Genomic DNA, 72,089 nt, shown 5'->3' with positions numbered 1-72,089 from the left:
CAAGCCGGGACTCTTTCCATTGAGCCATGCTCATAAAGGCTTTGACTATCTGGAGAGATAAGAAACAGGAGAAGGTAGTCAAGGTGGGATATGATAATGGCTCAGACCAGAGAGGTAACAGTTCAAGTCCATAATATGATAATAATAATAATAATAATGTTGGCATTTGTTAAGCACTTACTATGTGCAGAGCACTCTTCTAAGCGCTGGGGTAGATACAGGGTCATCTGGTTGTCCCACGTGAGGCTCACAGTTAATCCCCATTTTACAGATGAGGTAACTGAGGCACAGAGAAGTTAAGTGACTTGCCCACAGTCACACAGCTAACAAGTGGCAGAGCCGGAATTCGAACTCATGACCTCTGACTCCCAAGCCCGGGCCCTTTCTACTGAGCCACGCTGCTTCTCCATCATTTCTGATACTGGTGCACCCCATTAGAGCTTCCCTAACAGATATTTCGGAAGGTTGGAGGGATCCCGGGCTAACCCACCTTTATTCCCCAGCAAGGAGACCCTGAGCTCCTCTGGAACACATAATTCCAAAGCAGTTCCAACCCTCCCTCAGAGCCTGGTCTGATCACCTCACAGTTGTTATAGATGTCTTAGCCCTGGTCTGGAAACCCAGAAGTAAAGACTCAACCCAGATCTCTAGGGTTTCATTTGGCAAATTAACATTTCCTGACCCAGTGGAGCTTCAGAGGCCTGAAGGAGGAGGAGCAGCATGGTCCAGCGGAAAGAGAACAAACCAAGAATCCAAGGACCTATTAATTATGGAATTTTTTAGGTGCTTACTATATGCCAGGAACTGAACTAAGCACTGGTGTGGATACAAGCAAATTGAGTTGGACACTGTCCCTGTCCCACACGGGGCTCACAGTCTCAATCTCCATTTTACAGATGGGATAACTGAGGCACAGAGAAGTGAAGTGACTTGCCCAAGGTCAAAGATCAGACAACTGGCGGAGCCGGGTTTAGAACCCCTGACCTAACTTCTAAAGCTGACTCTGCCACTTGTCTGTTGTGTGACTTGGGCAAGTCACTTCCCTATGCCTCAGTTTTCTCAACTGTAAAATGGAGATAATAATGTTGGTATTTGTTATGCGCTTACTATGTGCCGAGCACTGTTCTAAGCTCTGGGGTAGACACAAGGGAATCAGGTTGTCCCACGTGGGGCTCACAGTCTTAATCCCCATTTTACAGATGAGGTAACTGAGGCACAGAGAAGTTAAGTGACTTGCCCACAGGAGATCAAATTCTCCTCCCTCCTTCTCAGACTGGAACCCCCATGTGGGACAGGGACTGCATCAGACCTGATGATCTTGTATCTGCCCCAGGGTTTAGTACAGTGCCTGGCCCCCAGTAAGCGCTTAACAAATATCACAATGATTATTATTAAAGGGAGCTGTCGAGAGCACCCGGCTTCATCCCAGGAGGGCGTTCTGCCTGAGGAAGAATGACATTTTGACAGCCAGAGGAAAAGACGCCATGGGGGATAAGCTCCCTCCCCAGCCTGGGCACATGCCCTCTCAAGAGCAGGGCACCCACCGGACCTGGAGATTCTCCCTGGCCTAGAGAGTCTAGAAGGGGAGTGTTTTATTTCTACTTGTACTGCAGTGCCAACTCCAGCTGCTCTCCCCCACTGCCACACTACTATTACTACTACTACTACTAATGATTGTGGTAGAGTAGGTAGACTCATTCCCTGACCACAGGGAGCTTCCAGTCTTCAGACTTTTGATTATCACAGGGCGCCAGTGGGTAAGGGACTCTCCGTAGGAAGGAAGTGTCCGTAGACCCTCAAATGCATCCAGGCAACAAGGGACGATCTTTAAATCCAGAGAAGCAGAAGGAATTGCTAGTTATACATCAGTCAGCCTCAACAGCTGCTTTCAAACACATTCATAGAATTTAAAAATCAGCCAGATCACCTAGGAATCTGAAAACAATGGAGTTTCCCGTTTCTCTATTCCTTCTCCCTTCTGAGCCACTCTTGGACTTGCACTTGGATTTGTACCCTTTATTCACCCCTCCTTCAACCCTTCTGCACTTATGTCCATGTCAGTAATTTATTTTAATATCTATCTCCCCCTCTAGCCTACAAACGCTAGACTGTAAGAGCATCGTAGGCAGGGAACGTATGTACCAACTTTGATATATTGTACTCTTTCAAGCTCTTAGTACAGTGCTATTCATAGAGTATGCACTCAGTAAATAGAGTTGATTAATTATGGGTAGGGAACGTTCCTATCAACTCTGCTACACTGTGCTCTCCCAAGAGCTCAGTACAGTGCTCTGCACACATGAAAACTTATTAAATACAATGGATTGATCGATTGATTGATCTATCCATCAAGGGGTCTTAGGTCATTGAGAGGGCATGAACAAGGCTCCTTAATTAGCCCTTCTCTCCCAAGCACTTGGTACAGTGCTTGGCCCACAGTAGATGCTCAGTAAATGAGTGATTGATTGGCTGCAGAGGGAGGACAGCCTTGAGATCAACTGCTGCCTCGCAAAGACTGGAGAAGGGTTCATCACAGTCAGTACTTAATAAATACCACTGATGGCTTGACTGTTTGATCAGGACCTGTGCAAGGGCTACTGCTGTCCTCCGTGGCAGTGGTCAGAAGGGCCTGAACCATCCCTCGGCCACAGGATAAGGCAGCTCCCTGGAAGGTGCAGTCTCTGTTTTGGGGTGTTTACCTGGGATAACAGGCTGGCTAGACTATAGTAGGATCCACTCACCTGTCCTCAGCTCACCTGTGGCAGTGGGCTCATCTTTTGAGGTCTCCCAACCATCCTTTGTGTCCTAGGTTTTGGAGGAGGGCTTGAGTGTGGTGAATTTCTGGGATAGGAGAGTGGCCCTTTCTGCCAAAGAGGGTGACCGCACCCCTTTGGACCTGATAACTGCCCCACCCCCTCCCACACACAGTTTGTATATAAACAATTAATAGTGGCACCTATGATTCCCCATCTTCCTGAGTCCTCCCATCCCTTCCCCACACAAACCAAGGTATTTCCAGGAGCTCAGCTCCTCCTTGGGTTAGTAGCTTCCAGCCATCTCCAATCTGCAGTGGAACTTGCCAGGTTAGGCGGGGTTGGGGGAGGCATGTGGAAAACTGCCGTCATTATTCATTTTTTTTCAAATTCTCAGTCTGTAACTAGGGCCTCTGGTTTTAAGAGGAAGGGTGATGAATGAGTGATGTTTGTGGAGGAAACAGCAGTGATTATGGAGCTGCCAGTGGGTGGGGAGTGGGGTTGAAAGCATCCCTGGATGGCATCTCTCGTGGGGCCTCCAGGGATCTCACAAAGTCTCCCAGCAGATCTGGTGTCACAGCAGAGCTGAGATGGATGGGTGGTCGCAGGCAGAAGCTCCTCCGGATTCATTATTTCCTCGGAGAGGACCAGGTGGAGCGGCATTGGAGAGCTTTCCATTGAGTGAACAGCCATTGCTTATGTTAAGTTATTTTAGCTGCAGAATGGAGAACTGTGGAAATAAACGGCAGGAGAGTTAGCACCGCATTCCGTCTCGACATAGGCATTGACAAATAGCTTGGTTCCACCCACTGGAACAGCAGGTTTATCATTTTGAGACACGGAGGGGCTGAGTGGGGGGAAAAGGAGGAAAGGGCGGTACACGGAGGAGGGGGACCCATTTTCCATTTTACTATAACTCCGCTAGAGGAGGCGAATGCTTTCGGGAAACCTACGGGAAGCAATCTCCTCCTCAGTCCTCCACATTGGGCTGGAAACGAGACCAATTAATAATAATAATGATGATGATGATGGCATTACAGATTGGGGAATTACAGATTGAGGAAGCGGCCAAGTAGAAGGATATGTACACAGATGCTGTCAGGTGGTGGATGGGATGAGGAGCAAAAGAGCTGCTCCTGATGCACAAATTGACACTCAACACCATCTTCTCCACTGAACTCAACTCCCTTGCTACCCCCTCTTCCACCAGTCTCAATCAGTCAATCAATTAATCAATCAAATTTATTGAGCGCTTACTGTGTGCAGAGCACTGTACTAAGTGCTTGGGAGAGTACAGTATGAAAGAGTTAGGACATACGTTCCCTGTTCACAAGGAGATTACAGCCTAGTGAGGGAGACAGTCATTAATATAAATGAATAAATTGTGCATATGTGCATAAGTGTTGAGGGGATGAGGAAGGGGGAATGAAGAGAGCAAATCCAAGTTCAAGGGCGAAGCAGAAGGAAGTGGGAAGTGGAAGAAAACAAAATGAGGGCTTAGTCAGGAAAGGCCTTTTGGAGGAATTGTATCTTCAACGAGTTTTTGAAGGAGGAGAGAGCGATTGTCAGATGAATATGAAGAGGGAGGGCATTCCAGGCCAGAGGCAGGATGTGGGCAAGAGGTCAGTGGTGAGGTAGATGAGATTTGAGGTACAGTGAGGAGGTTGACATTAGAGTTAAGTGTGCAGGCTGGAGTGTAGTAGGAGAGCAGTGAGGTAAATTAGGAGTAAGCTAGGTACTTAAGTGCTTTAAAGCCAATGGAAAGAAGCTTCTGTTTGATGTAGAAGTGGATGGGCAATGACTGGAGGTTCTTGAGAAATAGGGGAATGTGAATTGAACGTTTTTGTAGCAACATGATCTGGGCAAGAGTGAAGTATGGACTGGAGTAGGGAGAGACAGGAGGAAGGGAGGTCAGCAAGGTGGCTGATATAGTAATCAAGGAGGGATAGGATAAGTACTTGGATTAATGTGATAGCAGTTTGGATGGAGAGGAAAGGGAAGATTTTAATGATGTAAAGGTTGAACTGACAGGATTTTAGTGGCAGACTGGATCTTGTACCACAAATCTGCAGTGCTGGTAAACCTCCACAGCACACTTCCACACTCCTGTGCCTGAGCTGTGGAGCGCTGTAGGCCGACGACCAGACATCTCTCTGACCTCATCCACCTTAAATTCATTCTTAACTCCTTCGATGCAGCCTCTGCCTGACAACGATACTTCCCCTTCCTAATGCACTCCCTTTGCCCCCCGCCCCCGCCAGCTGTTCCAAACATTTAACTCCCTCCTCAAATCTACTGTCCCTCAACCCTCACCATCTCTTTTCCCTAATGACTTGGCCACATACTTCGTCTACAGAATTGAAAGCATCAGTTATGTTCCTTCTAAAATCTCCTCTCCTCCACTCCAATAGCCCTCTCCTGTGATTCCCTCTTCGACTCTCCCTATATTCCCTGCAGGAACTCAAGAAGAAATCTCGTGCCTCCTCTCTAAATCTACCCCACCACAGGTGCTTCTGAACCAAATCTTTCATACCTTTTTAAAACACTCCTCCCTCCTCTCGTCTCTCCTTGACTGTCATCTTCAACTGTTCACTTTCCAGTGACTTCTTCACTGTTTTCAAACATGCTTATGTATCCCCTATCCTAAAAAAAAAAACTCTCCCTTGATCCCACCTCTCTCTTCCGTTATCATTCCATCTCCCTCCTACCATTCCTCTCCAAACTTCTTGAGGGAGGTGTCTACACCTACTGTCTCCACTTCCTCTCCTTCACTTCTCTCCTTGATCCCCTCCAATCTGGCTTTTGCCCACCTCAATCCATGGAAACCCTGTCTTCCCACTGTATACAATAACACTATCCTCCCTTTCCCCAAAGCCCGCAACCTTGACACTATTCTCAACTCATCTCTCATTCCACCCACATACTCGATCTGTCTCCAAATCCTGTCTGTTGCTAAAATCTGCCCTTTCTCTCCATCCAAACTGCTATCACGTTGATCCAACCATTTATAGAATCCTGTTCTGACTACTGCATCTGCCTCCTTGTTGAACTCCCTGCCTCCTCTCTCTCCCCAGCCCAGTCTGTACTTCACTCTGCTGCATGGATCACTTTTCTAAGAAAAGTTCAGTAAATGTCTCCCCATTCAAGAACCCTCAGTGGCTACCCATCCACCTCGACATCAAACAGAAACTCCCTAATATTGGCTTTAAAACACACATTCAGCTTACTCCCTCCTACCCCACTTCACTGTTCTCCAACTCCAGCCCAGCCCACCCACTTCAGCCATCTAGCACCAGCTTACTCTGTGTTCCAATCTCATCTATCTTGCCACCAACCCCTTTCCCACATCCTGCCCCTAGCCTGGAACTTCCTCTTCTTCCATATATGTCAGACCATCAGTCTCCCCACCTTTCAAAGTATAATTAAGGTTACAACTCCTCCATCCACCTTCTCCAATTAAGACCTCTTTTCCTTAGCTTTTCTAGCTTCTGCATCAGCTATGCACTTGGATCTTTGACTGCTGGGCAATTTTGATATTTGCCCCACTCTCAACCCCATGGCACCTATGTACATATCTTTGAATTATGCATTATAAATTATTTATTTATATTAATGTCTGTATCCCCCTCTAAACTGCAAGCTTGTAGTAGACAGGGAACATGTCTGGTAACTCTGTTGTGATGTACTCTCCCAATCACTTAAATACTGTCCTCTGCACATAGTATTCATTCATTCGTATTTATTAAGTGCTTAATGTGTGCAGAGCACTGCACTAAGTGCTTGAGAGAATATAATACAACAATAAACAGACACATTCCCTGCCCTCAATGTGCTTACAGTTTAGAGTGGGGGAGACAGACACCAATACAAGTAAATAAATCACAGATATGTACATAAGCACTGTGGGGCTGGGAGGGGGGAAGAACAAAGGGAGCTAGCCAGGGTGTGTCGCAGAGGGAATGGGAGAAGAGGAAAGGGGTCTCAGTCAGGAAAGGCCTGTTAGAGGAGATGTGCCTTCAATAAGGTTTTGAAGGAGGGGAGAGTAATTGTCTGTCGGATTTGAGGAGGGAGGGTGTTCCAGGCCAGAGGCAGGACGTAAGCGAGGGTTCAGCGGCGAGATAGACGAGATGGAGGCACAGTGAGGAAGTTAGCATTAGAGGAGCGAAGTGTGCAGCCTGGTTATAGTAGGAGAATAGCGAGGTGAGGAAGGAGGGGGCCAGATGATGGAGTACTTTAAAAACAATGGTGAGGAGTTTTTGTTCAATGTCGAGGTGGATGGGTAATCCCTGGAGTTTTTTGAGGAGCAGGGTGACATCCTGAACATTTCTGTAGGAAAATGATCTGGGCAACAGAGTGAAGAATAGACTGGAGAGGGGGAGAGACAGAAGGCTGGGAGGTCAGCAAGGAGATCGATGCAGTAATCCAGTTTGGATAGGATGAGTGATCATATTAACATGGTAACAGTTTGGATGAAGAGGAAAGGGAGGATTTTAGCAATGTTGTGAAGGTGGGACCGACATGATTTATTGTACTCTCCCAAGTTTAGTACAGTGCTCTGCACACAGTAAGCACTCAGTAGCTATAGTTGACTGACTAACTAAATGAATGAATGAACGAATGGAACTGAGGCACAGAGAAGTGAAGTGACTGGCCAAGATGATACATCAAGTAAGTGACGGAGCTGGGATAACAACCCTTGTGCCTCTTTCCACTGTGCTGCAATTCAGCTCAGGCAGTGACCAAGGACGTCTCTTCTTGTATCTGGCAGGAAATGAGGGAAAGAAAAATCATCAAAAACCTACCAAAGCAGGCCATTTGGATGAGAATGTGATATCTTTTCTCAGAGCTCAGCTGCAGTGGTGCTGTAATGTAATATGTAATATGTATGTAATGTAATATGTATGTATTTATGTATTTACAGTGGTGCTGTAATGTAATATGTAATATGTATGTAATGTAATATGTATGTATGTAATGTATGTAATGTAATATGCGCTCCTCCCCACCCCATAGCACTTGCGTATATATGTACATATTTATTATTCTATTTATTTTATTAATGATGTAGATATATCGATAATTCCATTTATTTATATATTGATGGTATTGATGACTGTCTACTTGTTTTGTTTTGTTTTGTTTTCTGTCTCCCCCGTTCTAGACTGTAAGCCCGTTGTTGGGTAGGGATTGTCTCTATTGCCAAATTGTACTTTCCAAATGCTTGGTACAGTGCTCTGCACACAGTAAACACTCAATAAATACCACTGAATGAATGGAAAGAGCACGGGCTTTGGAGTCAGAGTATGTGGGTTCTAATCCAGGCTCCGCCACCTGTCTGCTCTGTGACCTTGGGCAAATCACTTAACTTCTCTGTGCCTCAGTTACCTCATCTGTAAAATGGGGATTAAGACTGGGAGCCTTGTGTGGGACATGGACTGTGTCCAACCCAATTATCTTGTATCTACCCCAGCGCTTAGAACAGTGTCTGGCACATAGTAAGTGCTAAACAGATACAGTTCAAAACCCCCCCCAAAACAAGAACAGAACTCTCCAAGTTGGAGTTCCCTTTCTTCTCCCCCTTTCTTCCCTTTCTCTACTCTTCCCACCCCTTCCAACCCAGGCATATCCATCTTTTATGCACCTGTATAGCATTTGTACATTTATCTGCATATTCAATTATTCCTTCAACTGTTCCATCCTGATGCATTGGTATCACTTCCAGCTTTATCCTTGCTCTTCCTCTTCTTTTCTGTAAATAATCATCTCTCCCTTTTAAATGGCAAACTCCTTGAGGGCAGGGAGTGGGTGTCTTGCTCCTCTCCCAAGCTCTCAGTGCAGTGCCTAGCCCTCAGTAAGCACTCAGTAAATACCGTAGAATGATTGAATTAATGGATTCTTGGGTTGGGCCAGGAGGAGGTGTAAATACTAGTGATTGACTGATTGACTGATTGAGTTTGTCAGACGGCTTGGAAGATGTGTTTTATCTTCTGCCTCATGCAGTTCTCTTTCAGAGCTGCAACGCCATGTGATCTGTGGGGAATCTTCTGATTTCTCGAGAGACATTTCACAAACTTTTCCAAAGTTCCAAACGGCCTGATTGACTTTCCCTTTTCCCCTGGAAATTGAGTCACTCTCCATTTACGGAGCTGAAAAACAACCCATATCAAACTGTGCAAATGATGGGTTTTCAAGAGCCATGAAGTTAATGGATTCCAGTTTGTTATAATAGAAACTCAAAACTCTGCCAGACTGGCTGATCCCGAGATAGCCACTGATTCAATTCCAACACGTATTTAGAAATGACCCAGATTTGGGCTGCTTCTGCCCTGCCACCCTCCCTTCCTCCCTCTCCCTCTCCTCCCTCTCTCTCTTTCTCTCGTCCCTCCACCCCATCCCCAAAATGAGGAGCGGCGCTAGTCTTCAGTTATGTTCTGACTCTGTTCAAAGTTTCCCTGATCCATTCCCGGCACTTCCCAGAACTTACCTCACTTCCAGGAGAACCAGCTTCACCGAATGCAGGTTAAAGGGGCTGGTGGTCATCTAGAAGGGGTTGATCCACCTGTCCAGCTGCTGGAGGCTCCGATTTCCCCAGGGATCAGAGGTGGAGGTAGAGGTGGAGATGGAGGTTGAGGCTTGTTCTCTCTCTATTCCACCCAGAGGAAAGTGTGCTGTTGCTGATGATGCCAGCGGTAGTAATAATAGTAATAATGATGATGGCACTTGTTAAGCACTTACTATGTGCGAAGTACTGTCCTAAGTGCTGTGGGGGGGGGCACAAGGTGATCAGGTTGTACCACATGGGGCTCACAGTCTTCATCCCCATTTTACAGATGAGGTAACTGAGGCTCAGAGAAGTTAGGTGACTTGCCCACAGTCACACAGCTGACAAGTGGCAGATCCGGGATTCGAACCCATGACCTCTGTCTCCCAAGCCTGTGCCCTTTCTACTGAACCACGCTGCTTCCCAATACCACAATCATTATACTTATTAATAACAATAATAGTAGGAATAATACTAGTTGTAGTAGTAGTAATAGCAGAAGTATTAATAGTTTAGTAGTAATAGCAGTAGTAATAATAACAATAATAATAATAATGATGATGATGATGATAATGGTATTTGTTGAGTGCTTACTATGTGCCAAGCACTGTTCTAAGCACTGGGGTAATAATAATAATAATAATGATGATGGCATTTGTTAAGCGCTTACTATGGGCAAAACACTTTTCTAAGCACTTGGGGGGGATACAAGGCGATCAGGTTGTCCCACGTGGGGCTCAGAGCCTTAATCCCCATTTTCCAGATGAGGTAACTGAGGCACAGAGAAGTTAAATGACTTGCCCAAAGTCACACAGCTGACATGGGGTGGAGCCAGGATTAGAACCCACGACCTCTAACTTCCAAGCCCGGGCTTTTGCCCCTGAGCCACGCTGCTTCTCTCATATAGTTGCAGGAGCACTAGTAGCAGGAATAGGAATAGCAATAGTGATACCGGAGGAGGAGGAGGAGTTGTAGTAATAGTAAAAGTAGATGTAGTAAGAGTAATAATAGTAGTAGTAATAGTAATAATGATGATGATGTCATTTGTTAAGCATTTACCATGTGCAAAGCACTGTTCTAGGAGCTGGGGAGTATACAGGGTGATTGGGTTGCCCCACATGGGGCTCCCAGTCTTGGTCTCCACTTTGCAGATGAGGCAACTGAGGCCCAGAGAAGGGAATTGACTTGCCCAGGGTCACACAGCTGACAAGGCAACTGAGGCCTAGAGACGGGAATTGGCTTGCCCAGGGTCACACAGCTGACGAGCGGGGGAGCCAGAATTTGAACCCAAGACCTCTGACTCCCCAGCCCGTGCTCTTTCCCCTGAGCCAGGGTGCCTCTCACTGTTGTAAGTGCTGGGGCAGATGCACAGAGAAGCAGCGTGGCCCACTACTTCTTTGGTTTTGTTGTCTCTCTGCCCCGTTTAGACTGTGAGCCCGTTGTTGGGCAGAGATTGTCTCTAACTGCTGCCCGATTGTACATTCCAAGCACTTAGTCGAGTGCTCTGCACATAGTTAGCGCTCAATAAATACCATTGAATGAATGAATGAGTCAATCGTATTTAATGAGCGCTTACTGTGTGCAGACTTGTAGTAGAAGGAGTAGTAATAGTTATAGTCATAGAAGTAATATTAGCAGTAGTAAAATAGTAGTAGCAGAGGTCAGAGGTCACTATTTGGGACAGTGTAATAATAATAATAATGATGGTATTTTTTAAGTGCTTACTATGTGCAAAGCACTGTTCTAAGTGCTGGGGGGATACAAGGCAATCAGGTTGTCCCAAGTGGGGCTCACAGTGTTCATCCCCATTTTACAGATGAGGGAACTGAGGTCCAGAGAAGTGAAGTGACTTGCCCAGAGTCACATGGCTGACAAGTGCCAGAGCTGGGATTGGAACCCATGACCTCTGACTCCCAAGTCTGGGCTCTTTCCACTGAGCCAAGCTGCTTCTCTGTACTGTACTAGGCACCTGGGAAGTGCAGAATAAAGAAGGGACACTTGCCCACGAGGAGCTTACACTTTAATCGGGGAGACAAGTGTAAAAATACTTCCAAGTGGAAAATAAATAATAAATATTTGAGTACATATATACTTGAGGACTTAGGATAGACGTGGTGCCGATGAAGATGGTGAGGAAGGTGAGGATGATGATATTGGAGAGGGAGACAAGTATATCCTCCTGGCTAAAATTCATAATCCTTTTCCTTATTAAGTTCGAGGGGGTTAGCATCTGTAATTTATATATTTATATTAGTGTCGGTCTTCTCTTGTAGATTGTAACCTACATGTGGGCAGGGAACATGTCTACCAACTCTGTTGCATTTTTTTAAAATGATATTTGTTAAGCGCTTACTATGTGTACTGAACTAAGTGCTGGAGGCAATTCAAGCTAATCGGGTTGAACGCAATCCACACAGGTGAGATAACTGAGGGACGAAGAAGTTAAATGATCTGCCCAAGGCCACACAGCAGACAAGCGGCAGATTCAGAATTAGAATCCAGGTCCTCTGACTCCCAGGCCTGAGCTCTATCCACTGGGCCACACTGCTTCTCACTAGGTTACACTGTTGATTCGCAGTTCTTGGCGTACAGTACTGAATACCACTGATTGATTGGTCAAATGATTTTTTAATGGTATTTATTAAGCTCTTACTATGTGTTCAGTGCTAGAATAAAAATGAAGTTCTCATTCAGTCAATAGTATTCATTGAGCTCAGTGAATACAAATGAATGAAATGAGCACTTACTGTGAGCACAACAGTGTACTAAGCACTTAGGAGAGAGTCCAGTAGAGTTGGTAAACCCAATTTCTGCTCCTTAAGGACAGCACTACTTGTAGACATCTGTTTTTCTACGATGCACTGAGACCTGGATTCAAAAACTCTGCGAGCTCATTGTGGGCAGGATATGTGTTAGTTTATTGTTGTACTGTTCACTCCCAAGCGCTTAGTACAGTGCTTTGCCCACAGTAAGCGCTCAATAAATGCAATTGAATGAATGAATTAATGAATGAACTGCATTCAAAGGCCAGATGAAAACCTAGTTGAAATTTCCTTCTCTTCCTCTTCTTCCCTGGTGCACCATCAACAGTAGCTCTTTTTAGTTTATGGCTAACCCATGGACAACACATTTACTTAGCTCCAATTTCATGTCTAAACGCATCCACCCACCGCAAAATTACAAATGTAAGTTTGGGAAATAATAACTTGCATAATGAGCCAACAGGAAGATGTAAGCTATCATTTCACTTCATACATAGCAATATCTAGTCAAATGTTCATTTATGCTCCGTCCTTCCAAGAATGATGGAGCTGTTCGGAAGGTTTATTTATGACGTCGCCTTAGATCCATTTTGTAACAGCGATAGCGCTGTGATAATGGGAATTTATGCTTTGTTCTGACAAGAGGCCATAAAACAAACAAGTAGATGTTTTTCTGTTGCTACAGGCTTAATTTGTAACATAAAGTGCTTAATAATTGTTATTAATGAACCCACTGTGGTTGGTATATAGACACAGCTGGAAACCACATCTGCTAGCAGACAGGCCTGGCTGAGTAAAACAGCCATCCGAAAGTGGGAAACTGATCCCCATAATAGGAAATGACATCACAGAACCTCAGGAAAGGCTCATAGAGCAGGATACGTTATCCATGGAGCCTTACATAGTGGAAAGGCACCTGTAAAATTCAGTGGCCCAAATAGGGTGGCTTTAATTCCGGTAGTCATCTGGCTTATATCAGGCAGCTTAGTGTTCAGCCTTTGTGTGGGGAATTTTTATTTTCAGCTCCCAGCTACCCTCCGTCGGAGCTCCTACTACCCAGTTCCCTGGCTCAGAGAGACTCTTTCAGAGGGATCTGGGAAGGGAGCCAAAAGATTCTGGGGTGGGTGATGGGATCCCCTTAGAAAAAGTTTCTAGGTTTGGGTGAACTTGGTGTACTTCCACCAAATGGCACTCAGAATTTCATCACTATCATCCAGGAGCACAGGCATGGGAATCAGAGGACATGGGTTCTAATCCCAGCTCCGCCACTTGTCAGCCGTGTGATCTTGGGCAAGTAACTTAACTTTCCTGTGCCTCAGTTCCCTCTTCTCTAAAATGGGGATGAATTCCGACTCCTGCCTACTTAGAGGGGTGTCCAGTCTAATTATCTTAAATCTACTCCGGTGCTTAGTACCGGATTTGCTAATTGAAAGTTCTTAACAAGTATAGTAGCAATAATAATCCTCCCCAGTGCTTAGAACAGTGCTTTGCACATAGTAAGCGCTTAACAAATTAATAATAATAACAAAAACAACAATCCTTTGCCCCTCCCAACAATCTTTCTATTAGTATTGTTTCCACATCCATTTTTGGAAGATTATTTCTTCCTCCATCTCTGTCTTTGTACATTTAATTTGTAAATTCTTCAAGGGCAGAGCCTCTGGGGTTCTTACTTTACCACAGTTATTGTACTCTCCCAAGTGCCCAGTACAGTGCTCTGTATCCAGTAAGTAGTCAATAAATACTATCACTTGAATGAATGAATGAACGTTTCACCTTTAGTCCTGATGATGCTCTCAGGAGGACAGGCTCAGTAGAATTCTCAATTCTTTAGCTCTATCTGGTGGAGATTTGCTTCTCTTGGACTTTCAAAGTCCAGAAATGAATCAGTCAGTCCATGATATTTATTGAGCACTTACTGTCCATGGAGCACAGTACTAAGCCCTTGGGAGAGCACAGTACAACAGAGTTGGTAGACACATTCCCTACCTACTATGAGTTTCCAGTCTAGAAAGAACATCAGACCCCTCTAAGATCATCAGTCATTCCTGAGCTAGATTTGAACACTCAAAGCAGGAGGGAGAGAAAGGTGCTGAGACCAAGGACTGCTTCCTTCTTTTCCCTTCCACCCTGTGTGCCTACTTTGTCTAGGCCAGGGTGTGGGTGGTGCCGGATGAAACTCCTAAAATGATGAGACCAATTGCTCAGGAGTTCCAGTTGCCTGAGGATCCTGAATTTCCATTCAATTTCATGCCACTCCTTCACTCTGTCTTCCTGGCTCTTTCCCTCCCTCCATTCCTCTTTCTCTCCAATTCTCCCTCCATCCCTCTTTCCCTCCCTCCATCCGTCTCTCACTCCCTCCAAATGGCTAGCCCAATTCTATCCCAAATGCTTCCTCCCCAGCTGGTGCAGATCAGACCCACCAGATGACAGAGCGGTCCGATCCCAAAAGTCATTTGAGAATTGGCCCAGGGTACCAGTTTTCCAGGGTAGCTGCTGGGGTCCTGGGATGCAAGGGGGTACTGGTGATCCACGCCTCCTCAAGATGCAGATATCAGAAGTTGGACCAAATGGAAATGGTTTCTGCAAAGAAATAGATATGATCAGGTTTTCCCTCATTTCTTTTGGCCAGTGCCATCCTTTAGCCTCGGGAGATGTTCAGAAATTAGGGGTCTTCAGGGGAGGGAAGGGGGTGTGTCTGTTTGAGCTCAGGTACAGTAGCAGAGGGGAGATGGGAGAGGCAGCTCCAAGGGAGGATTCCCCAACCACAGCTCCCCCAACCCAAATGGTCCATGTGAGCGGCTGGGACATTAGACCATGCCAGACATGCTGCCTGTTCCCCTCACCCCACCCTCAGACTGTAATAATAATAATGTTGGTATTTGTTAAGTGCTTACTATGTGCAGTGCACTGTTCTAAGCGCTGGGGTAGATACAGGGTCATCAGATTGTCCCATGTGAGGCTCACAGTTAATCCCCATTTTCCAGATGAGGGAACTGAGGCACAGAGAAGTGAAGTGACTTGCCCACAGTCACACAGCTGACAAGTGGCAGAGCTGGGATTCGAAACCATGACCTCTGACTCCCAAGCCCGGGCTCTTTCCACTGAGCCATGCTGCTTCTCAAGACTTTACAGTCTGCCCACAAGACTGTAAACTCATTGTGGGCAGGGAATATGTCTGTTTATTGTTATTTTGTATTCATTCATTCATTCAATCGTATTTATGGAGCACTTACTGTGTGCAGAGCACTGTACTAAGCACTTGAGAGAGACAATACAACAATAAAAAGATACGTTCCCCGCCCACAATGAGCTTACAGTCTAGAGGGGAGCTTACGGTCAAGACTCTTGTACTCTTCCAAGTGCTTAGTACAGTGCTCTGCACATAGTAAGTGCTCAATAAATACAAATGACTGACTGAATGACTGTACCCTTGAACCCTGGGGCTGCAAAGTTCTCAGCTTTGAGTGCCCGAAGAGTCTCAAACAGTCAATTAAGAGTCGTTCCCCAGCCGGAGTGGGTAGAGCTCAAGTTCTGAGTCCAACTGTCATTTAGGAGCAACATTATTTTGTTCAAAAACTATGTGTAAGAGGATATAACCATCTACGTGATCGTTTGCCAGCAGGCAGCTGGTTTTCAGAAGTTGCTTCTGCCCACGACCTCAAAATTCTACAGTTTTAAGTGATTTGGCTCTGGAACAAATTCTTCCTGTCTGTGCTCCTTTTCCTAGACAAATGGCATCTACTTCCGCTGGCTCAATCCGACCCAGTACCCAGTGTGAGTTGCAGCTCCTGAACGTGCTTTCCCCCTGCTGCTAGGGAGGTTATTCCTTTGGGTTGTATCAGAGAGACTGATCACAGATGGCCTGTCCTTTGCCTGGTACTGGATACCTTTATGGCCGACACTCTTCTTCTTATTATTAATAATGCAATATTCATTCGTTCATTCGATCGTATTTATTGAGCATTTACCACAGGCAGAGCACTGTTCGAAGTGCTTGGGAGAGTATGATATAACCATAATCTGATATAACCCCTGCCCACATATAAAGCACATATTAAATGGTAATAATAAAAATAGTGGTCACTAAGTTCTACCTGTATGCCAAGCGCTGAACTGAATGCTGGGGTAGATATAAGCAGATCAGACATAGTCCGTATCCCACGGGGGATCACTCTCTAAGTGGGAGGGAGAAAAGGCACTGCATCCCCATTTTACGGATAAGAAAACTGAGGCCCAGAGAAGTTAAATGACTTACCCACAGTCATACAGCAGGTAGCATGGCCTAATTCTAATGGGTTCTGATGCCGGCTCTGCCACTTGCCTGTTGTGTGACCTTGGGCAAGTCACTTCACTTCTCTGGGCCTCAGTTACATCATCTGTTAAATGGGGATTAAGACTATGAGACCCATGTGGGACATGGACTGTGTCCAACTTAATCATCTTGTATCTACCCCAGTGCTTAGTACAATGTCTGGCACAAAGAAAATGCTGGATGGATACTATTAAAAAAAAAAGTGGCAGAGTGGAGATTAGACCCCATGTCCACTGACCTTCAGGGCTGTGGTCTTTCCACTAGATCCCTCCAGCACCCAGCTTCCCTCTGCCTCAGCTCCTGCCTCTGAGTCCCGAGGGGAGATCATGATTAGAGGGGCCTAGGAAGGAAACATGAAGGCTCTGGATAAAGTGATGGGGGTCAGGGGTTTTCCTAGGGAGAAACTCTACTAGGTTCAGGTTCTCCATAGCGCTTAGTACAGTGCTCTGCACGTACTAAGTGCTCAATAAATATGATCGACTGACTGTACCTTAGAACCCTGTGTCCTCCCGGGTCTCAGCTTTGAGTGCCCGAAGAGTCTTTAACGCCTCTCGTTCTCCAGTTGGAGTGGGTAGAGCCCAAGTCCTGAGACAAACTTCCATTTAGGAGCAATGTTATTTTGTCCAAAAACTATGTGTAAGAGGATGTAACCATCTACATGATCGTTTGCCAGCAGGCAGCTGGTTTTCAAAGTTGGTTCTGCCCATGCCCTGAAAATTCTACCTGTGGTCCATTTTACAGATGGGGCTTTAGTGACTTACTTGGGGGTTACATGGCACACACCTGGCAGAGCCAGGATTCTAAACCCAGGTCCTTTGACTCCCAGGCCTGTCCTCTTTCCACTAACCCTTACTGCTTCCATGCTGCTTAGCAACAGTTTTTCTTCATATTTGGAGAAGTCAACACCGATGGCGGAATATGCGCGTGACTGAAAACACCCAATATGATTCATGGTCCCGGACACATGGGACACTCAGAATGGTTTTCGCCCATTGTGGTGGTGTTGTCCTTGGTGCTTGCAGCACCTGTCACTGTTTTCTCCTTGGCCTCCTTGCCTCCTTTCTTGATGGTGGTGTTCCCCTCAGCTCTGTCCTGGTACTTCCCTCAGTTCTGTCCTGGTGCACCATTACCTGTGTCCTGATGCACCCTTCTGTTCTGGCCTGGTGCTCCCCTCAATTCTGTCCTGCTACTTTCCTAAGTTCTGTCCTGGTGTTCCCCTCAGTTCTGCCTTGGTGTGCCCCTCAGTTCTGTCCTGGTGTTTCCCTCAGTTCTGCCTTGGTGTTCCCTTCAGTTCGGTCCTGATGCTTCCCTCAATTCTGTCCTGGTGCTCCCCTCAGCACTTTCCTGTGCCCCTGTGCCCCTCCATTCTGTCCTGGTGCACACCTCCATTTGCCTACCAGTTTTCAGCTGAGATGCAGCCACCCTCCCTGAAGCAGAAAAAGCCGACACCATCTCACCATCTCCCAATCTCCAGTGGCAGAATGTCTGGCCAGAACGAGGTTCCAGGTTCGGCTTGGCAATGCTAGATGATGGCTCAAGTGACTCATTTCCAGGGGACTGTCTTTCTACAACAGAGTGGTCTCAATTAATCCATCAATCAGTGGTATTTACTGAGAACTTACTGGCCTGTAGACCACTGTACTGAATGCTTGGCTCTCTGGTACAGTCCTCTAGACTGTGAGCTCGTTGTGGGTAGGGAAATTGTCCATTATATTGTTGTGTCGCACTCTTCCAAGTGCTTAGTAGAGTGCTTTGTTCCCAACGTTTGCATAACAATGTTTGTAGATAGGTGGAAGGATATTTAGGTCATAATAATAATAAGTAATAATAATCGTGGCATTTGTTAAGCAGTTACTATGTGCCTGGCACTGTTCTAAGCACTGAGTGACCTTGGGCAAATCTCCTAACTTCTCTAGGTCTCATATTCCTAGAGATCCAAGATTAACAGATTGGACACAGTCCCTGTCCCACATGGGGCTCACAGTCTCAATCCCCATTTTACAGATGAGGTAACTGAGGCACAGAGAAGTGAAGAAAAGTGGCAGAGCAGGGATTAAAAGCCAGATCCTTCTGACTCCCAGGCCCGTGCTCTATCCGCCAGGCTGTGCCGCATCTCTATTTAGGCCCACTGGTAGGTTGCTTGGTTGTGGAGCTGATGGGAAGGGTTATTTATGAAATGTGTCTGGATCTGTTTGGCAGTGGTGATAGTGCTGTGATAATGGAGATTTATGGACAGCTACAACAAGAGACAATAAAACAAATCAGCTGGACATCCTCCTATTGCTAAAAGCGGCGTTTGTTTCAGGGTAATAATTATGGATGAAAATGGAGGAAATCTTTGAGCACTGAGCCCCTGGAGACCAAAGGTGAGTTTTTCTGCTTTTGGTTCAACTCTCAATTATCTCCAAGGGAGGGGACCACTGGCCTGGATTATCCCAGACAGTGGAAAATACAAAGCATGGGGGAAATGGAATACATAAGTGAATAATTAATGACGTATATATCTTGCCATGTATTGAGTTGGGAAAGTTGGTTTTTTTTTAACCAAAATACCGAGGAGAAAATTTTCCACTGGCCAAAAGAGGCCTTCCAAGTAGCAGGGAGATACAATTTCTGCATGTGCTCCACCTGGACATCGGTGGTGTAATAATAATGAGAATAGTAATAACGATAATAAAATAACAACAAAGAAACAGCCTGTCCTAGTGGAAAAAGCGTGGATCTGGGAGTCAGGAGGACCTGAACTTTAATCCAACTCCTCCACTTGCCTACTCTTTCACCTTAGGTGAGTCACTTAAATTCTCTGTGCCTCAGTTACTTCATCTGTAAAAGGGGAATTAAGACCATCTGTCCCATGTGTTTTTACCCCAGCTCCTAGAACAGTGCCTGGGACACAGTAAACCCTTAACAAATACCACTGAAAAAACAAACAATAATAGCAGTAATAATAATAACATATTTGTTAAGTGCTTACTATAAACCAAGCATGGTACAGAGTCCTACGGTAGATTCAAGATAATCCTGTCAGAAACAGTTCCCGTCCTGCGAGAAACTCACAATCTAAGTAGGAGAAAGAACAAGTACTGAACCTCCATTTTATAGATGGGGAATCTGAGGCCTAGAGAAGTTAGGACACTTGCCCAAGGTCACCCAGCAGGCAAGTGGCAGAGTTAGGATTAGAACCCAGGACCCCGACTCCCAGGCCTGTGCTCTTTCTGCTAGTCAGATATGTTTTCGTGTTGAGAGCTGTGGGATTTTTCAACCATTCCCTCCCTTCATTAGTTTCTGTTTTAGATTTTGAACCCACCGAGGGCCAGTAAATTTGTCTTTTTCCTTTTTTTTTTTTTAAAAAGGAGGTATTTTTTGAATGCTCATTATGCTCCAGGCCATGTATTAAGTGCTGGGGTAGATGCAAGATTGGACACGGTTCATGTCTCACATGGGGCTCATGGTCTTAATCCCCATTTTACAGATGAGGTAAAAGTGGCACAGAGAAGTGAAGTGACTTGCCCAGCATCATACAGCAGATGAGTGGTAGAATTGGGATTAGAACCCAGGTCAACAGAGGCTCTAAATGTCACCTTCTTTGTGATCTCTCCCATAGTGCTCTGCCGGGGACAAGCATGTTGGAGGAGTTATGGCAGCTGATGATGATAGACCGTCAGTCAATCGATGATATTTGTTGAGCACTCATTATATGCAGAACACTGCACTAAGCACTTGGTAGACTCAGTGGAGTTTGTAGATTCACTCTTTCACCTCAAAGACTTTGACGAGCAAGTGGAGGAGAAAGACATCAAAATAAATGCAAATGGGGATGCAACCAAGTGTAAGGATATGGACATAACTGCTGAAGGGGGGGTAGTGTGGAGAATAACAAAGTACTTAGGGGATACAGACAGACCTAAGTGCATAGGGAACACACAGGAAGGGAAAATAAACTGGGGAGATGAGAGGTTAGTTAGGGAAAGCTTCCTGGAGTAGGTGTGATTTCAGAAGGACCTTTCTGATGGCACTAGGATTGGGAGACGCACGTAGCCAAGAATTTGGCAGCGTGGCTCAGTGGAAAGAGCACGGGCTTTGGAGTCAGAGGTCATGAGTTCGAATTCCGGCTTCGCCACTTGTCAGCTGTGGGACTGTGGGCAAGTCACTTAACTTCTCTGTGCCTCAGTTACCTCATCTGTAAAATGGGGATGGACCGTGAGCCCTACGTGGGACAACCTGATTCCCTTGTGTCTACCCCAGCGCTTAGAACAGTGCTCGGCACACAGTAAGCACTTAACAAATACCAACATTATTATTATTATTATTATTTGGGGAACAGGTAATAATAATAATGGTAACTGTGGTATTTGTTAAGGGCGTACTACGTGCCAGGCACTGTACTAAATGCTGGGTGGGTACAAGAAATTTAGGTTGGACACTGTCCCTGACCTACATGGGGCTCCCAATTTTAACCCCCATTTTACAGATAAAGTACATGAGACACAGAGAAGTGAAATGACTTGCCCCAGGTCACAAAGTAGAAAAGTGGCAGAGCCAAGATTAGAATCCATGTCCTTCTGACTCCCAGGCCTATGGTCTATCCACTAAGCAATGGATCCACTGTCGCCTCCTCGGAGACCAAGATTCGCAATGACAGACATTTGATGAGAGGGTCCTCCCTGGATGCAGACCCTGCTGCTGATGCCCCAGAGAAGAACTTCTGACATGGAGATTTCCTGACCCACAGTGGCCAAGACAAAAGTCAGTAGATGGCAGCACCATCCTAGAGGATGCCAGAACTTCCAAGCTGGTTGTCTGCTCCAGGTCTGTGAAGCTCCAAATGATAACAATAATTAACAATAATAATAATTGTGGTATTTGTTAAGCATATACTATGTGCCAGACACTGTTCTAAATACTGGGCCGGATACAAGCAAATAGGGTTGGACATAGTCCATGTCCTATATGGGACTCACAGTCTTATTCCGCATTTCACAGATGAGGCAAATGAGAACAAAAAAAGTGAAATGACTTGCCCAAGGTCACACAGCAGACAAGATGGGTAGTTGGGATTAGAAGCAGGTCTTTCTGACTCCCAGGCCTGTGCTCTATCCACTAGGCCACGCTGCTTCTCCAAAACTAATAATAATAATAATAATGTTGGTATTTGTTAAGCGCTTACTATGTGCAGAGCACTGTTCTAAGCGCTGGGGTAGACACAGGGGAATCAGGTTGTCCCACGTGGGGCTCACAGTCTTCATCCCCATTTTACAGATGAGGTAACTGAGGCCCAGAGAAGTGAAGTGACTTGCCCAAGGTCACACAGCAGACAAGTGGCAGAGCTGGGATTCGAACTCATGACCTCTGACTCCAAAGCCCGTGCTCTTTCCACTGAGCCACGCTGCTTCTCAATACAACTACAATACAACTACAATAGACTGGGCAAAGCTGAGCACAGGACCCTCCTTCCACCCACTAGACTGCATTTCTACCCACCTATGAGAGGAAGAACTAAAGCCAGGGCTGCCAAATTAGATGTCTCTGTAGAGAACAATTCAAGTTCTTTGTTATTATTATTATTATACTTCTTAAGCACTTATTGTGTGACAAGCACTGTTCTAAGTGCTGGGGCAGCTACAAATTAGTCAGGTTGGACACAGTCCCTGTCCCACATAGGGCTCACAGTTTTAATCTCCATTTTACAGATGAAGTAACTGAGGCCCAGAAAAGTGAAGTGACTTGCCCAAGGTCACACAGCAGATTTGTGGCAGATCCGGGATTAGAACCCATGACTTTATGACTCCCAGGCCCATGCTCTATCCACTAAGCCAAACTGTTATAGATGAGTTCCTGTGGGTGGTAGCAGGCAGGGTTGCTGCGGGGGTGGGGGGGGAATCAATAATGTATTTCACGTCATAACTGTCCACACCTGACCAGACAGCCCTTACGGGAAAGATGGAAGATGGGGGGCTGCTGAATGTCAGCTTGGAGCAGTGTCTAGATATGTCTAGAGTGAAGGACCCTCCCCTGGCCTCCATCTTGGTTCTGTCCCCAGTGTGGGTGGAAGCCCAGATAAGGCTTCCCCTGACAGGTAAAGTGCTTATAAGAATATCCTGCACATAATCTCGTTATATCCCGGCAAGACTACTGTGTCAGCCTTCTCTCTGACCTCCCTTCCTCCTCTCTCGCCCCACTCCGGTCTATTCTTCACTCTGCTGCCCGGCACATCTTCCTGCAGAAACGATCTGGGCATGTCACTCCCCTTCTTAAACAACTCCAGTGGTTGCCTATCGACCTCCGCTCCAAACAAAAACTCCTCACTCTAGGCTTCAAGGCTCTCCATCACCTTGCCCCTTCCTACCTCTCCTCCCTTCTCTCTTTCTACCGCCCACCCCGCACGCTCCGCTCCTCTGCCGCCCACCTCCTCGCCGTCCCTCGGTCTCGCCTATCCCGCCGTCGACCCCTGGGTAACGTCCTCCCGCGGTCCTGGAACGCCCTCCCTCCTCACCTCCGCCAAACTGATTCTCTTTCCCTCTTCAAAACCTTACTTAAAAATCACCTCCTCCAAGAGGTGTTCCCAGACTGAGCTCCTCTTCCCCCTCTACTCCCTCTGCCATCCCCCCTTTACCTCTCCGCAGCTAAAGCCTCATTTTCCCCTTTTCCCTCTGCTCCTCCACCTCTCCCTTCCCATCCCCACAGCACTGTACTCGTCCGCTCAACTGTATATATTTTCGTTACCCTATTTATTTTGTTAATGAATTGTACATCGCCTTGATTCTATTTAGTTGCCATTGTTTTTACGAGATGTTCTTCCCCTTGACGCTGTTTAGTGCCATTGTTCTTGTCTGTCCGTCTCCCCCGATTAGACTGTAAGCCCGTCAAACGGCAGGGACTGTCTCTATCTGTTGCCGACTTGTTCATCCCAAGCGCTTAGTACAGTGCTCTGCACATAGTAAGCGCTCAATAAATACTATTGAATGAATGAATGAATGAATAATCCTGCCTCCAGGCAATTTTAGGACTAATCACAAGGCCAGGTTCTTGATCCACTAATCAGTGGTATCTATTCATTCAATCATCCATTCAATCATATTTACTGAGCGCTTACTGTGTGCAGAGCACTGTACTAAGCACTTGGAAAGTACAGTTCAGCAATAAAGAGAGACAATCCCACACCGGGCTTACAGTCTGGAGGTGGGAAGGCAGACCAAAACAAGCAAACAGGCATCAATAAACAAATTGAATTATGGATATATGCACATCGAAACAAGTAAACAGGCATCAATATAAATAAACAGAATTAGAGATATATACACATCGAAACAAGCAAACATGCATCAATATAAATAAATAGAATTATAGATATATACATATATGCATAAGTGCTGTGGGGTGGGGAAAGGGAGAAGAACAAAGGGAGTGAGTCTAGGTGACATGGAAGGGAGGGGGAGCTGAGGAAAAAGGGGGCTTAGTCTGGGAAGGCCTCTTGGAGGAGGTGCACCTTCATTGGGCTTTGAAAAGGGTAAGAGTGATTGTTTTGAGGGCATTCCAGGCCAGGGGTAGGACTTGGGGCAGGGTTCGATGGCGGGACAAGCAAGACTGAAGCACTATGAGAAGGTTAGCACCAGAGAGCAGAGTATGTGGCTGAGATGTAGAGGGAGAGAAGGCAGGTGAGGTAAGGAGGGGCAAAGTAATGGAGAGTTTTGAAGCCAATAGTAAGGAGTTTTTGTTTCATATGGAGGGTGATAGGCAACCACTGGAGATTTTTGAGGAGGGGGGTGACATGCCCTGAATATTTCTGTAGAAAGATTATCCGGGCAGCAGAGTAAAGTATGGTCTGAAGTTGGGAGAGGCCAGAGGTTGCGAAGTCAGAAAGAAGGCTGATGCAGTAATCCAGTAGGGATAGGATGAGTGATTGTACTAACATGGTAGCGGTTTGGATGGAGAGGAAAGGGTGGATCTTGGCGATGTTATGCAGGTGAGACCGTCAGGCTTTGTGATGGGCTGGATATGTGGGGTGAATGAGAGAGCAGAGTCAAGGATGACACCAAGGTTATGGGCTTGTGAGAAGGGAAGGATGGTTGTGCTGTCCACAGTGATGGGAACATTCGGGAGAGGATAGGATTTGGGAGGGAAGATATGGAGCTCTGTCTTGGACATGTTGAATTTTAAGTGGTGGGAGGACATCCAAGTCGAGATGTCCTGAAGGCAGGAGGAGATACGAACCTGGAGGGAGGGTGAGAGAACAGAGGAGGAGATATAGATTTGGGTGTCATCTGCATAGATATGGTAGTTGAAGCCATGGGAGCGAATGAGTTCTCCAAGGGAGTGAGTGTAGATGCAGAATAGAAGAGGACCAAGAAATGAGCCTTGAGGGACCCCTATAGTTAGGGGATGGGAGGGGGAGGAGGAGCCCATGAATGAGACTGAGGATGAATAGAATGGAAAAAGAAAAAAGGAGGGGAAAGAAGAGGAGGAAGAGAGGAAAAGCAGGAGGAGAAACTGCTTGGAGATGACATCATCACCTCCAGAGAAAGCCACAGGGCTGGATCTGCGATCAATTAATCAATCAATCATACTTATTGAGTGCTTCCTGCATGCAGAACACTGTAGTAAATATATGGCAGAGTGCAGTATAACAGAGTTGGTTGACACGTTTCCTGACCAGGGTACCCTGCCAGCGAAGCCTGGAGAGGCAGGAAACATCAACTCATGGAGGCCGGTGGAGGCCGGTGGAGTCTGGGGCAGAGGGTGGAGCAGCTGAAGTAGGGGGTGGTCCCTACAACTGGCACCCCCAGCCTTTCTTGCTGCTCACCTCTGAGCACCACATGTGCTCAAAGAAAATTGGCAGGCTGACATTCTTTCACTGAATATAATTGTCTATTTATCAGTGATCTGCTGAAATGGTCTAAATATCTGGATAAGCCATTTGGCTCATCAGACTGATGGCAGAGGATGCTCCGTGGGGCAGCAAGCTCATGCCAAGTAGAAGTTGTACAGGCCGTGAGACCTGGACCTTCTATGACCGTCTGTGCCATTTGTCTGCTTTGTGACCTTGGGCAAGTCACTTAACTTCTCTGGGCCTCTGTTTCCTATGAAATGGGGGTAAAATATCTGTTCTCCCTCCCTGTTTTACTGTGAGCCCCTTGAGGATCAGGGACTTTGCCCAGTCGGATCATACCGTATCTGCTCCTAGCTCTTAACCCAGTGCTTTGGCCCAAAGCAAACACTTAATGAATACCATCATTTATTATTAGTTATTGCACGATTTCATCTATAAACCCTAATCGGATGGAAGCGGGACTGGGTCCAATTGGATTTTATTTTATCTACCCCCTGTGCTTATCCCAGGGCTTGGAACATAACGTTTAACAAATACCACTATAATTTATTACTGAACAGTTTCACCCACATACCCTGATCCAATGGAAGAGGGAGTGTGCCCAGTCAGACTCTATTTTATCTGTTCCCAGGGCTTAGCTCAGGACTTGGCACACTGCAAATGCTTAATGAATACCATCGTTCTTTATATTGTTATTTATTTTTGAGCAGTTTCACCTACAAACACTAATGGTATGGATGATTAGAGAGGACAAGATCACCAACAATATGCTGTTGGGGTGCTGTCACTGAAAGCAAAATTTACAGTGATACAGACCCTCTCGGTGGGATGTGAGAGGAGAATGGGCCATACCAGGATACCCAAAAGCTGCTGATGTATGGAAAAATAGAAAGGGGACTTGCCAGCCATGAGTTCAGAATAAATTAAAAAAAAAATTGAAGCACAGTTTAAAACAGTTTGACTTACCAGTGGTCTAAAGCAGACAGATCAGTTTGGCAGGCAGCAATGGGAGAAGAGTGACATTCTTGGAACAAAAGTTCCTGGCAATCAGGCCCTCTCTTCATTTGCACACAATGTGAAAGGGAGTGTTGATCAACCATCCGGTCTGGTTTTAGCAAATTAAGGGAAGCTCTCCCACTCTCTCTTTCTCTGTTTCTTTCATTTCAGGGCTTGTGTGCACATGTATATTCCAAAAAAGGCACCAAGCAAAGTGGAGGATTCTGGGAAAGCCAGGAGGGCATTATGAACCTGTGGGAAACCAGTTATAGCAAAGGCAGTCACCAAGCAAGTGCACTTCAATAAGAATCTGCCCAGGAGCAATAGGAGCATATGTCCCCCTCAGCTCTAAAAGAAGCGAAGGGTCCCTGTCCAAGGAAGATAGGGACCAATTGGCAGCATATGGGGATTGATCAATGGGTAATTAAGGAGTAAGATGAAGGAAAATCTGTATAAAAATAGTCCATGACAAGGACTCTGCAAGGGGCTCACTGCCCCCACGAATAACTCCAGGACTCTGCTTCCCATCCCCACTTGAAATACGAAACCTGGAGGCTCATGGCTGACTCCTCGGCCTTCTTGGAAGCAGTGCAGCCTGGTGGAAAAGGCATGAACCTGGAGAGTCAGAGGATCTGGCTTGCAATCACAGCTCTGTTTCTTTACTGCTGTATGACCTTAAGCTAGTCACTTAACTTCTCGGAGCTTCTGTAAAACAGAAATTCCATATCTTTTCTCCCTTCTACTTAGACCCCGTCGGGGACAGGGACTGTCTCTGACTTGATTAACTTGTACCTACTCCACTACTTAGTACAGTGCTTGGCTCATAGTAAGCACTTTACAAATACCACAGTTATTAGATACTGTAGTGTCGGTCAGTGGAGGTCTTGGACCAGCTGGGACAGGTTCCCCAGTGCCTACTGGATGTCATACGGCCTGGGTAATGAATCTCTATTAAAGAGTGTGCGGTGATGACAACTGGAGAATCCTGATTCTCTCTGGGATCAGAATGGTGATCGGACCTGGGACTTCCTGGGGAAGGGGAGGCAGATTCTCGAATAGGGTATCCCTAGGAACTGGACTCAGGAGGGCACTGGTCATCCCTAGGACCGTTCACCAAAAATGGCAGTCTGTACTGAAGAGAATTAGGCTCACTGTGGGCAGGGATGTGACTACCAACTCTGTTATATTGTAGTCTCCCAAGCACTTTGCACAGTACTCTACACACAATAAGCACTCAATAAATACGATTGATTGACTGATGGATTGGTGACTCCTCTTCTCCCACCACCTCAGGCTCACTGGGAAAGGGAGAGGAGTCTGCTTCTTTCTTACTCTCTAATGCTGTTTTTTACATCATTCCATGGCCACCCCCCATTCCTCTCTTTCCTTTCCTCTGAATCTATCCAACAACAAACTCCTCACCTGCCTTCTCTCTCACACATGCCCTCACTACAAATCTGTCCTGTTCCCTTACAGAGACTTCTGATCTTTTGACCCCATTCAATTTCCTCAGGTCATCGTGCCCCATTTAGTCTCGTACCACTAGCCCACTGCCCTGATTCACCTCTGCACTCTACCTCCTTTGTTCCCGTTCATCAATCTCAGAGGAACGCTGGTAAAAATCCTGGGCAGGGAACATGGCTATCGACTCCTTTATATTGAACTCTCCCAAGCACTTAGTCCAGTGCTCTGCACATAGTAAGCATTCAATGAATGCTACTGATTGATTGATATCAGGTTGAATTCATGAATCTCAAGTTATCCTTGCCCACTTTAACTCTGCCTTCTTGTCTGCCAGGCAATATTATTTTTCCATCCTTGTTTACTCCCATGCCCATTACCCTCACCAGTTGTTTCTTGTGTTTAACTCCCTCTTCGGACTCCATGTTCCCTAGCCTCCCCCATCTCTTGCCACTAATGACTGGCTATGTACTTTATTGGGAAAACTGAATTCATCAGGCATGATCACCCTAAATTGTACCCCTGTTCCTCTGCAGTCGCTCTCTCCTCTTGCCCTCTCTTCAAGTCTCCCATCTTTTCCAGCAATATCTCAAGATGAACTCTCCTGCCTCCTCTCAAAATCCACCCCCTCACCTGTGCCTGTGACCCTATCCCTTCACTCTGCATCAGAGCTCTTCTCCACTTTCTTCTTCCCTCCCTGACTGCCATCTTCTACTTCCAATGGCTTTTCTCCTACTGATTTCAAACATGCCTATGTCTCCCCTATCCAAAAAGACCCCTCCTTTGACCCTTTGACTCCCTCCAGTTATCACCCAGTCTCCCTCCTACCTGTTGTCTACACCTCTACTTCCACTTCCTCTCCTCTATTTCTCTCCCTGACACCCTCCAATCTGGCTTCCACCCCCTTAACTCCACAGAAACTGGCCTCTCAAATGTCACCAATGATCTCCTTGCCAAATCCAATGGCCTCTACTCCATCCTAATCCTCCTCGATGCCTCAGCTGCCTTCAACACCATCTACTACCCTTTTTTCCTAGAAACATTATCCAACTTTGGGTTCGCTGATGCTGTCCTCTCCTGATTCTCCTACTATCTCTCTGGCTGCTCATTCTCAGTCTCTTTCATGGGCTTCTCCTCTCCCTCCTACCTGCAGCGAGAATCCCTCAAGGCTCAGTTCTAAATCCCTTTCTATTCTGCATCTCCATCCACTCTCATGGCTTCAGCTACCATACTACCATCGAATGAGATTGATATTCATATCTACAACTCCAGCCTTGGCCTCTCTCCTTCTCTTTAGCCTAACATTTCCTCCTGCCTTCAGTACATCTCTACTTATATGTTCACCGACACCTCTAACTTAACATGTCCAGAACAGAACTCCTTATCTTTCCACCCAAACCTTGTCTTCCCGATGATTTTCCCATCACTGTAGACAGCACCTCCATTCTCCCTCTCTCACAAGTCCGTAACTTTGACATAATCCTTGACTCATCTCTCTCATTCGACCCACATATTCAATCTGCCACAACACAATCTGTCAACCTTCACAACATTGCTAAAATCTATTATTTCCTCTCCATCCAAACTGCTACCAAAGTAATCCAAGAATTTACCCTATCCCATCTTGATTACTTGTGGAGACTTTCAGATCAAATTAGTGCTACAGGTAAAGCTGTATGGTTTTAAATGCATTATAATAAAATTATCTACCAATTAAAGTAGGACCAAGTTACTTTTGGAGCAAGTTCACAATCCTTTTCTTAGAGAAGCAGCATGGCATAATGGATAAAGCACAGGCCTGGGAGTCAGAAAGTGATGGGCTCTAATCCCGGCTCTGCCTCTTGTCTGCTGTGGGACCTTGGGCAGGCCCTTTCACTTTTCTGTACCTCGGTTGCCTCATCTGTAAAATGGGGATTGAGACTGTGAGCCCCAGGTGTGACAGGGACTGTGTCCAAGCCAATTAGCTTGTATCCACCCCAGCACTTAGTATAGTGCCTGGAACACAATAAGCACTTAACAAATGCCACAATTAATATTATTATTATTGTTTTCTAAAAGTTTGGGATTGAAGAAGGAGCTAATCAAACAGAAGATGGGGAGGAATTAATCATTTTAAGGCTGGGTTTGGAGAAATAGAAACAATAAGTACTAGAGAAGCAGCATGACTTAATGGAAAGAGCACCAGTTTGGGAGTCAGAGGTCATGGGTTCTAATCCTGGCTCTGCCACTTATCAGCTGTATGACTTTGGACAAGTCATTAAACCTCTCTGTGCCTCAGGTACCTCATCTGTAAAATGCAGATTAAGACTGTGTGCCCCATGTGGGACAACCTGATTACCTTGTATCTACCCCAGTGCTTAGAAAGGTATTTGGCACAGAGTAAATGCTTAACAAATACCATAATTAATTAATCAATTAATTGCTGCATCAGTCTCCGTGCTGACCTCCATCTCCTGTCTCTTCCTGCTCCATTCAAACTTCTTTCTGTTGCCCAGATCATTTTTCTACAAAACTGTTCTGTCCACCTTTTCCCAATCCTAAAGAACCTCCAGGGGTTGCTTATCCATCTCCACATGAGACAGAAACTCCTTTAAAGCACTCAATCACCTTCCCTCCTCCTACCTTACCTCTCTGCTTTCCCACTACAACCCAGTCCACCCACTTCAATCCTCAAATGCCAACCTACTCACTGTACTTCAAGCTTGTCTATCTCACCTCGCACCTCTCGCCCACATCCTTCATCTGGCCTGGAACTCCCCTCCTCTTCATATCTGTCGAACAATCACTCTCCCCACCTTCAGAGCCTTACATCTTCTTCAAAGAGGCCTTCCCTGACTAAGCCCTCATTTCCTCCTCTCTCACTCCCTTCTGCATCCCACTTGCATTTGCACTCTGTATTCACCTCTCCTTCAGCCCCACAGCACCTGTGGCTCAGTGGAAAGAGCCCGGGCTTGGGAGTCAGAGGTCATGGGTTCGAATCCCCGATCTGCCACTTGTCAGCTGTGTGACTGTGGGCAAGTCACTTCACTTCTCTGTGCCTCAGTTACCTCATTTGTAAAATGGGGATTAACTGTGAGCCTCACGTGGGACAACCTGATTACCCTGTATCTACCCCAGTGCTTAGAACAGTGCTTGGCACATAGTAAATGCTTAACAAATGCCAACATTATTATAATTATTATCTATAAATTTTTTATTTATATTAGTATCTGTCTCTATCTCTTGACTATAATAATAATTATGGTATTTGTTAAGCATTTAAGATTCAAGATAACTGGATTGGACACAGTCCCTGTCCCACACAGAGTTCACGGTCTTAATCCCCATTTTACAGATGAAGGAACTGAGGCACAGAGAAGTGATGTGCCTTTCCCAAGGTTACACAGCAGACAAGTGGTGGAGCAGGGATTAGAACCCCTGAACTTCTGACTACTAGGCCCATGCTCTATCCATTAGGCCATGCTGCTTCCCTATACTCTCACTGTGGGCAGTGAGAACATATCTAGCAACTCTGTTTTATTGTACTCTCCCAAGTGCTTAGTTTGCTTAGAGCGTTCTGCAAAACACTAAGTGCTCAATAAATATGAATGATTGATTGACTGATTAGGTAATTGAATTGACTCTAATGGGTGGGATTTGCAGGAAATCCTCTTTCCTTAGTTGTTACATATATGTGTACATTGTGGGCGGGGAATGTGTCTACCAACTCTGTTGTTCTCTCCCAAGTGCTTGTACAATGCTCTACACAGAGTAAGCACTCAATAAATACCACTGATGATGAAGATGATGCACATCAGAATGAAACGCTATAGAAGAAACACACTGTAGTGTGGAAAATATAGCAAGATAAATTGTGAATACCGCTGGGGGGGTCAGGAACTAAGTCTGTGTTCATAATCTTCTATCTACCCAGTGCCTAGCACTTATTCAAAACTTAATAAAGCCATAATGATCAATTATTAGTCATTATGAAACGAACTCTTCTGATGCCGGTCCAGCTCTGAAAACTCTTTGTGCGGTAGAGGTAGTGACATAAATAGTAGTAGTAGGAATCATGTGGTTTATTTTCAATTAAAACTGTGGTAGCTCTCAGTGTACTCAGTGAGAAAGATTCTTTCCTCATCCTTTTAGTTCTTCCCCGGTGGTACATTCAAACTGGGGTGGGGAAAAGAGAGAGAAGAAACAAGAGATGAAGAGAGAGATAGAGAGGGAGGAAGAGGGAAAGGGGGTAATTGAGAGAGACAGAGATAGAGAAAGAAAAAGGGGGAAGTGAGAGACAAAGAATGACAGAGAAAGAAAGAGGGAGAAAGAGAGAGAGAGAAGAAGAGAAAGAGAGAGAGAGAGCAGGGGTGGGGTAGAGGCTGGCTCAAGGAGGAAAATTAAGTTGAAAACCTCCTCTGGCATTTAACAAAAGTCAACCACCATCTAACGGATGAAAGCAACCTGAAACAGAACTGGCTGAATGTCAAATTTAAAGCTAGAAAAAGAACTGTTACTTTATCTCCCAAAGCAGGTGCTGCTGAGCCGTAAATAACTCACCGATGGTCTATTAAACTTTAATGCTTGTGATAACATGATGCCGCCCTCCAAAAAATTCATATCTAGATAAACAAACAGCAATTTCTAGCATTTACATTTCGCATCGTTTTCTTTTCACAGTTGTTTCACCGCATTATCTCTCCCCATTATCTTGGGCCCTTGTCTCTGATGGATGAAGGTGAGATGTGCTTGGGAGCAGAACATTCTAGTGTAATTAAATATCTGGCAAATGGACAGGGATCATTTCCACGGAGAAAGAGAGCTTCTCTTCGTACAAAGCACCCTCCACGTCAAGTGAGGGTTTCATACCTTGTGGGGCTTTGAAGGTTTGGAAGGTGGGCTTTTTGCGTTTATCCTCATTCTGGTAAAAGCCTGGGATTTTCATTGAAATAGTGTGTGCCGCCAGTCAAAGTGACTTTGCAAAGAATCTGGAAGAAAAATGTAGACTCTGCTCAGAAAGAGTCGGGAGAAGAGATTGTGTCTCCACCAGGGTGTAGCGTTATCAAATGTGGAGGCTTTTTGTTTCAGTCAATAGTATTTCCATTACATTTTATTGCATGGGCTTTTAACAAAAGGATTCAAAACCCGTGTAATGAAGTTTTAGGGAGTGAAACTTATGTCCATTTTGCCAATGGGGAGACCGGTCCAGAAACCTGGTTAAGGGGATGGATGTCCTCAGGTTCTAGCCATTTATTGGAAGTGAAGCTGGGCATAATAATAATAATGATAAATATGTTTTTGTTGAGCACTTACTATATGTCAAGCCCTGTACTATGTGTTGGGGTAGATACAAAATAATCAGGTGCCACCTGGGGCTTACAACCTAAGTAGGAGGGAGAACAGGCATTGAATCTGCATTTTGCAGATGAGAGAATCGAGGCACAGAGAAGTTAAATGATTTGCCCAAGGTCACCCAGCAGACAAGTGGCAGAGTGGGGATTAGAACGCAGGTCCTCTGACTCCCGGAACTGTGTTCTTTTCTCTAGGCCATGCTGCTTTGCATTTATAAATCAAATTCATGTCATTTTTTTGACTCTCTGTCTCTCCCGTTGATTGTTGGCTCTTTGAGAGCAGGGACTGGATTTTTTGTGTCTGTTGTGCTCTCCCAAATACCCAATCCAACCCTCAGCATCCAGGAGATGCTCAATACCTGCTGTTGATTGCTCAACTGATAAAACTCTTATTTTGGTATCAGGCCTCTCCACTAGTCAATTTGCTCTTCCCTTGTCAAGGTGTTTTTGGCAACTTCGTTTTGTTGTCCTTTCCCAAGTGCTTAGTACATTGCTTTGTACATAGTAAGTGCTCAATAAATGCCCCTGATTGATTTATTCCTTCTATCTGACTGACCACCACTCTCCCCACCTTCAAAGCCTCATATAAACCACATCTCCTCCAAGAGGCCTTCCCTGATTAAGTCCTCATTTTCCCTACTCCCTTTTCCTGCTGCATCACCTTTGCAGTAAGATTTATACCCTTTATTCACCCCTCCCTTAGCCCCTCAGCACTTATGTACATATCTGTAATTTATTTTAATGTCTGTCTCCCCTTTTAGACTGTAAACTCCTGGTGGGCAGGGAACGTGTCTAACAACTCTGTTATATTGTACTTTCCCAAGAGCTTAGTACAGTTCCTTGTGCACAGTAAGCCTTCAAAAGATATGATTGATTGATGAATTGACATGAGGAGAAACTGAGCAGGAGATACTTGCTGAGAGAGGAAAATTATGTTCCTGTCAATAATAATTCATTCATTCATTCGTATTTGTTGTGCGGTTACTGTGTGCAGAGCACTATACTAAGCCCTTGGAAAGTACAATTCGGCAACAGAGACAATCCCTATCCAACAACGGGCTCACAGGCTAGGAGGGGGTGACAGACAACAAAACAAGACAAACAAGTAGACAGGCATCACTACCATCAAAATAGATAAACAGAACTATAGATAAATACACATCATTAATAAAACAAATAAAGCAATAAACATGTACAAATATATACAAGTACTGTGGGGAGGGGAAGAGGGTAGAGCAGAGGGAGGGAATAGGGGAAATGGGGAGGGGAGGAGGAGCAGAGGGAAAAAGGGCTCAGACTTGGAAGGCCTCCTGGAGGTGAGCTCTGAGAAGGGATTTGAAGAGGGGAAGAGAGCTAGTTTGGTAGATGTGATGGGGGAGGGCATTCCAAGTCAGAGGTAGGATCTGGGCCAGGGGTTGACGGCAGGACAGGCGGGAATGAGGCACAGTGAGGTTAGCGGCAAAGGAGTGGAATGTGTGGGCTGGGCTGCAGGAGGAGAGAAGGAGGTAGGGTAGGAGGGGGCAAGGGGATGGAGAGCTTTGAAGACAATAGTGAGGAGCTTATGCTTCATGGGAAGGTGGATAGGCAACCACTGGAGATTTCTGAGGAGGGGAGTGACATGCCCAGAGAGTTTCTGCTGAAAGATAATCCAGGCAGCGGAGTGAAGTATAGACTGAAGCTGGGAGAGACAGGAGGATGGGAGATCAGGAAGGAGACTGATGCAGTATTCCAGTCAGGATATCATGAGAGATTGTACCAGAAAGGTAGCAGTGTGGGTGGAGAGGAAGATGATCACTCTCCCCACCTTCAGAGTCCTATTAAAAGCACATCTCCTCCAAGGGTCTTGCCTGACTCATTTCCCCTACTCCTTATCCTTTCTGTGTAGCCCTTGCACTGGATTTGTACCCTTTCTTCATCCCACCTTCACACCCACAGCATTTATGTACATATCCATAATTTATTTTAATGTCTTCATCCCCTTCTAAACTGTAAATTCCTTGTGCTCTAAACTTCAGGTGGGCGTTTGGCAAACAGTGATACACAGCTACTAACTTCAGTGCATTATAGAGGCATGATTTCCTCTCATTCTACAATTCCTTCCAAGATATAAAAATAATTTCAAGTGTGCTTAAATGAGTTGATTTGCTTTGTTTCTGTACTTCTTTTTCACTTCTGGACCTTTATATGGAGTTCAAGTCCCATGTTCATAAGTGAAAATAAAGTTGGTGCTTTTCTCTGGACCATTTCAAATGACATGATTCCCTATATTTACTTTATAAAGCAGAATAATAATAATAATAATGATTATATTTGTTAAATTCTTATTATGTGTCAAGCACTGTCCTAAGTGCTGGGGTGGATACAAGCTGCATGGGAAGCATGCTGGGAAGCAGCATGGCCCAGTGGAAAGAGCATGGGCTTGGGAGTCAGTGGTCATGGGTTTGAATTCCAGTTCTGCCATTTGTCAGCTGTGTGACTGTGGGCAAGTCACTTAACTTATCTGTGCCTCAGTTACCTCATCTGTAAAATGAGGATTAAGACTGTGAGCCTCATGTGGGACAATCTGATTACCCTGTATCTACCCCAGCGCTTAGAACAGTGGTCTGCACATAGTAAGCACTTAACAAATGCCAACATTATTATTATTATTACAAGGTAATCAGGTTGTCCTACGTGGGGTTCACACTCTTAATCCCCATTTTACAGATGAGGTAACTGAGGCACAGAGAAGTTAAGTAACTTGCCCAAGGTCACACAGCAGGTAAACGGTAGAGCCAGGATTAGAAACAGGGCCTCCTGACTGACAAGCCTCTGCTCTATCCACTAGACCGTGCTGCTTCATTAACCCTGACATAGCAGGTCAGGATTCCAGTGTCTGATATTGAAAGTCCAGTTGGACATTAGAGAAGCAGAGAAGCAGTGTGGTCTAATGGATAGAGCATAGTGTCTGAAGGACCTGGGTTCTAATCTAAACTTGGGCAAGTCACTTAACTTCTCTGGGCCTCAGTTATTTCATCTGCAAAATGGAAATTGAGATTGAGTCCCATTTGGGACATGGACTGTGACCAACTTGGTTATCTTGTATCTTCCCAAGAGTTTAGTACAGTTCCCGGCACATAGTAAGCACTTAACAAATACCATTAAAAAAAGTGCAAAGAAATGGGGACTTGAGGGAGCCTTGGAGTGGAAGGAAGACCAGAGGAAGGGATCAGTTCCTGCTGAGACCCAGTTTGCTCTTGGATCAATCAATCAATCAGTTTATTGAGTGGATAACTCCATAGCCTGTTTGGAATCTTGAGCTAGAAGAGGTGAGAGAAATCACCTGGAAGTTTGGGTAATTTGTGGCCTGGGAGAGAATCTTCCAGTTCAGTTTGAAAAGGCTCCAGGTCATTTCTCAACCCTGTTGGAAGCTCTTGGAATTGGTCCCCCTCGTCTTCATGTGTGGCCTTGGGAAAGGCCCTCCCCCTCTGACTCCTTCCTTGACTTTCCCTGGGAGGGACCACTTTTCTTAGGTTCCCCAAACTCCCCAAGTTCATTGGACAGATCATGGGAAAGCAGGGAGTAGTTCTTCTCTTGCCCACTCCAAACCTTCCGGTCCTGTTTCCAGGGGCTGATGGGCAGCGGGTGTGGACACACTGGAACTGGATAACCGGGGTATGGGTTTCTTCATCTTCTGGAAAATAGATCTATGGGCAGGAGCAGAAACTGAACCAGCTGGCCAATAACTCAAGCTCCATTAATCGCAACCTTACAAGTCATCGCCTTCATGGCTGCTCTCGCCCACCTTCCAAGAACAAAGACGCCTCAGCTGCTGCCCCATCTACCCATCTCTGCTCTGCCATTTTACTAATGGGGAAAGTGAGGCAAAGAGTGGTGAAAACAGGTTCAGGGTCCCATGGGAAATCAGGAAGGCAAGGTTGGTTATGGATGCCAATGGGTTTGAGGTCAGGGTTGTGGCAGAAGTTGGGAGCAGGGCCTGGAACTGGAATCGGCTCCAGGGTGTCAGTGAGGCTGTGACCATGTGACCAGCCCTTCCCCCCTTCACCAACTGGTCAGCTCTGAACCCGTCTGACTCATCTGGAAGACACCTCGACTCATCTCACTAGTGAGCTACTTCTAGTATGTATTAAGCACTTGCTTTGTAGTGAGCACTGTTCTGAGCACTGGGGCAGAAACATAACAGATCAGACATGATTCCTCACCCACACAGGGGTCACCATCTAGGTGGGGATAAGCAGATCAGGATAGTCATAATAATAGATATCACTGTCCCTCCTGTAAGATTACCTGAGAGCTACAAGCCTCCTGCTAAACTATCTGAGCCCCAGGATGGCCTCTTTCAGGGGTCTCCTATAACCTTCCCAGACTTTGACTATCTTAGTCTTTTAGTTCTATCCCATTTTGCAAAGTCTAGTGTGCATGGGGGTAAAAATGGACCCATTTATTCCCTTCTCCTGAGCAACCTGGTGAAGCAGATGATTTTCTGCATCATCTATGCAGTTGGATCGGTACTCTTTGGGAACCTGGTAATCACCCCACCCTCTGCCCTGCAGCACTTAGTTATGTATCCTTAACTTATGTTTTTATACTAATGCTTGTCTCCCCCTCTAAACTGTAAACTCCTTGTGGGCAGGGAATGTGTCTAACAACTCCTTTGGCAGCCCTCAATAAATACCATCGGTGGAGTGATTGATTCAGTAATTCTTATGCTTTTCCCCTTTAGTATAGTACTTACATACAATGGGCACCCAATAAATGTATTACTGAGTATACTAAAATGTATTATATTACTGTAATGTTAATAAGATGAGGTAACTGTATTAATGAAACATTCATAATTGATGATATTGTTGATGATGAAGATGATGACTGTGGATGATCAATCAGTAATATTTACTGAGCACTTATTATGTGCAGAACACTGTATAAAGCACTTGGGTGAGTACAATATAACAGAATTAGTGGACATATTCCCTGCTCGTAATGAGTTTACAGTCTAGAGGCTGACGATGATCTTTCAACAGCCGCACATCATTTATGCACCAATCTTCGAATTATTGTAATTACTTATTTATTTATATTAATGTCCATCTCCCCCTCTAGACATTGAGCTTGTTATGGGCCGGAACATGTCTGCTAATTCTGTTGTACTCTCCCAATAACTTAGTACTAGTAAGTGCTAGTAAGTATTAGCACATAGTAAGTGCTCAATAAATACAGTTGATTATTTGGTTGATCTTTCTTGATTTCCAACCAAATAGTCTACCCAGCAGATCATAAGGGCTGCTCAGAGAGCTGGAAGAGGGAACAGCATAATAGTATTTATTAAGTGCCAACTAGATGCCAACTATAGTGTGAAGCACTAGGGTAACAATAATAATAATAATTGTAGTATTTGTTAAGTTTTGCTATTTATTCATATAAATGTCTGTCACCCCCCAACCCCAGACTGTAAGCTCGCTTTGGGCAGGGAATGTGTCTGTTTATTGTTATATCTGTGCACACCTAAGTGCTTAGTACAGTGCTCTGCACATAGTAAGCACTCAATAAATACATTTGAATGAATGAATGAAAGTGCCGAGCACTGTTCTAAGCACAGGGATAGACACTAGGTAATCAGGTTGGACACAGTCCCTGTTCCACTTGGGGCTCACAATCTTGATCCCCATTTTACAGATGAGGTAACAGGTTCAGAGAAGTTAAGTGACTTACCCAAGGTCACACAGCAGACATGTGGCAGAGCCTGGATTAAGGCAATCAGATTGGACACAGTCTCTGTCCCAAGTGGGCATTGCAGTCCAAGGGGGGGAGAACAGGTATTTTACCTACATTCTGCAGGTGAGAAAATTGAGGCATTGAGAAGTTAAGTGAGTTGCCCAAGATCTCACAGCAAGCTAGTAGCAGGTCTGGGACTACAATCCCAGTCCCTTATGCTTTCCACTAGACCAGGATGAAGTGGATGAAGACAGACTAATGGTTGGAGTCCTTGGAGGAAATAGAGGAAAGAAGAGTTTGGTGCCCTGTGAGAATCCCGTGAATTTTCCATAACGGGACTGTGATTGGACAGAACGCTACTGACGAGGTCAATGTAATTGGTGGCTTCACCTTGCACTTGGATGGGATAGGCTAAAGGAATATTCGGTAGCCTGGCAGGGTAAACTTCGGCCAAAAGCGCTTGATCATAAATGGGATTATTCTGTTTGCCCTCACTTGCGATAAGGCTGCCCCATCGAAAGTGAAGCTTCTCTCATTGCATAATTGCAACAAACAATAAATATTCAAGAGTGTTGATTTGTGTTTCTGGGTTCCAGCTGCTAATGGAATTTCATCTTTACAGGCATGGAAATTTTGTGGCACTTGTGAAAATCCTCCATGCTCCCCCAAACCCTAAGATAAGCCATTCACCTCTGCCTGAGAACGCAGCCCGTTCCCCTGCAACATCTCTGTGAAATTTGCCAGATCATCTTCTTGGTGCTGCTCTCCTGCTTGCATGTTTGTTTAAAATGACATTTGATGTTTTGCATCTCTTTCATTAGAGAGGCTCGATGATCTTGGCATTATTAACTAATGGTGACACTTGCTGCATAATCACGATCTACTCCATAGAGATGCTCCTGAGAGGGCTTGAAAACTCTAAGCCTCTTCTGATGGGAGAAACCAGGGAAAAGTCGGAGCCAGATTAGCTCTGCGGGGGATGCTTTGGCTTTATAATTGGGCCATTGGCAGTAAACATACATTAATGGGAGCTTAAAAGAGCAACACATTAAGCTATCAAAGGAGAGCATGTCTATGCAGGGCCTTGAGTGGTCAAACATGGCAGCTAGGAGAACTGGAAACTGACAAAGCAAAGTCATGAAGTGGCAGAGATGGAGTTCTAGAACTACATGGGGGCTAGAGATCAGCCCTTAGTATGTATCCATCATTTATTTATTTATATAAATGTCTGTCTCCTCCTCTAGAGTGAGAGCCCATTGTGGGCAGGGAATGTGTCTATCAACGCTATCTTATTTACGCTATTATACTGTTTTGCTGAAGCAGCATGGTATAGTGTCTAGAGTATGGGCCTGGGAGTCCGAAGGTCATGGGTTCTAATCCTGGATCTGTCGCTTATCTATTGTGTGACTTTGGACAAGTCATTTCGCTTCTTGGTGCCTCAGTTACCTCATCTGTAAAATGGGGATTAAGACTGTGAGCCCCACATGGGACAACCTGATTACCTCATATCTACCCCAGTGCTTAGAATGGTGTTTGGCACATAGTAAGTGCTTAACAAATACCATAATTATCATCACTATTATTATCACTCTCCCAAATGCTTAGTACAGTACTCTGAACACAGTACTCAATAAATATGATTGACTGATTGATTGATAGAGAGGTCATTTGGTCCCATCCTCTATCTCCAGGCATGGAACCCCACTCCCAAAGCAGAGATCATTTCTAAAAGATCTATTCTAAAAGTTCTCTAGAAAGGGACATTCCAGGACCTCCTTTGTTAGCCCGTCCTGGAGTTTGCTCACCTCTGCAGCTAAGAACCCCTTCCTCAAAGAAATACAGATTGATTTTGAATCAGAGCCGAATAGGAATGTGAAGCCATCGGTAAGCCTTTAAATTAATGTTATAGATTGACTGATCATCCCTGTGCCTCAGTTACCTCATCTGTAAAATGGGGATTAAGATTGTGAGCTCTAAGTGGGACAGGGACCGTGTCTAACCTGATGTGCTTGAATCCATCCCAGTGCTTAGAGCAGTGCTTGGCATATAGTAAACACCTAATAGGTACCACAATTATTATTATTATCTGGTGCAGATCCACCTATTGTTACAGGGTAGATCTTGGGTCAGGGGAGGCAGTGAGGAGAGATGTCTGGGTCGGTGTTTGAAGCAGAGAGAGAAGGGAGAGAAAGAGAGAGAGAAGGTCCATAACGCACATGACAGTGGACACCCTCTCCAGGAGAGCAGGACAGAGAGGGGAACCTGTACTGAAGGGCATGAGTTTATTCACTTATTCAGTCATTCAGTGGCTTTTGTTGGGTGCCTTCTGCATTGAAAACACTGTGCCTCTGGGCCTTGATTCTGGATCTCCCAACCAAGTTACACTAATTAACAATGAATTCCAGTAGACTCTCCAGAAGGGCGGTTCCCAGAGTAGTACAGAGGAAATCATTTACACATCTCCTCTCGTTATGTTCTAGATTTTTGTCATATCATGGCAGGTGGGCCCAGACTCTGCATAATCCCCCACAAAATACTCCATCAGTGCTAGCACAGTTTAAGTTTTGGATTAGATATAGCCTAATCAGGTTGGACCCAATCCATGTCTCACATGGGGATCACAGTCTTAATGCCCATTTTATAGATGAGGTAACTGAGGCACAGAGAAGTGAACTGACTTGCCCAAAGTCACCCAACAGACCAGTGGCAGAGCCAGGATTAGAAGCCAGGTCCTTCTGATTCCCAAGCCCGTACTCTATCCACTAGGGCTCTTTGCTTCTCAGGTTAACATTCATTCATTCATTCGATAGTATTTATTGAGCGCTTACTATGTGCAGAGCACTGCACTAAGCACTTGGAATGTACAAATCGGTAACAGATAACCGATTAACACTAGATCACTGGTTTCTGAAGCTCTGGACTTTATAAGGAGCCCCATAAATGGGGAGACATTCTTTTGTCACAGTTTGGATCCCCAGATCCCAGAGAAATCCCAGGCCCCTACTGAACCCAGCCTCCCAAAATGAAACCTTCCCAACCAAGCCCCCAGTGGAAATGACATGCTCTTATGACTCCAATTTGGGAATGGGGCAAAATATCCTCCAATCCTCCATTCTCCCTACTCCACACACAACATCACCCTCCAAGACCCTGACCCTGTCCTGAAAAGACTGGATTTTGAACATTCAAGCTATGCTGTATGCTTTCTGTGGAGCCCTTTATATTTTACTGTGGGAAGCAGCATTGCTTAGAGGAAAGAGCACAGGCTTGGGAGTCATGAGAACCTGGGTTCTCATTTTGACTCTGCCACGTGTCAGCTATGTGAGCTTGGGAAAGTCACTTCACTTCTCTGTGCCTCAGTTTCCTTATTTGTAAAATGGAAATTAAATCCTACTCCCTCCTACTTAGACTGTGAGCTCCATGTGTGATAGGGACTGTGTCCAACTCAATCATCATGTATCTGCCCCATTGCCTGGTACAGTGCCTGTTATAGTAAGCACTTAACAAGTACCATAATCATTATTATTATTTCTTTCCATACCTGTAATTTATTTTTGTTTTGATCACTTAGAAAAAACAATCCAAGCAGCAGAATGAAACTTGGATTGGAAAGGGGAGAGCCTGGAGGTAGGGAGTTTAGCAAGGAGGCTGATGCAACAGTCCAGCCAGGATATGAAAGTTCCCGACCAATGTGGTGGCCATTTGGATGGAGAGGAGAGGGTGGTTCCTGGAAACATTGTGCAGAAAAACCCCACAGAATTTGGCTGTAGATGGAAGATGGGTGTTGAAGGAGAGGGAGACTTTGAGGATGTTGTCAAAGTTGCCAGCTTCAGGGATGGGGAGGGTGGTGGTGGTGTTAACTATGATGGAAAAGATGGGGAGAGCAGAGGATTTGGAAGGGAGAAGAATTCGGATTCACATATTTAAAGGTTGAGGGGCTTTGGGGATCTTCACGTAAAGATGTCCCAGAGGTTCGAGGAAGTGTGGGATTTCAGAGAAGAGAGGTCAGGAATGAGGTAAATTAGAGAGTCACCCAAGGGACTGGATGAGCTCACCAAAGGAGTGAGCAGAGAGGGAGAAGGAGAGGCAATCCAAAACAGAACCTCGAGGGACCCCACAGTGAGGGGGTGAGAGGCAGGGGAAGAGTGGACTAAAGAGTTAGCAATGGCTTGTCCAGAGAGGTCGGAGGAGAGCTAGAAGAGCACTAGGTCAGAAAAACCAAGGTTAGTGAGTGTTTCTGGGAGAAGGAAGCAGGGTCTTTATTGGCAACAGTGAAGGAGGAGTTGCTGTGAAAGCCACGCTTCTTCCGAGATCAGATCCATCTGCCTTCTGGAAGGGGCAGAGTGCATAACCGGTCGGAAAACATGTGTAAATATTGAGGAGGATATCGCCCCCGCTCCCCCCCCCCCCCCCCAAATATGATCCAACCCACGGACTGGCCTGTGCCCCGTCTGCCTCATCTTTCCGCTGGCGAGGTAGAGGGTGATTGTTCTCTGCTTTCCCTGGCTGAGGGCAGCAGGAAGAACCAAATTCCAGCCAAACCCTCAACACTTCTGTTTGGCTCCTAGTCCGCTCTCACCCTGGGCTGAAGCCACTTTGCTCCTGAAGACAAATGCAGGGACACGTCAGCTTGGCAAGGCATCATCACACTTGAAACGGCCCTTCCGAGTGGGTTCAGCCTCACGCTCTAGTTAATGAGGACATTTGCAGGCCACCAGATGGGCACAGGGCACTGTTCTTGCTCTTGGAAAGAACAAAACAAAGAAGAGTTGGTTCCCCTATTCCAAATTAGTGCATGTTCTAATCGAGAGATGGTGAAATTCTAGCTGATTATCCTGGGGCTCCCTCTGCTGTCAGTGGGATTATTTTAGCAATAGGCCCGTAAATCACTGGACGTTTGTTGTTACCAAGCCCCCTTTTCCCAAAGATGTCAATCATCGGTGGGGTAAAAAGTCCCCGCACCCTGTCCAAGGATAAACTGAAGAAAATCTCTCCGAGTAAGGTTAAGTCTGCATTTGCCTCTCCGGGATAAACCTTGGAGCCGTGTGCTTGAAGAGGTCCTCTAGACAGAGCAAACTAGATTGAGAAAGTGAAAAAAATAATGATCAGCAGTGGCTTCTTACCCTGCGTCCCTCGTAAAAGGAACGATCAAGTGTAAATTACGGACTTGCAAATTGGGGGTTAACGACTGAGACAAGGACGTTGAACGTGAGGAGAGATCATCAAGCCACACAAGGCGGGAGCAGAAGAGAGAGTGAATGAATACCAATAACCCCTGTGAGATTTCAGCCTTTGGCGTGCATCAGGTGCGAATGGAAAAGGACTGTGTGGTGGGCAGTAAGTAGTTATAGTAGTAATAGCAGTAATAGTAATAGTATTAAGCACTTACTATGTGCTGAGAATGCACTGGTGGGGATTAGACATGGTCCTTGATTTTCATGATCTGAAAATTAAAAGTGGGAGGAGGACTGGAGGCTGACACATAAGGAGAGATGAATCAATACAACTCTAAGACAACAGAAAGATGATGAGAAAGATCTGTAGGACAAGGCACTCAGAAATACACAGCAGGGAGACGTTCATATCACATGCATTCCACTGGACAAGTAGCGTAATGTCATGACGTCCTCAGCCCCATTTTGTGGCAATCCAAGGCCAACCAAACCTCTTCTGACCCTCACTCCCCCCACCCGTCGCACTTACTTCAGAGCTATTGCATTCTCCTCTAGGGAACTATTTGAATTCAGAGGAGAAATCATTTTGTCTCCGGACAGAATCTGGGGCTGTGTTGCTATATACCCATAAATCAGGACCCATTCCAGCCATCCTGCATTTAGGATCATAGGACTTAGATATTCCAGCGAGGGTTCAATTAATCCAGCTGGATAGACCTCAGGGGCCACAGCTGAGCCGCACTCATAAAAGGGCAAGAGAAACAAAGAGGATTTAATTTGGAACATGAATAGAGAGAAACAGACAGTGACAGTGGAGGGAGAGGGGCTACACCTCATTCATTCATTCAATAGTATTTATTGAGCGCTTACTATGTGCAGAGCACTGTACTAAGCGCTTGGAATGTACAAGTCGGCAACAGATAGAGACAGTCCCTGCCCTTTGTCGGGCTTACAGTCTAATCGGGGGAGACAGGCAGACAAAAACAATGGCAATAAAAAGAGTCAAGGGGAAGAACATCTCATAAAAACAATGGCAAATAAATAGAATCAGGGTGATGTACAGCTCATTAAACAAAATAAACAAAATAAATAGGGTGATGAAGATATATACAGTTGAGCAGACGAGTACAGTGCTGAGGGGGTGGGATGGGAGAGGGGGAGGAGGAGAGGGAAAGGGGGGAGAAGAGGGTTTAGCTGTGGAGAGGTGGGGGGGGTAGAGGGAGCAGAGGGAAAAAGGGGGGAGCTCAGTCTGGTAAGCCCTCTTGGAGGAGGTGAGCTTTAAGTAGGGATTTGAAGAGGGGAAGAGAATTAGATTGTCAGAGGTGAGGAGGGAAAGCATTCCAGGACTGCGGGAGGAGGTGGCCCAGGGGTCGACGGCGGGATAGGCGAGACCGAGGGACAGTGAAGAGGTGGGCGGCAGAGGAGAGGAGCGTGCGAGGTGGACAGTAGAAAGAGAGAAGGGAGGAGAGGTATGAAGGGGCAAGGTGATGGAGAGCCTTGAAGCCTATGAAGCCTAGAGTGCACCTTCTGCACAAGCCTGAGTTTCTTCTCTGTCTGCTTACCAGAGCAGTATCCATCCCAGACAGGAGACAGAATAGCTGGGGACCAGATAAGTAGCCAGAACAAGAGCTATGTGGGAAGCAGCAAGGCCTAATGGAAAGAGCACAGGCCTGGGAATCAGAGGGCCTAAATTCTAATACCACTTCTAATCCCTGCTCTGCCATTTACCTGCCGTGTGACCTTATTAAAGTCACTTAACTTCTCTGTGCCTCAATTTTCTCGGCTGAAAAATGGGGGTTCCAGACCTGTTCTCCCTCCTACTTAGACTGTGAGCCCAATGTGGGGCAGGCACCAGCCTGATTAACGTGTATTCACCATAGCACTTAGAACAGTGCTTGACACCTAGTAAGTGCTTAACAATTACCATAAAAAGACTGAGAAGCATCATGGAAGGGGTGTGTGCTGAGGGAAAATATGGCAGGAGAGAAACATGGCTGGAGCAACACTGAGCAAGAGGGAGCCAGTGAGGTCAGGATGGGGAGAAAGTTAGTTCCATTTCACTCCATCAGGATTCTGAGAATTTTGCAGAGGTTTTGCTTCCACTATCCTCAGCAGCTTCTTTCACTTTAACCAGGGAGATGCTCTCCTTCTGGGAAGCAGCATGGCCTAGTGGCAAGAGTGGCTTGGGAGTCAGAGGATGTGGATTCAAATCCTGGCTCTACCACTTGTTGTCTGTGCGACCTTGGGCAAGTCACTTCACTTCTCTGTGCCTCAGTTACGTCATTTGTAAAATGGGGATTAAGAGTGTGAGCCGATTAAGAGTGTGGCCTCATGTGGGTTGGGGAGTGAGTCCCACCTGATTACCTGGTATCTAACCCAGCGCTTAGAACAGTGCTTGGCACATAGTAAGCATTTAACAAATACCATTATTATCATTATTATTATTATTCTGGACAGCTCAAATGCTCCCTTGTGTTATTGGTTAAGCCCATACAGGGTGGCTTAGTGGAAAGAGCAAGGGCTTGGGCATCAGAGGACGTGGGTTCTAATCCTCGCTCTGCCACATGTCTGCTGTTTGACCTTGGGCAAATCACTCATCTTCTCTTTGCCTCAGTTCCCTCATCTGTAAATTGGGGAATAAGACTGTGATCCCTACGTGGGACAACCTCATTACTTTTGTATCTACCCCAGTGCTTAGAAAGGTACTTGGAATATGCTACTGCTGCTGGCTGGTATTTAAGCACTTACTATGTGCTAAGCACTGTTCTAAGGACTGGGGTAGATACAAGGTAATCAGGTTGTCCCACATGATGCTCACAGTCTTAATCCCCATTTTACAGATGAGGTAACTGAGGCACAAAGAGATAAGTGACCTGCCCAAAGTCACACAGCTGACAAGTGGCAGAGCTGGGATTAGAACCTGCGACCTCTGACTTTCAAGCCCGTGCTCTTTCCACTAAGCCACGCTGCTCATATAGTAAGCATAACAAATACCATAATTATTATTATTACTAACCACTGGGACAGATACCAGACAATCAGGTCAGACACAATCCCTGTCCCACATGGGGGTCACAGTCTATGAGAGTAGGGGGGGACATGGAGAACAGGTATTTATTTCTCATTTTTCAGATGAGGAGAAGGAGGCCCAGAGAAGTTAAATGACTTGCCCAAGGCCACCCAGCAGGCAAATGGTGGAGCCTGAATCAGAGACCAGGCCCATGCTCTTTCCACTAGCTCCTGCTGCTTTCTCTGACACAGTCTCCCTTCGTTAGAACAATTATTTCCAGGCTGGGGCAGGAATTCCCATTTCTACAAACTGGATAGAGAGGGAGGTCTAGGGTGGTAAAAGAGACTTACGCCGGGACATACCAGAGGCCAATGGCAGACCTGGGATGAGAAATGTTGGTTGGACACAGAGTATGAGGCTAACGACCCCACTGGACATTTCTTATATTCTTGGGTTCAATCAATAAATCATTTATATTGTACTCTCCCAAGTGCTTAGTACAGTGCTCTGCACACAGTAAGGGCTCAATAAATGTGATTGAATGAATGAACAAATGAATTTATTCAGCCCCTACTCTGTACAGAGCACTGCACGGAGCACTTGGAAGTATACAGTGGAACTAGTGGAACCAGCCTGCTGTGACTGCTATTCATTGTTTTCTTGTGGAGTGGTTATTGGCTCTCGCCAGTCTCCAAAAAAGACTCTCTGTGAATGATGGAGAGGCTGCATGGCCTAGTGGAAAAAACCCAGGCCTGGGAGTCAGAAGACCTGGCTTCTAATTTCCAACCTGCCACTTTGCTGTTCTGTGATCTTGGGCAAGTCATTTCCCTTCTCTAAGTCTCAGTTTCCTCACCTGAACACTGGGGATTCAATCCCTGTTCTTCCTCCTACTTAGACTGTGAGCTCCATGTGGGCCAGGGACTGTGTCTGACCTAAGGGTCCGATTATCTAGAACAGAGCTCGATCTACAGTCAGCTCTGAACAAATTCCAACTACAGTTATGATTATTATAACCAATTATGTGCTGGAGACACACTTGGGAAGACACATGCCCCAGGCTAGCTGGCGCTTGAAGGAGTATTTGCAGATGATGCCAGTCAAAGTCTTCTCTGGCAGATGCCCAGCTTCTGAAAGATAAGCTCTGCAGGGGCGGGCATGGCCATGCTTGGACCCATGGATGAAGGATCTGAGAAGGGGAGAGTAGTAAGGGGACAGAAGGTTCCTGTCATATCTTGACATGGCCTCAGAAGAGGGAAACCACCTGTTTGGGGAACGTGTCTGCTAATTCTGTTGTCCTATACTCTCCCAAGTGCTTGCTACAGTGCTCTACACATAGTAAGCACTCAGTAAATATGACTGGATGATTCACTGATAGGGTGCTCTCTAAGCTTCCTCTTCCCAGCTTTTGTCTCCAACTCTTCCCTGTCTATAAAAGAGCCTGGCAGGGGATGGGAAGCATCATGGCCTAGTGGATAGGATAGAGCATCCACCTGGGAGTCAGAAGGACCTGGGTTCTAATTCCAGCTCCATCACTTGCCTGCTGTGTGATCTTGGGCAAGTCACTTCTCTGTGCCTTAGCTACCTCATCTGTAAAATGGGGATTGAAACTGTGAAGTCCCTGTGGGACAGGGACTGTGTCCAACATGATTAGCTTGCATCTACCCCAGCGCTTAGGACAGTACTTGACACATAGTAAGCGCTTAACAAATACCATCATATTCTTCTTATTATTAGAGCCAGAGCGTGGCACCCTAGACATTGTTGGGGAGGAGACAGGAGCATTAGTGGAGGTAAATGGGTCAACAAACCAAGAGCAAGGCACTCTGGATGAGTTGGGATAGGGGCCAGTGAGAAAAATCACAGCACATCAGTGGAGATGTCCTTGGGATGATACTGCGGGTCTCACTGGTACCAGCCTGGGGGGAAGCAAGCCCCAGTCTCCTCCTCCAGCATGATAGCAGCAGCCGAAGTGTCCTCCGCATGCTTATGCCAGGGGAAGCTCTTCTTCAGGAAGGACAGCTGAGGGGAGCACCAGTCTCCGGGGAGGAGATGAAGAGCCAGCCCTTCCAGCATGCGTGACTGACGGTTACGCAGAACGGCACGAGAAAATGAAAGGAATCGTGACAGACAAGCTGAGAGATGCTATTTCTGCTCCACCACAAAGTACCCAGTAGGAATTCTAGAATCACCTTCATTTACATGCAAATAAGTCTGCAATTAAGAGAAGGCCTCTGCTATTGACCAGCGGGTTTTTGTGCTTCGGTTCTTTTTTCAACCTAAAAACCCTTTGGTTTTTGTGCTTCGGTTCTTTTTTCAACCTAAAAACCCTTTTTGGTGGCGATCCTGATTTCTCAGGCGCTGCCCTGCTTTATTGACAAGCGGTCATTATGTTTACGGATTGTGTTGGGAATGCAATATTTGGGGAACTGCAGAAAAGAAATTAGTGTCACTTACTTTTCGCTGCTCCCAGCAGAAAAAAACCCCAGTGTGTGCCATATATAATGTCGACATAAGCAAAAACTTCTTCTAAGTGGAGGGGCCTGGGCAGAGTTGGAAAATGGGGTGTCCCAGTTCACCAGGAGCCCGGAATGAATAACTCAAATGCAAGGTTAGAGAAGGATTTAATCACTTTCTTGATGATTTTTAGCTGCTGGCCCTCTGGCATGGAAAAAAAGATTTCCAGAGAGCCGCCTTCATTACACAGAGGTCTCAGGCTCCTCTGCCCTTGTATATGAATGTGTGATCCATGGTATACCATTAACTATTTAGTCTGGCAGTTCTGTTTGTAAATAGTTCTTTTTCTGCCTCCCATTAGAGTATAGGCACCTGTGGGCAGGGGGATGCTTCTCAGGCTTCTGTAGTACTTTCTCATAGTGCCTTGCAGCCAGTCGGATGACCACTAAATTCCTTCAGTAGCATTCCCACCACCCTTCGGCTGTGAGAATCAGAGGAGAGGACTTCTTTGGATTCTGAATCTTACTAGACTAAATTTTGAATCCATCTAGGGTTGGTTCTCCTCAATCCTATCTTAAGGTGGAGGGATCTGCCTGTTCTCTCAGGTAAGGAGGCCACTGACAGCTTTAAAGACTCTCGGACACCCTTGTACATCATGTAGCCTGTACGACCTAGTACATCATGTGGGCTACATACCTCAATTGCATACAATGGCAGTGACTAAATGTGTCACTGGGTACCTCACTGAATGCCTCTGACTGGTGAGAAATCCCGCTCCCTGCTCAGATATTAGTAACGATGGTGTTTGTTGAGTACTTTGTAGGTGCCAGGCACTGTACTAAATGCTAGGGGAAGGGGATACAAACGAATTGGGTTTGATGCAGTTCCTGTCCCACGGGGGCTCACAGTCTTAATACCCATTTTACAGATGAGGGAACTGAGGCACAGAGAAGTGAAGCGACTTGCCCAAGGTCACACAGCAGAGAAGTGGCAGAGCTGAGATTAGAACTCAGATGCTTCTGACTCCCTGGTCTGAGCTCCATCAACTAGGCAATGCTGCTTCTCTGTAAACACAGGGGGCCCCGCGAGGTCTGGGGGTGGAGCCACATATGGGGCAGGCCAGGAGTGCCGGACCTGAGAGGCCAGATCAGCTGCAGCCAGAAGAGTAGATGGGCTGAGGTACGGAGATACTCCGGTGTAAAACTGGATGCATGACCATCCTGCTTGGAGAATATCACCCTAGAGGGAAACTGAGGATCAGCTGGGGTCCTGGACCCTAGATGGTCAGGTTGGGAATCCAAGGCAGATGTTCACTCCATAATTCCTATTTCTCTCTACGGATCAATCCCCAAGTAGCTCAGGTGATAAGAGAAAGAACAGGGCCAAATGTGGCCTAGAAGAAAGATCACCAGACTGAGAGTGCCAGCCCTTACACTTCTCTGCTGGGTAACTTTGGACAAGTCACTAAACCTCTCTGGGCCTCAGTTTCCCAATCTGTAATATGGGGATAAAATACCGTTACTCCCTCCCTCTTAGACCACGCACCCCATGTGAGACAGGGACTGTGTCCAATCTGTAAGAACAAGTTCTGTGGTATTTGTTAAATACTCACTATGTGCCAAGTATCTTCCTAAGTGCTGGGTTAGATATATGATCATCAAATTGGACATGGTCCCTGTCCCTCACAGGGCTCTAAGGGGAATGGGCAACAGACATTTCAACCCCATTTAACAGATACAGAAATTGAGGCCCAGAGAATAATAACAATTACGGTTAAGTACTTACTATGTAACAGACACTGTATTAAGCTCTGAGGTGGACACAAGCTAATTGGGTTGGACACAGTCCCTGTCCCATGTGTGGCTCACAATCTTGATCCCTACTTTACAGGTGGAGGTAACTGAGGCCCAAAGAAGTTGAGTGACTTGCCCCGGGTCACATGGCAGGCAAGTGGTAGAAATGGGATTAGAACCCAGGCCACCTGACTCCCAGAACTATTGACATTAGGTCATGTTGCTTCTCTGATTATATTCTCATTTGGTATCCACCCCGGTGCTTGACACATAATAAATGCTTAATAAATATCATCTTCATCGATTACAAGGTGTACTTAACATAAGGGTATAAAATGTGAGGGAAATCATAAAATGAGTTTTGGCTGCGGAGCCTCCTCAGTAGTGACGACGGTGCTCTCTGGAGGACAGCCATTTTCTCCGCTCGCTGCCTCAGCCCCTACTGAGCCAGCTCCTCTTTTCTGTCAGAAAGCACTGGAAATCCAAGAGTCTCAGAGTGGCTGAAAGGTCCAGCAAGTTCAATTTATTCTTTTAATTAGAAAGGGGTGTTGATTTAACAGTTCGTTAGACACCATTTAATTAACCCAAACTTTTTTTTTTAATGCAGAACTAAAATTCTAACTTTCAAAGGCTTTGCTTTACTAGGGGATGCTGGAGCATCTTTCTCATCCTCTTCTGTGTCATTCAGTGGCTCACTTTGTTTCTGAAACTTTCTCCCACTCCTCCGGAAACATAGGTGGGACTTAGAGATACGAGACCTGGGTCCTCCACTTGACTGCTGTGTGATCTTGAACAAATCACTTTACTTCTCTGGGCCTTAGTTTCTCTCTAGACTGTAAGCTCATTATGGGCAGGGAATGTGTCTGCTATATTGTTGTATTGTACTCTCCTAAGTGCTTAGTACAGTGTTCTGCACACGGTAGGTGCTTGCACACGGTAGGTGCTCAGTAAATACAATTGACTGACTGACTGACTCATCTGTAAAACGGAGATAGACATCAGCTCTTCCTTCCTCTTAGACTGGTAGTGCTGAATGAGTCAGGGCCTCCATCTGCTGTGATTATCTTGTCTCTATCCCAGTACTGTGCACAGTGGTCAGCACACAGCCAGCCCTTTTTGAGCACTATCATTAGCATTAAATGCTGCTGTCACCAAGTAGGAAAAGTTGCCAAATGAAGCGTAGCTTTGAGGCAGTTATTTAGGTGAGTTAAAAAACCATTTATGAGAACCTTGGCCATACTGACAGGGGTGAGTGGGAATATTCAGAAAGAGTAGTATCCTAAGCCATTTTGTTTAGTTATGTGAATTTTGGATTTTTCTGAACTATTCTCCATCACAATTTGCTGGGTTTTATTGACTTCCTTCTGTAATTAAGGTTAAAACTGTCCAAGAAGTGCTCTGGAGCACAGATTATTGGAGCAGTATGAAATCTGAAGAAGAGACCCTAACACCGTATTGGTGTGCAATCCCTCCCGGCTTCACCCGAGGTCTGTCTTGCACTGATCGTTATATTCCTTCTTGCAATGGAACAAAGATGCTCCTGGCCTCCGATGGGTTATAGAATAATAGTCATTGCTCGGAAAGTTAGTCTAATGTCCTTTCTTGAACTGTCTCCGTCTCTATTAAATTATCTGTTGGCCTGGCTAAAGGTATTTCGAAGGGAAACTGAGATGGCCTTGATAGTGTGGATGGTTTTTTTTTTATTATTCTTTTTTGTGGTACTTTTTCAGCTCTTACTGTGTGCCAAGCACTGTGATAGGCTCTGAGGTAGATACCAGAGAATCAGGTCAGACAAAGTCCCTGTCGAACATGGACCTCAGCCTAACTAGAAGGGAGAGGATTTAATCTCCAATTTACAGATGAGGTAACTGAGACAAGTGAAGGGCCTTGCCCAAGCTCACACAGCAGGCAAGTAGAGAAGCTGGGAATAGAACCCAGGTCCTCTGACTTCCAGGACCTCACTCTTTCCACTAAGAAATGCTTTTTCCCAGTGCCGTGGTCCCAGTGTTTACAGCTCGGCATTGAAATTTGCCTGGTGATTAGCTGGGAACTGGAAAAAAAACTTTAATGTGTTTTTCAAAGTGGGTAGCGTCACCCCCTGCAGGCTAGTGGTGAGCTCAGCATTCAGTTGGAGAACTAGAGGCTATAGGAGAAGGAGTAATCAGGGTTGGCCTCCTCTAGTCTGCTCATTGTGGGCAGGGAAATTAGCTGCCAACTCTCTTATATTGTATTCTCCCAAGCTCTGAGTACCGTGCTCTACACACAGTAAGGGCTCAGTAAATATGGTTGACTGATTCTCAGATCTGAGTGGACTTCCTCTTCCACTCAGTCTTCTGGCTTTCAATCAATCAGTCAGTCATATTCAGTGAGTGCTTACTGTGTGCAGAGCACTGTACAAACAGCTTGGGAGAGTATGACACAAAATAACACATTCCCTGCCCACAGTGAGCACTTTCCTGGTTGACAAAGAGCTCAGACGTCTGGAGAGAGACCACAGAGTGTGTGGGAAGTGAGTCTGGAAAGGGGAATTGCAGGTAGGAAGAATGGCCAGGATTCCTTCTCTGCTTTAAATCCCTAAAAGGGCAGTGACAGCATAATAATAATAATAATAATAATAATAATAATAATATTTATGATATTTCTGACTCCCAGGTCCCTGCTCTAGCCACTGCAGCATGTAGCTTCTCATGCTAGGTATTGTGCTTGGAGTGGGTCTGGTCAGAATTACCTTGTATCTACCCCAGCACATAGCACAATACCTAGCATGAGAAGCTACATGCTGCAGTGGCTAGAGCAGGGACCTGGGAGTCAGAAGGTCAGGGGTTCTAATCCCAGCTCCACCACTTGTCTGCTGTGTGACCTCAGTCAAATCGCTTTATTTCTCTGTGCCTCAGTTACCTCATCTGTAAAATGGGGATTGAGATTGTGAGCTCCACATGGGACAGGGACTGTGTCCAACCTGATTTGCTTGTACCCACTCCAGTGCTTAGTACAGTGCCTGGCACATAGTACTTTACAAATATCATATATATTATTATTATTATTATTATGCTGTCTGCTTATAAAATCCCATCATTATTGAACTGGACCTACTGATGCACAGGATGTTATTATCAATCGATCGATGCTGGGAATCCAGCATAACATAATATTGTCAAAGGGAGCATTTTGCAGAAACTCTCCCGAAGCCATCCAATCAACTAATCAATCATATTATCGAATGCCTACTCTGTACTACTTGCTTGGACGAGTACAGTAGAACTAAGATCCATGACCTCAAGGGACTTTCAATCTGGGAAACAGACACAAACTGATTTACAGATAGAAGAAGGGAAAGGAAAAATGGATATGTAGATGAATCAGTGCTTAAATAGTAGGATGTGTGAGTCAGTCAAATCTAACGTGGACATATAGGCTGAACCCCAACTCTTTCCGAAGTCCATTATATTCTCCACCCAGGTCCCTTCCTACACGGGGACCACCTCCAAGCCATGGAACCTCACAGTGTGACCTGAAGCAGAGGGATTCTGGACCTGGAAAATAAAAATACTGGACATCCAGCCTTCTGGTGGTGTATCTCTGTCGGACAGGGGACAGGACAGCTGGAAAGTACTATTACGGGCTCTCGTTATATCCCGGCTAGACTACTGTGTCAGCCTTCTCTCTGACCTCCCTTCCTCCTCTCTCACCCCGCTCCGGTCTATTCTTCACTCCGCTGCCCGGCTCATCTTCCTGCAGAAACGATCTGGGCATGTCACTCCCCTTCTTAAACAACTCCAGTGGTTGCCTATCGACCTCCGCTCCAAACAAAAACTCCTCACTCTAGGCTTCAAGGCTCTCCATCACCTTGCCCCTTCCTACCTCTCCTCCCTTCTCTCTTTCTACCGCCCACCCCGCACGCTCCGCTCCTCTGCCGCCCACCTCCTCACCGTCCCTCGGTCTCGCCTATCCCGCCGTCGACCCCTGGGTCACGTCCTCCCGCGGTCCTGGAACGCCCTCCCTCCTCACCTCCGCCAAACTGATTCTCTTTCCCTCTTCAAAACCTTACTTAAAAATCACCTCCTCCAAGAGGCGTTCCCAGACTGAGCTCCTCTTCCCCCTCTACTCCCTCTGGCATCCCCCCTTTACCTCTCCGCAGCTAAAGCCTCATTTTCCCCTTTTCCCTCTGCTCCTCCACCTCTCCCTTCCCATCCCCACAGCACTGTACTCGTCCGCTCAACTGTATATATTTTTGTTACCCTATTTATTTTGTTAATGAATTGTACATCGCCTTGATTCTATTTAGTTGCCATTGTTTTTACGAGATGTTCTTCCCCTTGACGCTGTTTAGTGCCATTGTTCTTGTCTGTCCGTCTCCCCCGATTAGACTGTAAGCCCGTCAAACGGCAGGGACTGTCTCTATCTGTTGCCGACTTGTTCATCCCAAGCGCTTAGTACAGTGCTCTGCACGTAGTAAGCGCTCAATAAATACTATTGAATGAATGGAAAGTAGAGTATCCACTGTCAAACTGGATAAAGTCCCTGATCATGGTCCCTCTGAGCCCCTCATCACTGCCCCTGCAGGGAGGTGTTCTGAGTATTGGTCTCAGTTCCAGGGCAGTGTCAGGTGGCCAAGCTTGTTTTCACTCCTTCATAAGGCACAGCATGGTCTAATGGAAAGAGCACGGGCTTGGGAGTCAGAGGACGTGGGTTCTGACCCCGGCTCAGCCACATGTCTGCCATGTGACCTTGGGCAAATCACTTAACTTCTCTGTGCCTCAGTTATCTCATCTGTAAAATGGGGATTAAGACTGTGAGCCCCATGTGGGACAGGGACTGTGTCCAACCTGACTGTCTTGTATTTTTCCCCAGGACTTAGCACAGTGCTTGGCACACAGTAAGCACTTAACAAATACTGCAATTATTTCCACAGTAACCTGGGGGGAAAAATACCAGGGTGAAGATTAGACATGGGCCCTCCTCATCAATGGCCTCACCACACAATAAATTAAGAGGGTGAGGGGAGTGCACAGTGCAGACACACAAGGAGAATCAGTGTGGCTGAGTGGCCTAGTGGCTAGAGCATGGGCCTAGGAGTCAGAAGGTCATGGGTTCTAATTCCGGCTTTGCCACGCCTGCTGTGTGACCTTGGTTAAATCACTTCACTTCTCTGGGCCTCAGTTATCTCATCTGTAAAATGGGGATTAAGACTGTGAGCCCCATGTGGGACAGGGACAGTCTCCAACCCGGTTTGCTCGTATCCCCCCCCCAGATGCTTAGTACAGTGCCTGGCACATAGTAAGCACTTAACAAATGCCACAGTTATAAGGAGAGGTTAAATTCTACAAAGACCAAAACAACATCAGAGGTCAAGGACAACGGATGTCAGAGCACTGTAGCTAAAGAAGCAGAGGAGTTTCCGGCTCCTCAGTGCTCAGGTCCAAGGTGATCAGAGTCTGGCAGTCACAACAGCCACAGCAATAGAAGTACTTGTAATAGCATTACTATCTCTTTGTTTATAAACCATACCTATGCCCTGAAAAGAAGCGGCAGGGCCTGGTGGAAGGATCATGGGCCTGAGAGGCAGGAGACCTGGGTTCTAATCTTGACTCTGCCATTTGCCTGCTGTGTAACCTGGGCAAGTTATTTAACTTCTCTGTGTCTTGGTTTCCTCCATTGTAAAATGGGGATCTATCTTACCTGATCTATACCTGATCTATCCTAGACAAAAGACAAAGTTGTTGACCAACACAAAATAATCTCAGTTTCTTCCTCTGTAAAATGGGGATAGATATCTGTTCTCCCTTTTTCTTAGACCAAAGACAAAGTCGGTGACAAACACAAAAGGAGCAGACTAATAGTTACTGAAGTGACACCTGCTGCAACAGCAATATCCTTCCCACTGTTCTAAAAGTTGAGAAAGTTTTACTCTACTACAGCTGTCTGAGGCTTTCTCCGATTGGAGCAGGGGTTGAGGGGAGCCCCAGTGGAATGTGGAATGGGGCAAGCCATGTGAAGGGTTCCAGTGATCACGCATGCAAGGATATAGCTTCTCAAGTGCTTAGTACAGTGTTCTTTGCAGAGAAAGCGCTCAGTAAATAAGATTGATTAATGCTGGAGGGCTAATGCTGCTGCCTTTGAGTCCTTCTCAGGAAGGAGCAGGGGCCCATGGGAGACTCAGTCGGGTGTGGGATGGAGCAGCGTCAGCCACAAACGATGGCTCCACCACAGTCACAGTCTTCCCAGTGTTCAAAAGGTTGGAATTGCACACTGCCACATCAGCTTCTCCGCCCTGCGCTGGAGCAGGGCAGTATGGGAGCCCCAAATAGTTATAATAATAATAATAATAATAATGTTGGTATTTGTTATGCGCTGTTCTAATCGCTGGGGTAGAGAAGCAGCATGGCTCAGTGGAAAGAGCCCGGGCTTGGGAGTCAGAGGTCATGGGTTCATATCCCAGCTCTGCTGCTTGTCAGCTGTGTGACTGTGGGCAAGTCACTTCACTTCTCGGTGCCTCAGGGACCTCATCTGCAAAATGGGGATGAAGACTGTGAGCCTCACATGGGACAACCTGATGACCTGTATCTCCCCCAGCGCTTAGAACAGTGCTCTGCACATAGTAAGCGCTTAACAAACACCAACATTATTATACAGGGTAATCAGGTTGTCCCACGTGAGGCTCACAGTCTTAATCCCCATTTTACAGATGAGGTAACTGAGGCACAGAGAAGTTAAGTGACTTGCCCACAGTCACACAGCTGACAAGTGGCAGAGCTGGGGTTCAAACCCATGACCTCTGACTCCCAAGCTCTTTCCACTGAGCTTTGCTGCTGGCGTGGATGTGTCTCCTGGCCGGTGGGCCCGGGTTCTCCAATGGCAGAGGAGTCAGAGCTGTGTTCACCTAGTTTAGAAAGCTAAGGAACACTAGCATGAGGTAACGGTGTCAGGAAGGGAAGAGGGCAGCATTGGCCATGAGAAGAGATGCCCATCTCTGGCCCCAGTGGGGTAGATAGCGGCGGCGGGAAGGATAGGATGTGATTCTCCTTGTGCGGAGGAGAAACTGAGCCACCAGGATCTCCCCCGCCCCTCCAGCTCCACCCCTACTAACTACCAGCCACATATCCCGATGGCTCACGCTACACACATATACACTCTGCATTTCCCCCCTCCACCCGAGTCTCCATGAAAACCAAACAAACAGGAGATGGAAATGAGACACAGAGACTATTCCATTTCACTTACGCCTCCTGCCTGGTTTGCCTTTGGCTCACTGCCTGATTTCCATTAGTTCAGTCCCGATTTCCTTTAGAGCCTGGGTCCACGGGCCTGTTTTCCTACCAAAAAAGAAATCTGGAAATGAGGAATGGGGAATGATACTATTTTAACTCCTGGCTTGGTTCTGGGAAAGCTTGGGACAAGAAAGAAAAAGGCAGTCATTCGGTACCTTGTGACGGAGTGTAGGGGGGCGTGAGCACCGTCCTTCCTTGACTAACCCTAGTTGCTGAGTTGAGCATCTATTCATTTAGCTCTGTACTGGACTCTGGCTATCAGCTGATCTTGTCCCCTGCCCTATATGGCTACAGGGCGGGGTTTCTTTATGTCTGATAGTTTTATTTTTTGCCCCCATCTCCTCCTTTTCTTTTGGCTCTTGCTGCTGAGGTTCATGGCTCAGAAGTGATGCCAGTGATCTCAGGGACCCAGGAGGAGAACTTCACAGTCCTGGAGTGAGGGAGGAGGCTTAGGGGACCGTGACCTTCAGCAAACAACCTCTTCAAATTCCCTTCTAATAATAATAATGATGATGGTATTTGTTAAGCGCTTACTATGTGACAGGCCACCATACTAAGTGCTGGGGTGGATACAAGCAAATTGGGTTGGCACAGTCCCGTCCCATGTGGAGCTCACAGTTTCAATTCCCAGTTTATAGATGAGATAACTGAAGCACAGATAAGTGAAGTGACTTGCCCAAGGTGACACAGCAGACAAGTGGCAGAACTGGGATTAGAACCCATGACTTTCTGACTCCCAGGCCAATGTTCTATCCATTTACACCATGCATGAAGGAACATTCGAGGATTGGCAAAGGGGTGTCCAAATAGCTTTAGTACCATCAGTGGTCACCCTAAGTTTGTCCACCTTCCCCAAATTTAATTGCAAATTCCTCAACTTTTTAATGCTTAGACTTTTTAATCCCTCCTTGAGGTCGGGAACATGCCTACCAAGTCTCTTTTATTGAATTCTTCCAAATGCTTTGTACAGTGATCTGCTTACAATAAGCACTCAGTAAGTACCATTTATTGATTGATTAATATTACACGTTTCCAGGCCCCCAGTTGCTGCTGAGATTGAAAATGGTCCTGGTGACCAACTAATTGCTTCATTTAGAGACAGGGGTCAGTGGCTTTCTGGGGTTCTAAACTAGGTGGACTCTTCACCTCCTTCCACTCCTTGTATCCCTCGGGAGACAGCTCCTTCCTTATAGGCTGGCCAGTAGTCTGGATTTATGCTACACAGCCCCTTGCTACTGTGTTTCTGCTGTCAACCTCTGTTGCTAGAAATTGAGTAGCAAGAAAGCCTAGTGGAAAGAGCACAGGCCTGGGAATCAGAGGACCTGGGTTCTAATTCCAGCTCTGCCACTTGTCTGCTGTGTGATCTTGGACAAATTACTTAACTTCTCTGTGCCTCAGTTGTCATCTGTAAAATAATAATAATAATAATTAAGGTACTCGTTAAGCACTTAATATGTGCCAAGCACCGTTCCAAGCACTGGTTTGTGAGCCCTGTGTGGGACTGGGACGGTGTCCAACCTGATTAGCTTGTATCTACCCCAGTCCTTAGTAGAGTGCCTGGCATGTAATAAGAGCTTAACAAATACCAAGAAGCAGAAGCAGAAAGAGTTACTGAGAAACAAGCCATCCTGTTCTCTGCCTTGTTCATTTCTAACACTTTCTTAGGACTATTTCATCTTTTCCTGCAAATACCAACTAGGTGAGCTGGATCACGAGAGCATGGTGGAAATTTTAGGGCAATGGGAAAGTTCCAGTATGTAAGGTGGCCATTTATTTGGTTCTATTCTGGTCAGCCAGAATAAGCTACAGATGCCTTTTATGTATAATGTTTTAATTTTAAATGCCTGGCCTCACTCTGCCTCACTCTGCCTCAGCTTCTCCTGACTAACTCAGTGCTCAGAAGCTCACAGGGACCCAGGATTGGAATGCAATGTCTCCATCTATCAATCAGTCGTACTTACTGAGCACTTACTCTGTACAGAGCGCTGTTCTAAATGATTGGAAGAGGACAATCTAACAAGATAACAGATGTGGTAGACACATTCCCTGTCCACAGCCAGCTTACAGTCTACATCCATTTCTTGGAGAACTCATTCATTCCTCCAGCTTCAACAACCTTGTCTATGCAGATGATTCCCAAATTTACCTCTCCAGCTATGTCCTCTTTCTTTAGTCCCACATTTCTTCCTGCCGTCAGGAAATCTATACTCCACTGTCTAGCTAACAGCTCAAACGTAATGTGTCCCAAATGGATCTCTTCATCTTCCCACCCAATCCTGTCCTTATTCTATCTTTCCTATCACTGTAGACCACACACCTATCCTCTTTGTCTCCTAAGCCCTTAACCTTGGTATTTTCCTCGACTCATTTTTTTTAAGGTATTTGTTAAGCATTTACTATGTGCTAGGCACTTTATTGAGCGACAGGGTAGATATAAGCTAATCAGATTCCAGTCTGATATGTCCCATATGGGACTCACAGTTTTCATCCCCCTTTTACCGATGAGGGAATTGAAGTACAGAGAAGTGACTCACCCAAGGTCACACAGCAGACAAATAGACCCAGGATTTAAACTCAGGTCCTCTGACTTCCAGACCCATTTTCTTTCCACTAGGCCAAGCTGCTTCCTGTGCTCCTCTCTCATTCAACCCACATATTCATTCCATCACTAAAAACTGTCAGATCTACCTTCATAACATCCCTAAAATATTCCCTTTCCTCCCCATCTAAATTGCTACCTTGCTGATCCAAGGACTTATCAAATCCTGCCTTGACTCCTGAATCAACCTCCTCATTCACCTCCCTGCCTTCTGACTCTCTCACTCCAGTTCATACTTCCCTCTGCTGCCAGGATCATTTTTCTAAAAAAAACCCAAAAATATTCAGTCCATGTCTCCCCACTCCTCAAAATCTTCGAGTGGTTTCCCATCTACCTCTACATCAAACAAAAACTCCCAATTGGTTATAAAACATCATCTTACCTCCCTGATTTTCTACTACAACCCAGCCTGCACACTTCTCTCCTCTAACGCCAACCTGCTCACTGTAACACTATCTCATCTGTCTCACTGCCAACCCCTTGCCCATATCCTCCCTCTGGTCTGGAACTCTCTCCCGCTTCATATCAATTTATCAGTGGTATTTATTGAGCTCTTACTATCTGCAAATCACTGTACTAAGAGCTTGGGGCACAAATTCCCTGTCCACAATGAGCTTACCAGTCTATAAGACAGACCACCATTCTCCCCACCTTCAAACTTTATTATAATCACATCTCCTCCCAGAAACTTTCCCTCATTAAGCTCTTATCTCCCCTACTCCCTATTCCTTCTTCATCACTATGCACTTGGATCTGTAATCTTTTAGCACTTGATTTTCCCCCCATCTTCTCCCCCTAAAGCACTTAGGTACATATCCATATTTTAATGACAGTCTTCCCCTCTAGACTGTAAGATGATTGTGAGCAGGGGATGTGTCTACCAACTCTGTTGTATTGTACCCTCCCAAGCATTTGCCCCAGTGCTCTGCACAGGATAAGAGAAGCACATAATTAGAGAAGCAGTGTAGCTCAGTGAAAAGAGCACGGACTTGGGAGTCAGAGGTCATGGGATCGAATCCTTGCTCTTACACTTGTCAGCTGTGTGACTGTGGGCAATCACTTAACTTCTCTGTGCCTCAGTTACCTCATCTGTAAAATGGGGATTAATAATAATAACAGTATTTGTTAAGCACTTACTATGTGCAGAGCACTGTTCTAAGCGCTGGGATAGATACCAAGTAATCAGGTTGCACCACGTGAGGCTCACAGTTAATCCCCACTATAAAGATGAGGTAACTGAGGCACAGAGAAGTTAAGTGACTTGCCCACAGTCACCCAGCTGACGAGGGGCAGAGCCAGGATTCGAACCCATAACCTCTGACTCCCAAGCCCGGGCTCTTTCCACTGAGCCACGCTGCTTCTCTTAAGACTGTGAGTCTCACGTGGGACAACCTGATTACCCTGTACCTCCCCCAGCGCATATAACAGTGCTCTCCACATAGTAAGCGCTTAACAAATACCAACATTATTATTATTATTATAAATAAGCGCTCAGTAAATACCATTGATTGATCGATTGATTTTAGGTCTCCTAAAAACGCTCTCCATTAAGGCCTGTTTTAGCAGAGTTCCGTCTGACCTTATCCACTCCTCAAGGGCATACGCTTATGACGTCACACATGCCTGGGTGTCCGGTGTCCCCAAGTGTCCCCACCAGCCTGTTCACCAGTTTGTGATTGCGAGGAGACAAAAGGGGATTCTGTCTCTAACCATTAGATGGCACCGTTGGCACAGGCCTTATGTGGCTGGAATTCTCCCGAGAAGGAGGGTAGCGTTTATAAGCCCATGTGAGCGGCTAAGAGGGCCCATTTCTTTTCTCTTTAGGTGGATCCTCCGGTTTAAGGTGCCAGGAAAATGCCTCTGCTGCTCTGGAGACTGGTCGGCTCTGCCCACCTGCTTCGCTCTCCCTCTCCCTCCACCGCTCGCCCTTTAACCTCCACATCATCGGCTGGCTTGGGGAGCTCTGGTCGACTCCCTTGGCCACCCCATTGGGCATCTCTGTGAGAACAGAAGCCCTTGACGTCCGGAGAGAAACTCTGGCTCGTGCTCAGGCAGCTTCAACGTAATGAGCTGTCTAATTGCTCGCCTACACTGAGCCCATGAGCGTGTTACTAATTATGATTTATTTAAAAACTCTCAGCCTGTGCCGCTTTGTTCTCCTTCACAGCAAATAGCTGAAGAGGAGATGCGGCTTGGAAATCGTTCTCCACCAAGGGCTTCAATTCATGTCAAAGGATGGAGGGTCCCTGCCTCTTCCTCGTCTCATGCCACCCAGGCCCTGGAGACATACACCTGGTGATTTACCCTGGCTTGGCATTAGGGTGCAAGCTCCTTGAGGGAAAGGAGTGTGTCTTGGGCTTCTTTTGTCCTCTAAGTAATAATAATGATGGTATTTGTTAAGCGCTTACTATGTGTCAAGCCTGTACAAAGCTTTGCATTCCATAGGCTCTCCCTACTACTATGGAAACACAGAAAAACAGGACAAGGATATCTACGTGACGCCCCCCCCCCCCCCATCTGAAGCAATATAATTGCCCACTTTCTCCTCTGGCAGGAAAAGGCTAGACATGGGAATACCCATCTCCAAGAAACTCCCAGATTCACTCCCACTGTTTCAAGTCATTTCTGCCATCTGAGCAACTAAATAATAACAATAATGATCATAATAATAATGGTAAGAATAATAGTGGCAATTGTTAAGTGCTTCCTATGTTCCAAGAACTGTGTTAATCATTTAGTCAAGAGTATTTATCAAGCGCTTAGAATAATGGTCTGCACATAGTAAGGGCTCGAGAGATACCATGTATTGATTGGGTATATATGGGATATTCAGGTTGGATTATCTTGCCAAATCCAACAGCCTCTATCCATTCTACTCTTCCTTGATCTCTCAGCTTCCTTCGAAACTGTCGACCATCCCCTTCTCCTGGAAGCATTACCCAACCACTGCTTCACTGACACTGCCCTCTTCTGGTTCTTCATTCATTCAATCAAATTTATTAAGCACTTACTGTGTGCAGAGCACTGTACAAAGTGCTTGGGTGAGTACATCCCAACAATAAACACATTTCCTGCACACAACGAGCTTACAGTACAGATCGGGGAAGATAGACATTAACATAAAGAAATAAATTACAGATACGTACATAAATGTTCTGGCACTTGGAGGGGGGATGAATAAAGGGAGCTAGTCAGAGTGATGCAGAAGGGAGTGGGAGAAAAGGAGAGGAGGACTTAATCAGGGAAAGCCTCTTGGAGGAGATGTGTCTTCAATAAGGCTTTGACGGTGGGGAAAGTAATTGGGTGTTGGTATGAAGAGGGAGGGCATTCCAGGCCAGAGGCAGGATATGGACAAGAGGTCAGTGGTGAGATATCATACCTAATTGGCAGTGTGGATAGGCAATCCCCAGCAATTAATATGGCTAGCCAAGCCAGCATTGAGCAGACTCAGAATCTTGGTGAATGTAGAGGAGTATACGACCAATCAGTGTCTCTTGAATACCTACAGTGGAATTGCAGAGCACTGTGATAAACACTTGGGAGAGTTCAATGGAAAAAAGAGGTTCTAGACCTTGCCCTCAAGAACATATAATCTAACAGGGAATGGGGGAAACAAGTGGTAGCCTGTTGCCAGATACTCAATGTAAGAGTTGGGGAATCAGTCAATCAGCAATAAATAGATAAATGGATAATAAGGTAAGGGCGGATGTGTCTAAGGCTGTTGAGCCATGACAGGGAAGGTGGAAGGATTGATAGAGAAATGATTACTGGAGGGTATGACTACTTAGTCTCTCTTGAGTCCCAAGAAGTGTCCACTAAGGTGTAAACTCCTTGTGGGCCGAAAATGTGAACTTCCCCAACCATTTAGTTCAGTGCAATGCATTCAATAGGTACGTGATAAATGCCATTGCTACTGATGGATTCTCCTGTCAAGAAGCATAGATGAGCCACAGTCCTGAGGCTTCGGGGTGGAGGATCTGCAAGAAGGAATTGATTATAGTGCTAGTGGTTTGCTGTGAGCCACTCGGACTGTGAGCCTTATGTGGGATAGGGACTGTGTCCAACCCAATTTGATTGTATCCACTTCAGCACTTAGAACAGTGCCTGGCACATAATAAACACTTAACAAATACCATTATTATTATTATTATTGTTCCCTGACAATTTCCTGCTGGGGAAAGGAGTGCAGAGTATGAACTGGTGGGGAGGAGGGTAGCCCATTGTGAAAAGCATGTAGAGTTTTTTTTTACTAGCAGGACCCTTTATGGGCAAAGTGTCAAAGCTGTGCCAAATAATAATAATGGTGGTACCTTTTAAATGCTTATTATATGCCATGCACTGTCCTAACCACTGGAATGGATAAAAGTTCATCAGGTCAGACACAGTCCCTGTCCCACATGAATCTCAAAGACCTAGTACGAAGAAGAACCGGTACTGAATCCTCATTTTACAGATGAGGGAAGTGAGAAGTTAAGAAACTTGCTCAAGGTCAAACAACAGGCCGAATAACAGGATTAGAACCCAGGTTCTCTGACTCCCAGGCCTGTGCTCCTTCCTCTAAGTCATACTGCTTCTTGGTACACTTATGGTACCTTGGATGACTTTGCCAACCTTAGGCAGCTGCTTTCTAAAATTCCTGTCTATCTTGTGGAACAGAAAGCTTACTCCCTGATAGCTTTGCCACAATAGACAGAGCCAGGACAAGAACCCAGATCTCCTGATTCCCAGACTGTGCTCTTTCCACTAGACCAGTAAGGGGAAGTATTACTACTATTACCTCTCATGCTAGGTGCTGGGTTTCAGAGATGCAATTCCTGTCCCTCATCCCTATTTTACAGCTGAAGAAATTGAAGACTGCAGACCGTATGCTCCTTGTGGGCAAGGCTAGTGTCTACCAACTCTATTGTATCATACTCTCCTAAGTACTTAGTACAGTGCTCTGCACCCAGCAAATGCTCAATAAATACCATTGATTGATTGATTCAAGCCCAGAGAGGTTAAACGACTTGTCCAAGGACACCTAGCAAGGGGAGTCTGTAAGCTTGCAGGGAACCTATCAACCAAACCTGTTAGTACTTAATACAGTGATTGCCACATGGTAAGTGCTCCATCAATACCACTGATTGAAAGAAACTGGAACTAGAACCCAGGTATCCTGCATCCAAGTCTCGTGCTCATTCCATTAGGCTCTGCATTTTAATCTTGGCAAGACCCGGCAGGTCTCATCTGGGCCTGAGCAACAATGCCAAAGGAACTTGAAAAAGACACAGGTCATCTGGAGTTCAGGGGAATCATAAGCAGGAGCAATGGAGGCTCTCGGGAGAAACCCATTAGAATTCCAGAAAGCAAGAAGGTTTAATAATGTCTTCCCCAGAAAATTCCTCTTTTTCTTGTGCCTGGCGACATCTTGGCTTTTAGCTCCAGAGCCAAAAAGGATAAGTGGTTCCAGCCCTGGGAGGCCTGGGAAGTACCCCAAAGGCTCGAGGAATAATTTCTCTCTCTTCCCAACCCACTGAGGGCAAATCAATCAATCAATGGTATTTAATGAGCGCTTACTGGGGGTAGAGCACTGTATTAAGCACTAAGGAGAGTAAAATAGAACAGAGATGGTAGACAAGTTTTCTGATCACAACGAGCTTACAGATGAGGACGTGGATTCAAATCCCGCTTTCATTCCTAGAGGCCTCGGGTGGCTCCCATTTGGTGAGACATCTGTAATGAGATTGCGGGGGTCTCTGCCCTCTTGGACGGCCAGCTGGTCCAAGCCTAAGAAGGAGTAACTGCTGTTGTTGCTGTTGTCATTTCTCTGACCATCCCCAGTGGAGCTGGACATACGTCAGCAGAGCTGACGACCAGCGCCAAACAGTTCATCATCTCGTCACCCTCTTTCTCTCTGAGACTGATTCCAGACTCTGCCCTTTGGTACCCATGCTGAATTACCATTTGAGGAAGAAACCACAGGAGGCTGGAGGGATCCTGAGGGAATGGAATCAAATAAAGGCAGAGTTGTCTTGGCACTGCCGAGACCCCAGACCGCTGAGCTTCCTCTGTCTCTAATTGGAACATTAAGTTCAAGCCTTGTAGTTCATACGAGGACATGTCTCCAAGGGCATAAGGGAATATTTAGTAGAGTTATTACATTTTCTACATGTAGCATCTTTCATTCAAGGATTTCAAAGTATTTGGCTACGGCAATAAGTAAAGCAATAAGCCTGTTGAGGGCAGGGAATGTGACTGTTTCTCATCATATTGTAGTCTCCCAAGTGCTTAGTGCAGTGGTCTCCACAAATTAAGCACTCAATAAATATTATTGAATGAATGAATAGCTAGAGATGTGGGCTTCAAGATTCTCCATCATCTGGGCCCACTTAACCTCTCTGCTCTCCTTTCCAAATCCAACAGCCTCTATTCCATCTGAATCCTCCTACTCCTCTCCGCTGCCTTTCAAAATATAAACCACCCCATTTTCCTGGAAATATTATCAATCAATCATGTTTACTGAGTGATTACTATGTGCAGAGCGCTTTAATAAGTGCTTGGGAGAGTACAATTAATACAGAATTAGCAGACAAGTTCCCTGCCCATAATGAGTTTACAGTCTAGAGGGGGAGATAGACTAGACATTCACGTAAATAAATAATTTATGATGTATAATTTAAAGATATTAAGTGCATTAAGTGTTGTGGGTTTAGGGGTGGGGAGAGTAATTGTGGCATTCGTTAAGAACTTACTATGTGCTGGGCACTGAATTAAGTGCTGGGGTAGGTACAAGCAAATTGGGTTGGAAAAAAATTGGGGCCTCACAGTCTTAATTCCCATTTTACAGATGAGATAACTTTGGTTCAGAGAAGTGAAGCGACTTGCCCAAGTTCACAAAGCAGATAAGTGGCAGAGCCAGGAGTAGAAACCAGGTCTCAAGCTCGTGCTCTAGCCATTAGACACCTTGCTTCTCTGTGCCCAAGAGTAACCACAGATTGAAATGCACAGATGATGCCGAAAGGAGAACAAGCCAGGGAAAAGAGGGCTTAAATAGGAAGGCCTCTTGGAGGAGATGTGGCCTTAACATTGCTTTGAAGGTGAGGAGAGTGGTAGTTTAATGATTATGGAGGGGGAGGGAGTTCCAGGCCAGGGGGTTAATGTGGGAAAGGGGACGGCAGGGAGATAGATGAGATCAGACCACAGTGATTAAACTGGTGTTAAAGGAGTGGAGTGTGTGAGCTGGGCTCTAATAGGAGATTACTGAAGTGAGGTAAGGTGGAACAAGTTGACTGAGTACTTTAAAGCCAGGGGCAAGAAGTTTCTGTTTGATGTGGAGGTGGATGGGCAGTCAGTGGAGGTTCTTGAGAAGTGGGGAGACATGAACTGAAGGGTTTTGCTGAAAAAACGATTCATGCAGCAGAGTGAAGTATGGATTGGAGAGACAATCCCTGCCCACAAAGGGCTTGCAGTCTAGAGGGGCAGTCCTCCTGCCTTCAGGACATCTGTACTTGGATGTCCCTTCGACACCTCAAATGTAATGTGACCAAAACAGAACTCCTTATCTTCCCACTCAAATCCTACCCACTCCTGCCTCCACTGATTTTTCCATCACTGAAGACAGCTCCACCATGCTTCCTGTTTCACAAGTCCAACCTTGGCGCTATCCTAGAATCATCTCTTTTATTTAATCCACATATTCAATCTGTCACCAAATCCTGCCAGTTCAACTTTCACATCACTAAAATCCACCCTTTCCTCACCATCCAATCTACTACCCCGTTAATCCCAGCACTTATCCGATCCCATCTTGATTACTACATCAGCCCCCTTGCTGACCTCCCTACCTCCTGTGTCTCCCTACTCCAGTCCATTTTTATTAAAAAAGTTCAGCCCAGGTTTCTCCACTCCCTCATGAACCTCCACCGGTTGCCCATCCACATTTGCATCAAACAGAAATTCCTTGCTATAGTCTCTAAAGCAATCAATCACCTTGCCCCTTCCTAATGCACCTGATTTCCTACTTCACCAGCCAACACTTTGTTCCTCTATTGTCAACCAACTCACTGTACCTCGAACTTACCTATCTCAGCGCACACCTCTTGCCCACATCCTGCCTCATTCCTGGAACGCCCTCTCTCTTCATATCCAAGACAGTGCCTTTGACACTGTCGACCATCCCCTCCTCCTCCACACCTTATCTCACCTTGTCTTCACGGACTCTGTCCTCTCCTGGTTCTCCTCTTATCTCTCTGGCCGGTCATTCTTGGTCTCCTTCGCAGGCGCCTCCTACCCCTCCCATCCTTTAACTGTTGGAGTTCCTCAAGGGTCAGCTCTTGGCCCTCTTCTGTTCTCCATTTACACTCACTCCCTTGGTGAACTCATTCGCTCTCACAGCTTTGACTACCATCTCTACGCAGATGACACGCAGATCTACATCTCCGCCCCTGTCCTCTCCCCCTCCCTTCAGGCTTGCATCTCCTCCTGCCTCCAGGATGTCTCCACCTGGATGTCGGCCCACCACCTAAAACTCAACATGAGCAAGACTGAGCTCCTCATCTTCCCTCCTAAGCCCGGTCCTCTCCCAGACTTCCCTTTCACCGTGGATGGCACGACCATCCTTCCTGTCTCTCAGGCCTGCAATCTCAGTGTCATCTTTGACTCGTCTCTCTTGTTCACCCCACACATCCTATCTGTTACCAAGACCTGCCGGTTTCACCTTTACAATACTGCCAAGATCCACCCTTTCCTCTCCACCCAAACGGCTACCTTATTGCTACAGGCTCTTGTTATATTCTGGCTAGACTACTGTGTCAGCCTTCTTTCTGATCTCCCTTCCTCCTCTCTCGCCCCGCTCCAGTCTATTCTTCACTCTGCTGACTGGCTCATCTTCCTGCAGAAACGATCTGGGCATGTCACTCCCCTTCTTAAACAACTCCAGTGGTTGCCTATCAACCTCTGCTCCAAACAAAAACTCCTCACTCTAGGCTTCAAGGCTCTCCATCACCTTGCCCCTTCCTACCTCTCCTCCGTCTCTCTTTCTACCGCCCACCCCGCATGCTCCGCTCCTCTGCCGCCCACCTCCTCACCGTCCCTCGGTCTCGCCTATCCCACCGTCGACCCCTGGGCCACGTCCTCCCGCGGTCCTGGAATGCCCTCCCTCCTCACCTCCGCCAAACTAATTCTCTTCCCCTCTTCAAAACCTTACTTAAAACTCACCTCCTCCAAGAGGCCTTCCCAGACTGAGCTCCTCTTCTCCCTCTACTCCCTCTACCACCCCCGCTTCACCTCTCTGCAGCTTAACCCTCTTTTCTTCCCATCTCCCTCTGCTCCTCCCCCTGTCCCTCCCATCCCCTCAGCACTGTACTCATCTGCTCAACTGTATATATTTACATTACCTTATTTATTTTGTTAATGAAATGTACAACGCCTTGATTCTATTTAGTTGCCATTGTTTTTACGAGATGTTCTTCTCCTTGACTCTATTTATTGCCATTGTTCTTGTCTGTCCGTCTCCCCCGATTAGACTGTAAGCCCGTCAAATGGCAGGGACTGTCTCTATCTGTTACCGATTTGTTCATTCCAAGCGCTTAGTACAGTGCTCTGCACATAGTAAGCGCTCAGTAAATACTATTGAATGAATGAATGAATATCCAAGAGATGATTACTCTCCCCACCTTCAAAGCCTCTTTAAAAACACATCTTCATGAGGCCTTCCCCGACTAAACTCTTGTCTCCTCTTCTTCCACTCCTTTCTGAGTAGCCCTTGAACTTTATTCACCCTTTATTCACCCCTTCCTCAGGCCCACCACATTTATGAACATGTCCATAATTCATTTATTTACATTAATGTCTGTCTCCCCCTCTAGACTGTAAACTCACTGTGGGCAGGGAATGTGTTTACCAACTCTGTTATGCTGTACTCTTCCAAGAGTTTAGAATGGTGTGCTGTATACATTAAGTGCTCAAAAAGTAGTTGACTGATTCCTCATCCGCTTTCCCTCAACTTCCTGGCGTTGTTCCTCCCAAGCCAACTTTCTAAAGGTACTTTGCTCTCTATTTTCCTGCCTCTATCCTCTCACTCACTCTGTTTCTCTAGCTAGGAATTTTCTCCTTCCCCAAATCAAATGAACCACATCTCACCTCACATTCAAAGCTGTCTTAAAATCCTGCCTCCTACCACTAGCCTTCCTCAATTAATTTTCTAGCCCCCATCCCTTCAGCCAACTCTAGCACTTATCAGTAGTTTCCTTAGCATTCATGTATATATGTCTGCTCAGTTTTTTATTTCTGCAATGTTTTTATAATTGTCTCCCCCATTAGAGTATAAGCTCACTGTATCGTCTTTATTCCATATTTTCCAAGAGTCAAATACAGTGTGCCTCACCTATTAGGTGCTCAATAACTGCTACTGCTACTATGGCCTCTACTACTACTGCTGCTGCTACTATTCATTCATTCAATAGTATTTATTGAGCACTTACTATGTGCAGAGCACTGTACTAAGCGCTTGGAATGTACAATTCGGCAACAGATAGAGACGATCCCTGCCCAATGACGGGCTCACTACTACTCCTGCTACTTCTACTGCTACTGCATTCAATCATTCAATTGCATTTATTGAGCGCTGACTGTGTGCAGAGTACTGTACTAGGTGCTTGGAAAGTCCAATACAGCAATAGAGAGACAATTCCTACTCACAATAGGCTTACTATTATCAGTGTTGCTGTTGTTGTTGTCTCGCCCAAGCTCTTAAACAGGGCTTTGAGCACAGTAAGTGCTCAACAAATTTGATTGAATTGAATTGGATAGTATTTATTGAGCGCTTATGATGTATGGAACACTCTATTAAACACTTGGGAGAGTACAATTGCACAGAGTTCGCAGACAAGTTCCCTGCCCAGAGCAAGTTTACAATCTGCTACTATTACTGCCACTACTTTATTCCCTCCCAGAACTAGAATAATAATAATGATGTTGGTATTTGTTAAACACTTACTATGTGCTGAGCACTGTTCTAAGCGCTGGAGTAGATACAGGGTAATCAGGTTGTTCCACGTGAGGCTCACAGTCTTCATCCCCATTTTACAGATGAGGGAACTGAGGCACAGATAA

This window comes from Ornithorhynchus anatinus, chromosome 11, assembly GCF_004115215.2.
Source record: "Ornithorhynchus anatinus isolate Pmale09 chromosome 11, mOrnAna1.pri.v4, whole genome shotgun sequence".
In the NCBI taxonomy this organism is placed as follows: domain Eukaryota; kingdom Metazoa; phylum Chordata; class Mammalia; order Monotremata; family Ornithorhynchidae; genus Ornithorhynchus; species Ornithorhynchus anatinus.
The sequence above is the reverse complement of the archived record's forward strand: the minus strand, read 5'-3'. Positions refer to the sequence as shown.